Source organism: Stylophora pistillata, chromosome 1, assembly GCF_964205215.1.
Source record: "Stylophora pistillata chromosome 1, jaStyPist1.2, whole genome shotgun sequence".
Classification (NCBI taxonomy): Eukaryota; Metazoa; Cnidaria; class Anthozoa; order Scleractinia; family Pocilloporidae; genus Stylophora; species Stylophora pistillata.
In genome coordinates, this window is record NC_142519.1 from 58,882,364 (window position 1) to 58,953,435 (window position 71,072).

A 71,072-nucleotide genomic window follows, 5' to 3' on the forward strand; every position below is an offset into this window, starting at 1 on the left:
GTTAAATGAAACGATTCAAGGCTTGTCCGTAAATATATCCTCGCTTCATAGTGTGTCTTCATTTGCGAAACTCATAGTTGTCGTCGAAATTTTGCTTCGCTTGTGTCGGCCGCTACAACCAGGTTATTCACTGCATACTCGTAACAGGATTACGAGTATGACATGGTCACTTCGTCGCTATTCCCATGTCAGGAGGAGCGCAAAATGGATTAAAAGTAAATACAATATAAAGACCTAGTATTTCATTAACCATATACTCACAGCTCATTCAAATTAGTCAAATCTTTGAACACGTCTTTGGGTAGCTTTCCAATTTGGTTTTGTTGTAGCCATCTGATTAAAAGTTAAGATATAATAGGTCAGTGCCTTTCTCAGTTAATTTTCGTTACATCGTCTCTTTATGTCGAGTTTCCAACCTGATTTCAGATACCCAATACCAGCCCAACACTTTGTTGACCTGATTTCTGGTAATTTTTGATAGGTATGTGGCAGATCGCTTGCAAACAAGTTTTTATTTTTGTCGTAGAGTGCCACTATGCTGTTATTAATTGATTAGTAATTGGAGACATTCTTGCTGCGCATCATTTTGCCCATTCATCTAATTAGCACATCACACGGTATATCATCTATTACAGCAACAGTTTTGCATTTTCCCTTTTTTTTTCTAAAAAACACATTAGTTTCTCCATCTCCAGTTTGCATAGATCCGAAATTGTTCCACAAAAAATCTTAACTATTTTTATTTTGTACATTGAGGTTTTCCTTTAATTAACTCACAAGCGTTTCAGTGCCCTTAAACCATCGAACAAACCCTCTGGTAACTGTTTTAGGTTATTGTTGCCAAGTTGTCTGTATAGGAGAAAAAGAGTTTGAAAGTCGTTAAAACTACTTTCAAACTTAATTACTACACTTTAATCAATTTGAACTGGCTGAGAAAACTCCTTGGACTGATAGGCTCTCTGTAGTTTAGAATTTAGGAATAACAACTTCTGAGTTCCAAAGTGTTTTATTCGGCATTAAGACGACCCTTGTTCTAATTTTCCAAAGAAATATTTCACATGAAGCTTGTCTTTTGAGGGAGCTAATCTTATGGACCACTTTTCTTATATTGGTCAATCATGATCATTGAACATAGGTGACCTATAAAAAAAATTAAAAATGATCTTTGTTATCTTAAACTTTTATTACCTACAGAAACTAAGAAACTAAACGGAAAAAGGATTTTACTCTGGATTTAAGGTTTGTTCTAATTAAGTAAACCAACTTACCAGTGTCAATAATTTGCTGCGTGGGACGTTTTCTTTTCAGAGTTTTTTTATTCGACTTTAGGAACAAACAAATTACATCTGCCTTCGGAAACATCCATTAAACACTCTCTTTTCTTGAGTGAAATTCGAGCGAAGACTAATCTTAGTGGATATAAGGATCCAAGATTGGAGAATATCACTTGTGAAAGGGGGAGGGGAGTAGTGCTGGGAGTAAGTGTTGCAAAAGTTGATATAAAGCATTTGTACAGACGACATTTTACTTACAGCCACTGCAGCTTGACTAATTGGGAAAAAACATCGCCTGACAAATTCTTCAGCTGGTTGCTTTTTAACCACCTGCAAGTTTTGAAACGGTCTATTATCAATACATGGAAATCTATAAATCCTGTTCGCATTTGACTGTCATACTGGTGTAAAATAAGATTTAAAGTGTGTGGCCCATCTAAAGCTGAGCCGGGAACGCTTGAGGGTTCTTTAAATAATTTTATAAAACAAGTATAAGCCCTTTTTAATATCAATTTTTGTTGTGGACTTGGTGCGTTCGTGGTTCATCCCCTGGAATTTCCTATATCACCATCCGTAATTCTATTTCTTTGTTTCTTTAGATGCGTATATTTCAATTTTTAAAAGTTCAGTTTCTTGGGCAGGCGCATCACATAGTGTCCTGCTCGTACCTTTCGCTTTGCATTTTTTCCCACACAGTTATTCTACTTATTTCTTGTCTTATCTTGTAAATAGTATGTCTTTGCATCTCTCCACCTCTCCACCTCTTTCATAACAACAACGTTTGTACCACTAAATTAAAGTTATCAAGGCAATAGTAAATGGGGTTTACAAAAGGAAGACCCCCGAGATGTAGAAGATGAATATTTATTTAATTAAGAAGATACTCAAATAAACTAAGGTGGGTTGTTCTCTTCTGTCCAGTACCGTCTATCTGTGACCCGTCCCACCCATCTCACTTTCTTTATGGCTGACTACACCCACTAAGCCTAAGGGCCTTCTGGATCATATCTGATAATAATGAGATAAAACTCTCAGCGACATTAAAAGAGGAATGAATATCAGTTACTTACAGTTTAATCAATTCGGAGTTGTTATTAAGGACTCCAGGTGGTAGCTCCTTTATCTGGTTTTTATCCAAATTCCTACGGGAAGATATTTCCCTAAATTCAGTTAAAAGTGTGAACTCGAGTATTTTTGCTGTAGCGAGCCTTTTTACTGTCAGGATTACCATTTATTCGTGTTATGTCTAGGTCAAGCAAACGCTTTTGATATTATTTTCAAAAGGTCGATATATGATCATCCCACAATGTTAATGTACGACTGAACCTAAATCTGTTACTCGCTTTGTGGAGGACGAAAAATGACATATCCGCTCATATTCAATAAATAATGAGACTTTGAGCACACCTCGTTGGCGAGCCAGGATAGAGGTAACCTTCACGACATTTTCTTTAACTTGAACTGCGATTTAAGAAGGGGAAGTTGGATTTTGTAGATGGCGTGAAGGTAAACAAAACCGATGTGATCTTAAAGGTTGTAACTGATTACTTATAGATCGTTGAAATCTACGTTGTTAATGAAGACTCCAGATGATAGATCATTAATCTGATTGTCCTGTAAGCGGAAAAGGATTTTACCTTGGAGTTATGGTCTGTTCAAAGAAAGTAAATCACCCTGGTCTCGTAAATGCAAGAAATTTATAAGTTTTCCCTTCGTTCTTCTAAAAAATAAATATTGTCTTAAAAGTATCGTGCGATGAGGGATTAATTTGAAAAACCGTACTATCTTAGATATTTCCCAAATTTTCAACACAAACCTGCGCAATTTCCTGTCCGGGAATTTCCGTAAGCAACGATTCATGCTGAATCTACTACGCGGTTTTATGTATGCAAGAAGTTCGCTCGTTGAATAAATAATTGGTCTCTAAATATTTCATGGTCGTTTTTGCTTTGTCATTTATTAACGGTTTTCGGGTAGAATACGACTAACTGGTAAACATGACTCGTTATAATAAACTCTTTTTCTTCCTGCTCAACGTGTATATTCATGCTGTGTTATAAAAAGATTGCTTCGTGCTTTAGCTGTGCCTATATCGGGTTGTAGATGCACTTTCGAAGATTGGAGAGCACCCAAGAAGCTAGAGTTGCTCTCAACTGCACCTCAAGAAACTCTTACGCTTCTTTCGTGCACTTAAAACTTCCCGCGAGTGCCTCCATAACTCTAAACTGGATCTTGCGCTTCTGAGACTAAACCACTTGAAATTAAATTTCTTCCAAGTTGTTGAGGTTTTTGATTTTGAGATTTGAATTTCTACCTTCTAACCCGCGTACTAATTTGTACGCGTGTTATGGAATCTATGTAAAGACGTGTTGTGATACATAAAATGATTTAAGTAATAATAAGTTTGCTCACTTACAGCAGCTGCAGCTTGGTCAATGGAGCGAATATATCACCATGTAATTTCTTGATGTTGTTCGAGGCCAACCACCTGCAAGGTTAATGTAGGTCCTCATTTTTTCAGCATTTCCCCTTTCTAGACACCCACACGAAAAAACAATTCCACCGACTTATAATCCACTTGCGGCTATCAAAAGTCATTGCACTTAGAGAACTTTATGCTTTCATTTATAACAGTGGAACCCCCATTAACTATAGCTGGAGAGGAAAACATAGTTAAGTTTAAATCTCACCTTATACTCTTTCTGTCGTCTGTATCTTGAATCATAATTCATTTGAATTCAATTTTGCTCCTTTAAGTACGCATTTCAACTATTTCCTACACATTCACTTTGTAGAGTATATTCTAAACTCATGCGAACCACAGTTCCCACATAGCAGATTACCAGTAGGAAACTAAAATCACCCTATATATATCATCTTAAAGTTTATAAACAACAGAATTCAACAACTTATTTGTTTTTTATTTTCCTGAAATGCAGAGATATTAATTGAGCACAAAGAGAAAACTACTGATGTGTTTTCAATCGATTTATACACGCTTAGGTTGTTTTGCTTCGGCAGTCAGTCTGGGTGAAATCAAGCAGCACATATTGTGCTAAGGAACTGTGGGGCAGATTAATCCCGTTCGCGTTTGACTGTGATTCTGGTGTAAAATAAGATTCAAAGTATGTGGCCCGTCTTAAGTTGAGGGAACGCTTGAGGGTTCTTTAAATCCTTTTATAAAATAAGTTTGTCCTTTTTAATATCAATTTTTGGTGTGGACTTGGTGTGTTCGTGGTTCATCCCCTGGAATTGCCTATATCACCATACTTAATTCTATTTCTTTTTTTGTTTAGATCAGTGCGTGTGTCTATTTGTGGACTCATTTGCAATTTTTTCAAAGAGCATTATTTTAAAAAAGGGGCATAATTTTAGTATAAACTTGCCAAAAAAAGCAATGTTACAAGCATAATATGCTACTTTTACTAGCATAAGCTATAAAGGCCTAGTCCCAACCCCTTTGACTTTTTTTATGGCTGACCACACCCGCTAAGCTTGATGACCTTCTTGACCATATATTAACAGAGGCATGTATATCAGTTAATTACAGTCTAACTTGGCGTTGATACATGTATACATTTGGTATACAGCTAAAGCTAAGATATCAAGGCAGTAGAGAATGAAGTTAACAAAAGGAAGACCCCCGACATATCTAAGAAGATGATTATTTATTTAATAGAGAGGATACTTTAATAAACTAAGGTATGTTATTCTCTTCTGTCCAATACTGTCCATCTACGACCCGTCCCACCCCTTTCACTTTCCTTATGGCTGACTACACCCATTAAGCCTAAGGACCTTCTTGATTATATCTAGTAAATAATTAGATAAAACTCTCAGCAATATGAACAAAAGAATGAATATCAAACACTTACAGTCTGATCAACTTGGAGTTGTTATTGAATACTCCAGGTGGTAGCTCCTTTATCTCGTTGTTACCCAAATCCCTACGGTAAGATATTTCATTGCTTTCATTTAAAAGTGTTGGAACTCTTGTGGATTTTGGCGTAGCGAACCTTTTTCCAGGTAAAACAAATGCTTTTGCCATACTTCTGATATGATCGATATAGGATTCTTTTAAGATGCTACTTTTCAAACAAACTTGACCCTATATTACTCGCAAAGTGGTCGACGACACTCAATTAACATATAGACATATTCGCTCATATTCAGCAAATAATGTGACTCTGAGCCCATCTCGATGGCGAGTCAGGATAAAAGTAACCTTTACAATATTCTAAATAACTTAACCTACGATTTAAAGAGGGGAAGTCACTCTCTTCAGTTCTTTACTGCCACTATGCAAGTTTCATTCGCGCTAACAGTCAGTTAACTTTTCGCTCTCTATTTATTTTCTGCTTGAGGTTGCTGCGAGTCTCCTCGGAGAACGTGATGACATTTTCTAAATCTTTTCAATAGCTATGTTTATCCTTGTGTCAATAATAAACAATGCAACTGTCAGAGTACCAAGCGTATATTTAAGAGTTGTACAATGCTGTCACGAAGTGAAGTTTTATAATTAGAGCGGCTGTAGCTTGACGCATCAATCAAATACGACGGTTAGATTAAACACCATCCTCGACCCTGTTTTCCTCGCCATGAATTAAGCCCAAAGGAAATTTGTAATTAGATTGGCTGTAGCTTGACTCATAAACCAAATGACAGTTAGTTTAAACACTATCCCCGACCCTGTTTTCTTCGCCTATAACGAAGCCTGAAGGAAATTTGGCTGAGATAAAGTTATGGAAAAGAAATCAATCATATTTGCCTTCTGTTACAGCCATAAAACTCTCTGTTTTGTTGAATGAAAAACGAAGACTAATCTTAGTGGACATAAGGTTTGAAAACTGGGGAATATCACTTGGGCAACGAAAAAAGGGAACAGGGGGAAAGTGCTTAGAGTAAGTGTTGCAAACGTTTATATAAGTCATTTGTACGGACGACATTTCGCTTACAGCCACTGCAACTTGACTAAGTGGGAAAATACATCGCCTGACAATTTCTTCACCTGGTTACTTTTTAACCACATGTAAGTTTTGAAACGGTCTATTATCAATATATGGAAATCTATAAATCCCGTTCGCGTTTGACTGTGATTCTGGTGTACAATAAGATTCAAAGTATGTGGCCCGTCTTAAGTTGAGGGAACGCTTGAGGGTTCTTTAAATCCTTTTATAAAATAAGTGTAAGTCCTTTTTAATATCAATTTTTGTTGTGGACTTGGTGTGTTCGTGGCTCATCCTCTGGAATTGCCTATATCACCATACTTAATTCTATTTCTTTTTTGTTTAGATCCGTGCACGTGTATTTTTTTGGACTCACTTGCAATTTTTTCAAAGAGCATCATTTTAAAAAAAGGGGCATAATTTCAGCATAGTTTTGCCAAAAAAAGCAATGTTACAAGCATAATATGCTACTTTTACTAGCATAAGCTATAAAGGCCTAGTCCCAACCCCTTTGACTTTTTTTATGGCTGACCACACCCGCTAAGCTTGATGACCTTCTTGATCATATATTAACAGAGGCATGTATATAACTCTCAAAAAAGAAACAACAACTTTGAGTTTAAATTTGCAAGACATGTTTCGACATTCTCATGTCATCTTCAGTTGCAAATGAGCATTTAACTGTTGTAAATTTGAATTTAAATTAGGGTACGTTACAAACTACGTGTCAGTGCGTACGTTACATTTGAATGTTAAAAACGCGAAAGATGTAAATAGCGCGCGCTTGACTAGATCAAAAAACAAATAGATAAATAAAAAATAAATAAATAAATTTAATGATAATAAAAATAAATTAAAAGACCAAGGAACAACATCATTAAAAGGAAAGAGACAATTCTAGATGTTTCAATCGCTGATTAAGGATAGGTTTTTCCCACTTAATATGCAATGCCTCTTTGATCTTAATTTGGTATTAAGTTTGTAACGTACCCTAATTTAAATTCAAATGTACAACAGTTAAATGCTCATTTGCAACTGAAAATGACATGAGAATGTCGATTCATATCTTGTAAATTTAAACTCAAAGTTGTTGTTTCTTTTTTGAGAGTTATTGTCACTCTGCTGTCTTTACGTTCTTTAGGCATGTATATCAGTTAATTACAGTCTAACTTGGCGTTGATACATGTATACATTTGGTATACAGCTAAAGCAAAGATATCAAGGCAATAGAGAATGAAGTTAACAAAACGAAGACCCCCGACATATCTAAGAAGATGATTATTTATTTAATAGAGAGGATACTTTAATAAACTAAGGTATGTTATTCTCCTCTGTCCAATACTGTCCATCTACGACCCGTCCCACCCCTTTCACTTTCTTTATGGCTGACTACACCCATTAAGCCTAAGGACCTTCTTGATTATATCTAGTAAATAATTAGATAAAACTCTCAGCAATATGAACAAAAGAGTGAATATCAATCACTTACAGTCTGATCAACTTGGAGTTGTTATTGAATACTCCAGGTGGTAGCTCCTTTATCTGGTTGATACCCAAATCCCTACGGTAAGATATTTCATTGATTTCATTTAAAAGTGTTGGAACTCTTGTGGATTTTGGTGTAGCGAACATTTTTTTTCCGTCAAATTTGAAATTTATTCGTGTTATGTCCAGGTAAAACAAATGCTTTTGCTATACTTCTGATGTGATAGATATAGGATTATTTTACGATGCTACTTTTCAAACAAACCTGACCCTATATTACTCGCAAAGTGGTCGACGACACTCATTTAACATAAAGACATATTCGCTCATATTCAGCAAATAATGTGACTTTGAGCCCATCTCAATGGCGAGTCAGGATAAAAGTAACCTTTACAATATTCTAAATAACTTAAACTACGATTTAAAGAGGGGAAGTCACTCTCTTCAGTTCTTTACTGTCACTATGCAAGTTTGATTCGCGCTGACAGTCATTTAACTTTTCGCTCTATATTTATTTTCTGCTTGAGGTTGCTGCGAGTCTCCTCGGAGAACGTGATGACATAGTCTAAATCTTTTCAATAGCTATGTTTATCCTTGTGTCAATAATAAACAATGCAACTGTCAGAGTACCAAGCGTATATTTAAGAGTTGTACAATGCTGTCACGAAGTGAAGTTTTATAATTAGAGCGGCTGTAGCTTGACGCATCAATCAAATACGACGGTTAGTTTAAACACCATCCCCGACCCTGTTTTCCTCGCCATGAATTAAGCCCGAAGAAAATTTGTAATTAGAGTGGCTGTAGCTTGACTCATAAACCAAATGACAGTTAGTTTAAACACTATCCCCGACCCTGTTTTCTTCGCCTATAACGAAGCCTGAAGGAAATTTGGCTGAGATAAAGTTATGGAAAAGAAATCAATCATATTTGCCTTCTGTTACAGCCATAAAACTCTGTTTCGTTGAATGAAAAACGAAGACTAATCTTAGTTGACATAAGGTTTGAAAACTGGGGAATATCACTTGGGCAACGAAAAAAGGGAACAGGGGGAAAGTGCTTAGAGTAAGTGTTGCAAACGTTTATATAAATCATTTGTACGGACGGTATTTGGCTTACAGCCACTGCAACTTGACTAATTGGGAAAATACATCGCCTGACAAATTCTTCACCTGGTTACTTTTTAACCACATGTAAGTTTTGAAACGGTCTATTATCAATACATGGAAATTTATAAATCCCGTTCGCGTTTGACTGTGATTCTGGTGTACAATAAGATTCAAAGTATGTGGCCCGTCTTAAGTTGAGGGAACGCTTGAGGGTTCTTTAAATCCTTTTATAAAATAAGTATAAGTCCTTTTTAATATCAATTTTTGTTGTGGACTTGGTGTGTTCGTGGCTCATCCTCTGGGATTGCCTATATCACCATACTTACTTCTATTTCTTTGTTTGTTTAGATCCGTGCACGTGTATTTTTAAATTTTAAAACTTCAATTTCTTGGGCAGGCGCCTCACATAGTGTCCCGTTCGCACCTTCCCTTTGCATTTTTTCCCACACAATTACTATACTTATTTCTTCTTGTCTTGTAAATAGTTTGTCTTTGCATCTCTCCACCTCTCCTTTCATAACAACAACGCTTGTACCGCTAAATTAAAGTTATCAAGCTAATTGTAAATAGGGTTATCAAAAGGAAGACCCTCGACAGGTAGAAGATGAATATTTATCTAATTAAGAAAATACTTAAATAAACTAAGGTGTGTTTTTCTCTTCTGTCCAATACTGTTCATCTGCGATCTGTCCCACCCCTTTCACTTTCTTTAAGAATGACTACACCCACTAAGCCCAAAGATCTTCTTGATACTATCTAGTGAATAATTAGATAAAACTCTTAGCAATATTAACAGAGGAATGATTATCAGTTACTTAAAGTTTGATCAATTCGGAGTTGTTCTTAAGGACTTCAGGTGGTAGCTCCTTTATCTGGTTGTTATCCAAATTCCTACGAGAAGATATTTCCCTAAATTCAGTTAAAAGAATTAACTCTTGAGTATTTTTGCTGTAGCGAGCCTTTTTACTCTCGGGATTACCATTTATTCGAGTCATGTCCAGGTCAAACAAACGCTGTTGCTATTATCTTCAAATGGTCGATATATGATCATTCCACAATGTTAATTTACAAGTGAACCAAAATCTGTTACTCGCTTTGTGGAAGACGAAAATTGACATATCCGCTCATATTCAATAAATAATGAGACTTTGAGCACACCTCGATGGCGATCCAGGGTAGAGGTAATTTTCACGACATTTTCTTTAACTTGAACTGCGATTTAAGAATTGGAAGTTGGATTTAGTAGATGGCGTGAAGGTGAACAAAACCAATGTGATCTTAAAGGTTGTAACTGATTACTTATTGGTCATTCAACTCTACATTGTTATTGAAGACTCCAGATGATAGATCGTTAATCTGATTGTCCTGTAAGCGGAAAAGGATTTTACCTTGGAGTTATGGTCTGTTCAAAGTATGTAAATCACCCTGGTCTCGTAAATGCAAGAAATTTATAAGTTTTCCCTTCGTTCTTCTAAAAAATAACTATTGTCCTTAAAGTATTGTGTGATGAAGGATTCATTTCAAAAACCGTACTATCTTAGAAATTCCAAAATTTTCAACACAAACCTGCGCAATTTTCTGTCCGTGAATTTCCGTAAGCAACGATTCATGCTGAATGTACTACGTGGTTTTATGCATGCAAGAAATTCGCGCGTTGAATAAATAATTGGACTGTAAATATTTCATGGTCGTTTTTGCTTTGTCATTTATTAATGGTTTTCGGGTAGAATACGACTAACTGGTAAACATGACTCGTTATAATAAACTCTTTTTCTTCCTGCTCAACGTGTATATTCATGCTGTGTTATAAAAAGATTGCTTCGTGCTTTAGCTGTGCCTATATCGGGTTGTAGATGCACTTTCGAAGATTGGAGAGCACCCAAGAAGCTAGAGTTGCTCTCAACTGCACCTCAAGAAACTCTTACGCTTCTTTCGTGGACTTAAAACTTCCCGCAAGTGCCTCCAAAACTCTAAACTGGATCTTGCGCTTCTGAGACTAAACCACTTGAAATTAAATTTCTTCCAAGTTGTTGAGGTTTTTGATTTTGAGATTTGAATTTCTACCTTCTAACCCGCGTACTAATTTGTATGCGTGTTATGGAATCTATGTAAAGACGTGTTGTGATACATAAAATGATTTAAGTAATAATAAGTTTGCTCACTTACAGCAGCTGCAGCTTGGTCAATGGAGTGAATATATCACCATGTAATTTCTTGATGTTGTTCGAGGCCAACAACCTGCAAGATTAATGTAGGTCCTCCTTTTTTCAGCATTTCCCCTTTCTAGACACCCACACGAAAAAACAATTCCACCGACTTATAATCTACTTGCGGCTATCAAAAGTCATTGCACCTAGAGAACTTTATGCTTTCATTTATAACAGAGGAACCCCCATTAACTATAGCTGGAGAGGAAAACATAGTTAAGTTTAAATTTCATCTTATACTCTTTCTGTCGCCTGTATCTTGAATCATAATTCATTTATATTCAATTTTGCTCCTTTAAGTACGCATTTCAACTATTTCCTACACATTCACTTTGTAGAGTATATTCTAAACTCATACGAACCACAGTTCCCACATAGCAGATTACCAGTAGGAAACTAAAATCACCCTATATATATCATCTTAAAGTTTATAAACAACAGAATTCGACAACTTATTTGCTTTTTATTTTCCTGAAATGCAGAGATATTAATTGAGCACAAAGAGAAAACTACTGATGTGTTTTCAATCGATTTATACACGCTTAGGTTGTTTTGCTTGGGCAGACAGTCTGGGTGAAGTCAAGCAGCACATATTGTGCTAAGGAACTGTGGGGCCAATTAATGATTGACGTCTTATTTGAAAAGTAATAAACTTTTCAAGTTCGAGTATGTAATTTTTATTTCTGACCTTTGCGCTCTTGATCATATCTAAAAGAAATTCAGCCAGACGATTTTTTACTTCAACTTTTATCTCACTCCGGGCCAATTTTCAAAAAAGATCGGTTCATTGCTATGAGCCCGAATTCGAAAATGTTTTTCCAATTGGTTCGAAAATCAAAGCTTCCAAACGTAAAACGCTTCCAAACTTTGCTTAGACGATCTGTTTACTTTGATCCGAGTTTGATTTTTTCCTAAATTCTCGCCACAAATAATGTTTTTATCTGCTAAAATAGTGAATTTCGATTGATTACATTTAATTACTTCAGAGTGTTGGAAAAAAATCATTTTGGAAAGATTTTGGACAGTTCGTACAGTTCTATTAAAAGCTGTTATTTAGCTCTATTTGTTTGCTTATTTTAGTACATGGACCTATGGACAGATCGAGCCGCCCAATCTAAACTGACTATCAGGTTTTCAGCCAACAGAGAGACACAAAACTAGGAATAACATCTATAAAAACCGGCTACCAAATTAAACAACTCCTCTCCACTCTGATGATGAATTCCAACCACGTTTCGGATCCCTTAACGACTACTCTCAGTCGTAGGATCAAACTACATAATCAGAGTTTAATGCTTACAATCTCGCAGTGGAGTGAGGGAATTTATCTGGAACGGACTGTAGTTGTCTGTCTTTGCAGCCAACTCGTGTAACCATATCCATAAACCTATATGTGGTTGTACATTGGCAAGGATCCGGACAGCCTTAAAAAAAGGAAAGATGATAATCCCGTTGTCATGCTTCATAATGCATTTTATGGTAAAGTTCGGATACAACGCACGCTGTCATTGATTGAAAGGACGTGCTCTATTAGAGTACAGAGCACGGAACTGAGCTAAAGCTGTCACACCATTTGCAAATTTGTACTGTATATAGCGTTTTTTTTCGTGAATTTTAAGTGAAATTTTGGAACAAGCGAGCACGCAAGTAGGACCAGAAGAGCCAAAGTGTAGTGTATGCGCTTGGTTCTTGTAAGTATCCGCACATCTGCGTATTATTCATTCCATGTGTTTTTCGAAATAAAACCGAATATATGGCACAAACAACGGTTTGTAAACGTGCCAAGTGCCGTAGTTTGCATTATTTTAACGTGTGCAGAGACGAAAATTCTCAAAAAGAACTAGGAAAATAGACAGTCCGAGTTTTGAAGGTAGTCACGCTCAGTTAGACTGTAAACTTACGTGCGGTAATATCAAGTAAACATGAATCTCACTTGTATAGTATATACATGTATAGTTTCATGTTCTAACACAAAGGAGAACAAAGGAGGAATGGAGAAACTTGAAAATTTATCAAACTGGTATAACTGTTAAATGTATGCAAATCGTGACGATTCCGAGCGACTCCAATCATACTGAGTTCCATCGCGGCTAGCTCATCATGGCAATCTCCGGTCATCACAGTGAAGCTAGCCTCAGAAATAACATTGGCCGCCTCTCGAGTGAACTGAAATAAAAGCTTGCTCTTATATCTTTCCGATGCGTGGAGATGAAGGCCATATCAGAGACAACAAACGCGTTTTACGGTTTTGTCATCCCGAAAAATCTTCTTGTCCCTGTGAATTCGGATGTCGTTCATTCATAAGACAAACGCCTTAAGCAGTTTGATTTTCTAATATTCGACTATGTCCCGTGTTTCTCTCTACACTTCCTTCGTGCTCTAGCCGATTTCTATGTGCTTTACAACAGAACAGAACACAGTCAAGGCCTTTCTGTTTGTTAATTAGTAAATGTGGTTGGAAGTGGAAATTTTGAATGCGTCCGTGTAAGCATGAATAAATGTCAAAATGTTAAAATACTCACGTTCGATGACCAGACGGAATTCTTTCTTGTCAACACCATCCTTTCTGTTCACTTCACAGCTGTACTTGGAATTGTTTTTTTCAGTAATTTTTAGTTGAAACATCACACTTGTACTGTTCTGTACCGCTCTGCCATTCTTTCTCCAAACGATGAATGGTGCTGGTGCACCTTGTGCTGGGCACCATAAAGACGAGGAATGGTTGGAAAGAACGTACTGAGTCTTGAGCACTTTATCCAAGTTTGGCTCGACTAAGAGAGAAAAAGCAAATACAGAAAAATTAAAAGCACTTCAAATATGGTTATCTTATTTTCAGATACTTTCATCAAGACAATACTTGCCGGTTTTATTCGCTGCTTTGTTATTGGTAAAATAACTCATCTTGTAATAACCAGTTATCCAGCGAAGAGAATATGACGGATTTAAAAACAAGTTCTGTCCACTGGATCTCACAATAGTAGAAAAGTTCCTTCCACAAAATTTTCCAAGAAGATTGGCAGACTTGTTGTTTCCATCACGAACCTCAAGATACATATCATCAATGCATGGTGTTGGATGCAAAGTCTCCAAGGTGAAAGTGACTTGCATATAATGTCCTTTTGGAGCTTGCAAAAGTTGGCTCGCCTTAAAAGTTGGGACAACTATCTGAAGGCTTATTTCCGGTATCAGCGCATCTGTGTGTAAAATCAATAGAAATCGAGAGGAAAAAGAAGGAAAGTTCCTCGCCCAAGTCTTGAAATATGTAAATTCTATCAAAGCTATTTAAAGGCACCATCTAGAATGAGAGTTCGAGTTCAGATACGTCTAAGGGGACTCACGACATTACGTTTTGATTCAAAGTTATACACGTAAGACAACGCTGAGATTGGCTATGTCTATGAAAACTAGTAAGTAAACTAGTAAGTAAATGAAATCACACAGGGGCGAAATAACAATAGCTTTGATATAAAGCAAGGATGACCGACCAAGGAGACTGTATGACTTGTATCGGACATTGCAAACTACGACAAGTAAAGAGATTTGTCTCTTCTAAGAACAATAAATGTGGCTGGATTTTTTGTGACCGTTTTTTCCGTACAGTTTAGTTTAAAATTGAGTGAAGAAAAGCAATTATGTCTCTGTTTAGTTGCTCAAGTGCTCCCCATAAATTGACTTTTGTAATACGTCACGCGCATGGTTTGGAGCTCACGTGTAATGGTCGTCCCCTCTCATGGATCGCGGAATAACGAAGTTCGGACTCGAGAGGGAAGTGGAAGTCAACTCCATTGCTTCTATGTTTTTTCTTTATTTTTTTCTTTTAATTACCAGGGAACAGTTAATCGATTTTCGTATCCCCCTCAGAGCTTCACCGCCACGTGTCTCTTCCGTGCGTGTGTCACTCGCTTAATCGCGAGTGCATCCTACGCAGGCCGGAATATTTCATCGACGTGTGAGGTATTCTCACTAGACCAAAACCCTTATTAAGGTCGGTAAAAAGTAACGATTTCCGATCCTCTAGAATCGGCTTAAATTAGATATTTAGTCCCCTAACTTGATACTCTATAAAAAAGAAAGCTAACAGTGCTTACAGAAGGCAATAATGAAACCCCAGAAGGTACTTCTAGACACCATCTTCCTGTTTTCAGCTGATGGGCTAAGGGGAAGTTTTAAATATTGAGTCAACTTTTAAATAATTGGATTGAGTAACATAAAACGATGGATGATGCATTTTTTCCGCCTAGTTAAGTGCCTTGTATGTTAGCGGATCTCATTATAGATCAGAGATGCCGAGGCTGTGTTCCTCACAAAGCAGTTAAAGACGACGAGATGCAGCTATATCAAAGCTTCTTTTTTATGGCACTGCTTTGCTTTACTAAGGTTTTTAAGTGAACTTTCCAGTGTTATATTTCACTGCATTTGATAATAAGAACAAGTTATATAACCATAATACCACGAAATTATCCTTATGCCGTAAAAGAAAAGTTGTAAAGAAATTCTTGTAGAAATGGCTTCTCCCCTACCTTTACAATTACATCTTCTCCAACGATGTAATATCTCCTAAGGTTCGTTTATTCTTCCTTGTACATGTATTTCTGTCTCAGTGTGCGCGCCTGAAAGAACGTGCCGCGGCAAACAATTGACTGAATATAGAAACATGAAAACGTCGTAATTTTTATTATAATTCCAGTTTTTAAAGTGGTGTAGGAAAAAAATCAATAGTCACTTTTAAAATTATGGCACTGTAAAGATAAGTGCAGTGGATGTTGCCAGACCTGAGAACGCTGAATTTATTTATCAGCCTTTAAAATGAAGAGTGCATATGTAGTAACTCATATTTGCCTTGAATATTTGAATATCGAGTAGGCACAAATACCAATATTTTTTTTAGAATTGAAAGGTCCGCCCTTCCCTCACTTCATTCACTGACGCTGAATTTTATCTTATATCGTATCAACATTTCAAACATCAAAAAGAAATAAATACCTGAAATGTTTTTTTGCTGCTCCCTCACTTCAATTTACGGATCGAACGGTCTTTAAACAGCAAAAAATTCATATATAGAAAGTTCGCCTGCATACAGCTGTTCCAGATCATCTTAAAATGAATATTCTTATGAACAAGCCTTCCATTCAAGTCAAGTCACTGTGTACGACATTCTCAATCATCTGTCCATAAAACGTCAGCAATTATGCCTTCAACCAATTTTGCATTTTAATAAATATCATCGACATGAGTCACCAACACATAACAAGCTTTTCAAATAAAAACCAAAAATGCTTACTTTTACGTTTTACAAAATGTAGCGAGTTGCAAGCGCTCGAATAAGTCAACCCCTCTCCTTGAAAAGGGCAAGTTTCAGAAAGTGACTTGACAGGAGATCACAGAATGTGCCCCAAGGCTACAATGGTGGTGAAACCAGAATTTCGCAGCCCCCATCCCCCTCCCCTCCCCTCCCCTCCCCTCCCCGCTCCGATATGAACTATCAGAGGGAAGAAATTATCATAACTCAACGAGAGTCAATATTCAGCTAACCGTTGTTCAGTTGTGTCTCTCAGTTTTATTAAATACGTCGTATAGTATAGATTTTTGCTATTGGATAAGTTTTCACTTAAGCTCGATTTCCGCCGCTCTATCGAGTCCCGTCTCACCGGAAGGAGCGTGGCCTATGTTCTTTCCCTATTTGTAATAACTTGTTCATACCAAAGATGCGAATATAATATGCCAAGTAGCGTAACTGTTGTTAAATATGTAGTAAATAAAATTCTTGTGTTCGTCAGAGCGTAAGACTTTAGCTGGAACGAGTTCATCAAATGCATAATAGGGAATTCAAATTTTTTGGCCCTAGATATGATCCTAATACAAAGCTCATACAAAGCGAGACAAAATAATGACTTTAAGGTGCTTGAGAGCGAATTTAAAGTGTAAGTGGGCCATACCTAGAGTAACAAGCACTAAGAAATAACCCTGTAAAGCAGTAATGAAAGGAAATTAAAACGGATCAGAATGAAAAAAATTCGCCGTGTCATTCGCTAAGAGGTTGGTTGGTATTTCAAAAGAGGTTTATCTCTCTGCAGTTTTTCGCCATGTCAAAATGATTTCTAAAGTTATCATCTAATATTCAAAATAAAAAGTAGAAAACACCCGCTTACATAACTATTATGCAAATAAAACAAAAATATTTTCTATTATATATTGAAAATTGTCCATTGAATTAAAAGATAAAAACTATATTCCATTCCTGCATTACGCACGGTTCAGTTGCTAACATCGAATAGGAAATTTTCAAGTAATAACACACACAACTAAATAGAACTTAAACTTACTGGTTTCCTGCAATCAGGCGGGATAGGTTAGTTTAGTCTTTAATAAAACAAAACGCTGTTTTGTTTTAAGAAGGACGTTTTAAGTTATTACCTCTACACCTATTGGTGTTCTTTTGATACTGGTTTAAAAAAAATATTATTCGTTTTATCATCTTGCTGGGTGTTTTATTTGGCCAAAATTGTTCAAACCCAACATCGTTAATTTGAGTCCAAATATATCATATTCAGTCATATCTATTTAAATGAATTCATTTACATCAGGAACATATTTTAAGCCTCTTTTTCAACCATATTTTGTTGATAATAATAAATGAAATATATATCTAGATCGCAATGTGTTATGTAAATTAAACTTCAAATCGTATATAGCCTCCTTTTCTCTCTTTAGAAAGCTGGATCTCCATCGACTTCCGTTAAGTTATTTTCATAACTAACAGACGTTTAGTGAGCTAACCAAGAAAAGTTAGCGGCAAATTTTTTTTTTTCATTATTGATCTTTTTATCATTTTTTTAGGATTGTCAGAAAAAATAGATAGGAAGGGAACATATTTAAATGATCGTTTACTACGTTTGGGGAGGCGGGGGGGAGGAGGTGGGGTGGCGTAGCTGGCATCGTATGGTCGAGGTGGCAATTTGTTCAGCATTGACAACTTAAGTGAATTTTTCATAAAAATTGGGATCAGGGTTTGACAGGCCAACCAGGTTATTTATTCTTTTCCTTAAGCCACGGTTTGAACGATTGCAGGGAAAATTTTCGATAGACAAGAAAAGACCTTTTGATGACCCTCAAGATTTTCCTAAATCATAAATGATATTCTTCTCCCTTTCGCTTATTATTTTGTTCGGTAAAACACAAAAAACAGTTCATGTATCATTGGTATTGATTTTTAATAGCTTTTACTGATTTTAAAGACAATAGGTAATGTGAATAATCTTATTGCAAAATAGTTAGGTTACTTCGCTGTATCAGCTGAACCGCTACTTTCTTTCTACTTTTCCATCCTTGACAATTGAAATAACCCACCTAAAATTTTTGGCTGCAATATTATTAGTAATTGATTAAGTAAATCACAAGATCAACAATAATATTTGGAGTAAATAAACGGAGGCTATATATGTTACTCATAATTAGTTCCCAGCGGTTTTAACCACGTAGAAGATACACTTAGTGGATGGTTTATTTTCTTTGCCGTAATACTACGGTCTGTTCCCTATACATGGCTTAAATAGGGATTCTCCAGGGTAGCCCCACTCACGCTAGAGGTCTTCTCAAGATCATCGTATTTACCCGACAGAGATATAAAGTATTGAGAGGCTTGCTAAGATTTATTAGAACATAGCTAGCAGAGTCGCGCAATCAAATTCATTATACGTAAGCGTGCTTAAAATCCCGATAGTGCACGCTGAAAGCGTCAGCAAATCCGACTTCGCCAGAAATTTTTTTTTCGCGCGAGCGGCCATTGCTAGTGCAGAGAAAAATAATACATTTCGCGACAATAACGGATACAAACAGAAACTCGGCCTGCTAGTCCGAAAACGAAGACAATGTTTCGACCTTTTCCCATGGGCTAGAGTTCTTAAATGAGGCAGAAAAAGAGAAAAACAAAGGAAAAGGAGACTCGGCATCAGCGCCGTCACGATTCGCTTCAACTGATATTGTTGTCCGTATTTCGCGTCGCATTTGATGCACAATTCCACCGGATATGTTCTAAAACGATTGGTTCATGCTTTCAGCTGTGCACTACCGAGTTATGGAGCACGTGGGAAGCTTGGAAAGCACTCAAGAAGCTGGAGTTGCCCTCAGCTATTGCCTAGGGCAACTCTTACGCTTCTTTCGTGCTCTCCAAACTTCCCGCGTGCTCCATAACTCGATAGTGCACGCTAAAGCATGAACCAATTGTTAACTAGCAGATGTGAATACCATTTCGGCTGTTCTTTCTAATTAATATTTCTATCATCTATTATCATTTTCTGTCAAGGAAGGATATGTCTCTCGGTTTTAAACATGGAGAACAACCGATTGAATCAGTAGGCCAGTGGTATCAAACAAGATCACATTTTAATAGTAATCAAAGTTTAATGTCTCTACGTGGAGCATGGTTACCCAAATTGCCCGAGCCAGAGGCTCATGTATGAAACGCAAGACAATAACCCACCCATCCCACCCCAGGGGAGGACATCCATCACACAGTAACCTCGTGCGTGGGAAATTAACGTCTCCTACCCCTAACCCTGCAGGAGACGGGACCTCCATTTATTTGTTCCTATCCCAGAAGACTAGAATATCTAAACCATTTCTTGATGTTATAGAAAGGCAGCATATTCTTCTCAATTATTTTAAGACCATGAGTGTTGGTCCGGCCGAGCCCTCGACCTCCCACACATCAGTCCAGCGCTCTATCCATTGAGCCAACCGGGAGGCGGTTAGCTCAATTTTTATGAAATGATAAGCCTTGAAAAACATTTTCCCGTGATCTGACCAGGAAAAGTAGGAAGCTATCCTTGCTTTACTGTGTTCCACAAAAATATTATTAGTAGAATTATTCTTCTTTCTGCATTTCACCATTCGTTGATAATCCAACATACTGCTCTTTGTTGTTCAATGGTGTACTACAACAAGAAATATCTTGTTAGATGTCAGGGATAAAGCTATTCCTAAATTGTTAGTCCTGATATTCAGATAACCTTACCTAGCAATTTCAGTGAGTTATACGGCGAGCAGGTTACTAGAATTAACAGTTTTATGAGCTAGACGTATTATCCTGGCTCGTGATATCGAAGTCTCGTGACTGATATCATCACAATGAAACATAAGTAGGAATTTATAATTACTGGTTAGATCTAAAAAGTTTAGGATTTGGCTTTTGTTAGCTTTATATCCTTTCATCGACCAATGATTACAATTTTGTATCATATTCCAGATCATCTTCTTCAATGTTATCTTCTCCTTCGTGATCTTCCTCTAAAAGATGTTGAAAGGGAAAAAATTAAGAGACCACAATAACACTATCAGAATGAATCGCTACGGTATTTAACTTTATGTTATTGTTCACCGAACAGAAATAGAGGAGTTATCAAGAACCTTGTTCCTGAGGTGGCATTGCCAAAACCTGAACTTCCATCATTTCAGCTCCTTGCTGCACTAAGAACACAGAAAAATAAATGAGTGAATAAGCCTCTTCATGTAAGAACAAAGCAGGGCAGAAACGATTTTTGAAACTGTAATACAATTGTTTGAATGTATTCAATGATCTTGATATTGATATAAACGTTGTAAATAAAAAAATGATAATAATAATTGTAATAATTATGATGAGATTAACGTTTGTGAATATATGAAATTCATACATGTGGAGTGCGGTATAGGCCTGAATTGTTTTCAGGCCTTATTTTCACTACTGCTTGAGTAGTGTTCGTTACTGCGAAAATCGCTCTCATACTGATATAATGAGATCATTATGTGCTTTCCTGGTTAAATCGTTCTTCAATTCCAACTTGATAATCACCATGCTGCTCTTTTGTGACTTGTTCGTCTTGATTAATGGACAAAAAACAAGAGCGAAATGGTTAAATAATGTCCTGAAAAGACAGGCGATTTCAAGACCAGTGATGTACCTACTGGCAATTAGATGCAAAAAGTAGTTGTAGCGAACGACAACTCAACAAAAATATGTCAAAATGCTCTCGAAGTTTTATCTTGATGAGCTTCGGTGCATTTCTCCGCCAAAGCTCTTTATGTTTTTTTTTGTTTGTTTGTTTGTTTGTTCTTTTGGACGCCATCTTCCTGTTATCAGCTGATGGACTGGGGGGAATTAAGTTTGAGTGTTGAGTGGGGTTGAAGCATTTGACTAAATAGCGTAAAATGATGGATAACGCATTTTTCCTTAGGTTAAGCGCCTTGTATATTATGGATCCCATGACAGATCACAGATGCGGGGCTGTTTAACTCATAAAAAGCAGTTGAAAACGACAATTTGCAGTTTAATCACAAAGAAGATTGCCATTGTTTTTTTTAAGACACTCCTGTCCCTAATCGAGGCTTTATAGGGAACTTGCAGAATCATCTTTCAGTATATATCATAAAAAAAACAACAATTCATTACCATTCAAAAATGTCCTTACGCCAGATAGGAGGGTTATGAAGAGATTCTTCGAATTCCCTACCTGTGTGATTGAATTTTCTCTGACTATAAATCTTCAGAAGATTTATAGTCAGAGAAATTTATTCTCTCTTCTTTATTCTCTCTTGTTTCTCTGCTTCTCTGGGCGCGCCAGAATATAAAAGTGTCGCTGTGAACAATTCACGAGATATGAAAACTTGATAATGTTGTTACTGTTATCTCAGAAAGTTTAAACTGAATAAAACGGTAAAAGATGATATGGGGAAAAAATAAGTTTGTTAAAGCCTTAATTTCCCTTTTTGAGGCTTAAACGCAGCATTTGATGACAGACTTGCGTAAATAAATGGTAAACACCACAGCGTACACAATTGAGTTAGGGATGCACGCGGGAAGTGGCTAAGCACAAGAGAAACGTAAGAGTCGCACAAGGCGATGGTCGAGAGTGACTCTAGCTTCTTGTGGTGTGGTGTGGTGTTTATCATTTGTTAACTAATGAACATCTATTTAACAGATTTCGACCAGTCCACCTCTGAAGTTCAGTTTCCAAGAACTCAGCATCGCTAACTTCATCAGTGATAAGTTACTTAAGATGTCTCTTTTTTAAATATCATTAAAAATCATGCAAATAGCTCCTTTATTTTACTTCGGCTCGTAATCAGTTCTTGTGCCACCATATACTCAAGGGTTGTATAATCTAACCTAGAGATCTTTATCGTTCTCCATAAAATGTGTAGTATATTGCATGCGCTTATTCATTTGGTAAGGAAAAACACACTTTACTTACAACTGCTTAAGCTTTACTGACTGATTCAATAGAGTATGGTGCAACTCCTTCATTTTGTTATTGTTCAGGGATCTAGAAGAGTTAGAGAGTATGCAAAACAGTTGCATGAGGAAGTGTAATAAATCTGTTCACGTTTGTCTGTGCGGCTTAGTTAAAGGAAAAATTGGAAAGAGAAACCAGGAGAGAATGGAGCGAGCAAAGATCCCCAAGCATGCTTCAAATAGGAGTTACTACTCTTATCTGCTCGGGACAGTCAATCTGTAAACCATATCTGTTATCATCCTCTCCTACTCCCTTTACGATTGACGACACTCGGCCGTAATTTAAATATATTTTCGCCAATTAATGAAAACGAATCTCAGCATGTGGTGGGTAAATGTTAGCAAAACCGATATAATCTTTAGAAATAGAGTTTATTGATTATTTAATTTAAAACTTACAGATAGGTCAACTCGGTGTTGCTATTGAAGACTCCCTTCGGTAGATAAACTTCTATTCTAGAGTTTTGCAGCTTTTCGAACTACATAATTGTAAGGAAAGGCCGCAGACTGCGATAGGCTGCTTAGAATGATAAGTCAGATTAAACTGTCTAGCGACTGGTTTTAATGCATCCCTGTCATTCCTTTCTACTGTCGCGAAGGTGTTCTCGGAATCGGTCACCTGGTCGTGTTCCTGTTTCAGCAATGAATATCTTTTTGCAATAAGTGCAAGTTATGCAATAGATGACTTTGGCGGAGGTGCACGTGAAGTGATCAGTAATCTTAATTGATCGTGTGGGTCCCGATTCTTTCTAACTTTATGAATGAAAGGAAAAGTTTTGCATCGTGCGCGATTGCATTTGAAACTTGCGGGCTGATCATTAGTTTGTAGTGAACTTCTGACAAAAAAGTTGCCTATGTTTTTAAAGCTTTTGAATGAAATAAGCGGAGGTTGTGAAAAGATAGTACCGGTCTCTGAATCGTTTTGAAGTTATTTAAAGTTTTTAAGAATGATTGATTTAACTGCGTGGTTGTGAGGGTGAAATGTAAGAGTAAATAGAATGCGGTCAGTAGTTTCCTTATGTGGCGTTTGTAGTGCTGATTGTCGATGAATTGGTTGGGCGCGATGCTTGCCCGCTTGAACGACAAAAACAGGTTTCTTAATAGTGCCTTGATCAAAAAAGGTTTGAAGCCCAGGAGACCTTCGCAATTTGGAATGACAGCATAAGTAGAGAAATGTAATATCCTTAGTCAAAAGAAGTTTGTCTTCACCAAGAAAATTAAAGTCTAAAAATTTCAGTTACGTGTTTGCTGTCTTTAATACCTGATGGTAAAGTTTTGACGTTACGAGCCATAATTTTGTCTAAATAACTGGTAACAGGTTTAGTGGGACAACTGCCGGCCAAGACAACGAGTCGAGCTGGGTTGTTATGGTGAGATTATTCGCAGTAGCCGGAAATGCTAGAGTACTAAGTAATTGAATCACCACGCAATTTGTTGTCGTAAAACAGCCTTTGAGTAATTAAGAATTAGTAACGATATCGACACAGATAATAATAGTATTGAATACGTTTATGTACAATGGACTTGTTAAACACCTTCAAGCTAGACAACGAGAAATCCTCCCTTCGGCGAAATTCGTTGCACAAGTCAAGAAAATCAGCGAAAAAAACACCTGATGTTATCACATCACACAGACCGCTGGGAGTGAGGTACACTCCCAGATTTCCACGCGGTACGCAAACATCCATTCTTTTTTTAGCTGATTTTCTTGTAGTGCGAGACGGATTTCGCCGAAAAGGAGGGATTGCGGTTGTTTAACATAGTATTTTCTGAAGGGAAATTTGAACAGATTGTTAGTGTTCTCTTTTAATGAAAAATATTCATTTCCTTGTCGACCACAAGATAAGGAGAATTCTAACTCATGCCATGTAAATGTCAGTGCTGAGCATATATAAATATCTCTTCGGGTTCTCGCTTTCTCGCGATAGTGAACATAAAAGTAAGGTTCGTCACTCACGATTATGGGCTAGCTTATTAGATAATTAAATCTTTTCGAAACTTGTGATGCAATGCGATTGCGCAATAGTTGACGCTGCAAGCGAGTCTTACGCAAAACGCGAAGTAGACTATTTCATGCATGAAAGGTTCGTATTTTCTGTCTTTCAGAAATGTGTTGCTTTCAGTAAGATATAGACTGAGACTATTCCATATAAAGTGCGCGCAAACGATTTTTATTCGCGAGTTGTAATGTATCAAAAAACAATCGAACAAGTAAGCGCAGCGAACGAGGTGGGTAGTACGGAACCTGAAATTTGTCACCTGAGAGGGAAAACCTTCCAAGACGATCACATTTCGCTCTCTCTCCGCCTCCCCTTTCCACGTTGGCAACCCAGAATACCTCGCGTTAGCAAATGAAACAAATTCACCGATAAAAATTAGAAAGTTGAATTTGAAAATTCCAGTCTATTGAAAACCCTCTCACCCCATTCCATTACCTTCATGGTTCACTAACCTACCATGCGTGAGTTATATAGCAATACTTGTCACATCGCGCGTCAATAAAATAAGCACAAGCATAGGTATAGATATTGTTTACTTACAGTTCGGCCAACTCTGTGTTGTTGTGGAAGACTTCAGGTGGTAGCTCCTCTATTTGGTTTGTATCCAGTCCCTAAAAGAGGATATATCCGGCATTGAGCTTCAACATTTAACCTCCTATTTATTGTTGTTGTATATTTTCTCAAGATAAATACTATAATATTCATCTAAAAATGGGTGTTCTCGTGCATGTAAAAACGGATATACTTTTCACTCACAGCCTTTTCAGCTTGACTAACTCAGAAAAGGAGTCACCTCACAATGTTTTAAATATAAAATAGTGAGCAGAAAATCTGCGAACAGTAGTTGTAAAACTTCTTTATTCTCCAACGCGTTCCGTCTAACTGTCGTAGATTTCTTCAGGGAGTTTTACAAGTATAACTAAACGCCTGTAAAAACGCCTCTAAAACCGTGGTCCCCAAAATATTTTTGTCACCTAGCCTTACACGTTTTAAAATTTTTCACAAAACTTTGCCTGTTCCTGTTCCTGTTGGTAAGTCCGGCCAAGCCTCTATGGTCATTGGCCCCCGTAACTCTGGCTTATAAACACAGGCGTTTAGTTGTACTTGTAAAACTTCCTGAAGAAGTCTATGACTACGACACTTGGAGTCGGAGAATAAAGAAGGATCAACTAGTTACTATCTGTAATGTATTGCGTTACACAGCTTTATAATTACCACTGTAAGGACAATTCCTAGTAATCAATCGTGTTGTAAATCTACTTTCTTAAGTAGAAGTAGAATAACAAATCACGGAGTATTGTGTGGTAAATATACTATCTTGATCATCTAATAAACACTCTACATTGTCCAAGACTTGATCAGCGATAGATATTCAAAGGTTCTCCACTTACAGCCTCTGCAGCTTGACTAATGGAGTAAATAAATCACCACGCAACTTTGTGATCTTGTTTTTGTTTAACCATCTATTGGTGGATGACAAGATAAAGCAGTCAAAGCATGTACAATTGCTCTCAGTTTTCAAATTTAAATAGCGAACCAAGACTAGGGAAATAGAGCGTCATAGAGGGTAAATATAACCATAGTACGCTTTTTTTGTCAGTCGCTAACAAATATCTGTTGCGGTTTTCGCGATGGTGAACACAAAAGTAATGTTTCCTCACTCACGACGACTATGGTTTCGTTAAACAATATTTCGATTATTTTAGAATTAATAACGATAACGATCATGACAGTGAAAAAAAAAATTGGTAAAATCGAGCACAAACTTGTTAACCGCCTTACAATTTGACCAATTCAGTGTTGTAGTTGAAGATTCCTGATGGTAGCTCCTCTATCTGGTTGTGCTTTAACCTCCTATAAAAATGATACATAATGAATTTTTGAGCGGAACTTTTTAAACGTCCGTCAATTATCGGCATTTCTTCAAATCTTGAGGAAATTAATTCAGTCCCGTACTAGGTTTGCGATCGTTAACTTTTTTAATTTTATTTTCTGTAAGAAATGGTACAATCTCAAACACAAAATGGCTGATATAAGAGTACCAATTTTCACTTACAGCCATTGCAGCTCCATTAACTGAGAAAATAAATCACCACTCAACTTCTTGATCTTGTTACCGTCTAACCATCTGTAAATGTTGAAAACTTTGTCTCACCATCATATAGGAAAATGCGACTGCTAAACTGGTAAAACTAGAGAACGAGGTGGGTAGTACGGAACCTGAAAGTTGTCACCTGAGAGGGAAAACCTTAAGAGACTATCACATTTCGCCCTCTCTCTCTGCCTCCCCTTTCCACGTTGGCAACCCAGAATACTTCGCATTTGCAAATGAAACAGATTTACCGATAAAAATTGGAAAATGGAATTTGAAAATTCCAGTATATTGTCATTTATGAAGATGGAAGGATGCTCTACTCCTCTCTGTCAATATTGCCGATCTGAAAACCCTCCAACCCTATTCCATTACATTTGTGGTTCACTAACCTACCATGCGTGAGTTATATAGCAATTCTTATCACATCGTGCGTCAATAAAACTACCACAAGCTTAGGTATAGATATTAGTTACTTACAGTTTGACTAACTCTGTACTGTTGTGGAAGACTTCAGGTGGTAGCTTCTCTATTTGGTTTGTACCCAAGTCTCTAAAAGGAGAAAATATTCCGCATTGAGGTGAAACATTTAACCTCCTGTGTATTGTTGTCGTACATTTTCTCAAGATGAATTTCATAAGAGACAGCTAAAAATGGGTGCTCTGATACATGTAAAAACGGATATACTTTTCACACACAGACTTTTCAGCTTGACTGACTGAGAAAAGGAGTCACTTCGCAGCTTCTTGATCTTGTTATTATGTAACAATCTGCAAGTGTTGAAACTTTGTCTCACAAGAAATTATCAGTGTTCTATTAATAAGCAGAGGGAAGAGGCGGGAACTACAGAGCCGTAACATTGAGATCTGAGAGAGAACACATGCAAGTACGACCTTCATTTGTGTTCTCCCTTTCCGTCTCTCCCCCCCTCCCCTCCGCCCCTTGGACACAAGCCATGGAGAATACCTCACACAAACAAATAAAGCAAATTCGCTAAAAACGTAGAAACCCTGATACATTCACGTGGTTTGGAAGTCTTAGCTCGCCGTGCTCACCAATATTCTCTTTTACTGAGTAATTTTCAGTTTATTATAGATCGCTTAATTAAGTTAGAGAATTTTGACGAAATGCTTCCCAAAAGGAATCGAATGATTTAGGGCTGTAGTAACGGTAAGCTCCTTCATGAACCGATCAACTTTTTAGCGAGTAGATAGTGGAGAAAAGAGAGGAAGCCTTCCAAAAAAATTTTGAAACATTTTCTCTTTATAAGTATCGGTCATGATCTGGAAACTGACAATTACAGAGTTTTCTGTAGTGCAATGTTTGGTAGAAATGCCGACATTCAAGGAACTTGCCTTGACTGTGTATTTGCAGAAGGACTCAAAACTTTGCTTAACGATTTATAACGGACAAACTGTTTAGGAAAATTAGGATTTTAAATGAAATAAAGTTCCAGTGATCAACTGTAAACACCACACGTTTTAACTTTCTAAGTTACTTTTTGTGGAGAGTGATTAAATTATAAACGGCCACAAATCGAAGTACTCGGAAAATCCGAACCGCTGGAGCTCGCGGAATAAGACAATAAGATTTGAAGATTAAGGATTCCGGACCGCTGAGATGCTTAGAAAAAAATAATGGTTATTAAAAACTTTGGTGACTTACAAGTAGTTTAATTTCGTGTTGCTGTTGAAGACTCCAGATGCCAGCTCCTCTATCTGATTGTTATCTAGATCTCTACGAGTATAGATAGGTTAGTGAGTTTAACGTCTTCCTTTCCTGTTGTTTGTTTCTTTTTGCAGTTGTAAATGTAAGTTTTTGTTTTCCATCGGAGTTACTTTTTGAGGAGAATTATTGAATTACAAACGCTTTTTAGGCAACAGATTGTAACACTCGGAGTATTCCGTATCCGGGGTCTGAATGGGAAAATCCGAACCGCTGGAGCTCCCGAAATTAAATAAGCCAATAAAATTCGAGGAGTCAGGATTTCGGACCGCTGAGATGTTTGGGAAAACAATTAATGATTGTAGAAAACTTTAGGGACATTTGGTTTCAGATTTTCACCTAGGTATCTACGAGTATATACAGGTTATACAGGTTAAACAAAAAGAGTTGAAATGCTTACAATTTCGCTGTAGAAAAGGGGCAAGTGCCGTGGAACTGACTGTAAATATTTTCCTCTACATTCAATGAGGGTAGCTGCACTCATGATTCCAACTGCTGTGGTACATTTGCAAGGATTTGGGCAGCCTAGATTATGCCAATAAAACATGCTTTTATTTACGTACTGTTTGCTGAAATTTAGGTTTTTTGGTTGTACTTGCGGAGCTTCGCTCTCGTTATCTCGTGAATCCTCAATACTATTTCAATGTCATTGGGTCGCTTAAATGACAATGTCAGTCTCTCAGCTGCGAAGGCAGGTGAAAAAGCTTTAGGGTTTGCTCATTTCACCAGCGAGGTATGGAAACATTGCAAATGTGCAGTATATTTCCTTCTCAGCCTTGTTGGGTTTAAAATCAAATATTTCCAAATAAACTCACTTTCAATGACGAGATGAATTTCTTTATTTTCACGTCTGTTTACTTCACAGCTGTACTTGTCATGGTTTTCTCCAGTAATGTTCAGCTGATACTGTACACTTGTACTGTTTTGTACCACTGTGCCGTTCTTTCTCCAAACAATAATTGGTGCCGGTGCACCTTTTGGTGGACACCATAGAGATGAGGTTTGGTTGAAAAGAACAAACTGAGTTGTAACCACGTTGTCAAGGTTGGGGTAGACTAGAAGGGAACAAATGAATAAAATATACTTATACCTCTGTCATGTTCTGTCGATCGACTTAAAAACATTTTAGAATTGTTTTAGTTTGTAACTTCAGAAGACAATACCTGTTGTGTTAAGTGTTTTGTTGGTGTACGAGCCCCAAAACATGATATAATGCTTGAAAAAACCTAATTTTCTGATCCACAAGTTTTGGCCACTGGATCGCACAATACCAGAAATGTTCCTTCCACGAAATCTCCCAAGAAGATTGGCAGACTTGTTGTATCCATCGCGAATCGCAAGGTAAATATCATCAATGCATGATGTTGGATATGACGTCTCCAAGGTGAAATTGAGTTCCACATAATGTCCCTTCGGAGCTTGCAAAAGTTGACTTGAGTAAAACGATGGGACAACTCTCTGAAGGCTTACTTCCGCTATTAGCGCAACTGCAAGTAAAATCAGAGTAAACGAGAGGGCAAAGAGAAAAGTTCCTCGCCCAGGTCTTGGTATATGTCAATTTCGCCGGAGCATTGCAAGACAGCATCTCGAATGGATCCTTTTTGCCAGAAAAATTCAGAATGGAGACAAAAGCCGATAGGACGTTTTGATTGAAAGCCATATATAACAAATTACGTCATCATTGGTTGTGTCTATGAAACCTGTATTAGTAAGATAACGATGAGGATGTAACTTCACACCGGCGAGAACTGATACATCGACATCGACATCGACAAGAACTAAAAGGGAAGAAACCACGCAGACTATCTATATCCTTGTTTTGGAGCGGGTTCAGCCGGAATACTTGCTGATGCTTTGGAACCTCACTTGATCTGTTAACTATTCAGGGATATTTAGACGTAATTTATCTCCTGGTTTTTAATTTCAAACACAAGAAACATATTGCCGGTTTCAGCATCATATTAAGTGCAAGATATTAACCAGCGGGAATACATCGCGCACCGGTTGAAATAAACGAGCGGATAATAAATTTATGTTTGTAGACACAACCTCATCCTATGTTCTCGTGTAATTGTTACGGAGATATTTTTTTTCGTAAGATACACATACGATCTTTTCTTTCGATCTTTCGGTTCGCTACTATGATTCATTAGCCATGCGATGAAATTTTCTACGAACGCATATTTAACAAACTTTTTTCTCCTCGTGACGCATATAAATGACATAATTAAGTGAGCGCGCGTTTGATGCCAAACATCAAATATTAAAATAATTTGCTTCTTCTAGACGCAGGAGATAAGGCTGGTTGCCTAATAATGAGAGTAAAAAATTGTTTTGCAACACGATTTAGTTGAAAATTAAACAAGGAATCACTAAACTGTATTTTGCTCAACCTAATGCTTGCGCTGCATAAGTTGAATTTTTTTGTTACATCTCGGACATGGTCTGCTGTTGCCTCGAGCCCGTTCCTACTCATGGGAACATCGAAGACCGGAAAGCCGTGAAAATGACGAAAGTAGAACCTATGTGCTAGATGTCACCTAATTTAAGAAGAAACAGTGAGCATGTTTCGAGTTCCTGTCCAACAGTCGCCTTCCGCCAGATGTTTCTATTGCGCTGAAGGTTCCTAATCTTCTCGCGAGTGCATTCTATTCAGACCTAAACATTTAAGGAACAAGTCTAGATAAGAGCAGATATGTAACGAATTTTAGAAAATAAATGGCATTTTCAAAAGTCATGTTTTGACAATAACTACTGTCATCTTCAGTTAAAAATATTACTTCTTAAATATTTTAACTGAAAATTACGATTCGTTACTGTCGAAACATGTCTTTTAAAATTGCCATGTGAGCAAAAATTGCAGTTTTACCAGGGAGGCAATTTAAAGTTTGTGATTTGCTTTGGAATAAGCTTATGTGAAATATTTAGTCCTTTGGCTTGATATCATTTTTTATAAACATAAAAACGCTTACAGAAAGCAATGAAGAAACCCCATATGGTCCTTCTGGACGCCATCTTCCTGTTTTCAGTTGTTAAGCTGAGGGGAAGTGAAAATAGTCACTTTACCGTATCACATCTTATAACGTTTTAGTACAACTGAGTTAACGTACATGAATTAAGTTGATATATTTAATAAAAAGAAAGGCACCGCTCTGAAGGTACCGCTCTGCACATTTGCAACTAAATCAAATAAAAAAACCTTTATTTTAAGATAGTGACACCAATTACTTTAAAAAGTATTCTCTCTAGTAGCCGCTCTAAAAACAATATTGCTCAATGATGAAAAGCTCATTCACAAATAGTAATTATGATAAATGATCTTAAAAATTCTTGTATTTTTTCTTCCTAGAGGCCCTTTAAAAACAAGATTGATAAGAATAAAATTACAACAATCATGATAAAAAGCCTATTTACAGTTATAAAGGCTGATAGTTTCGAAAGAAACTGTTTGGGGCTGCGTCGGTGGGAGTAACGAAATAATTTGGATATATGAACAAAGTTGAAATGGTAAATTGGCCACCGTAACGATTACAAAAGCTGACGTCTCGACGAAGGGCTAATGCTCGAAACGTCAGCTTTTGTAATCGTTACAATTATAGTTCACCACTAAATTTTCTCCGATTCTTATTGGTGTAAATTGATCACGTGACGCAATAGTGTTCATCCGTGGAGAGACACTATTAGCCCATAGTGCCCGTCCGCTGAAAACGCCCGGATGGATAGTGCCCGTCCGCGGAAAATACCCGGATGGACAGTGCCCGTCCGCGGAAAATACCCAGATGGATAGTACTCATCCTTGAAAAATTTTGGATGGTTTGACAGCCGCGAAGTTAGGCAGATCGGGAAAACAGTGACTTTTCAATTCTTACAGGTATAAGACAATAGAGTGTTTACGTCTTGGAATTATGGTTCTAATGGTTGCCCCTTGGAAATTTGATGTTTTAAAAACTAGCATATTTGTTCTAAGAACATCAAATTTCCGCGGGGCAACTATCCGCCGCTAGTGTGGCAGTGTGGCCGAGTGGTTAGAGTGTCGGACTTGTTATCCGCCACTCCCGGGTTCGAGTCCCACCCTGACCACTGGATCTGTTTCACGGTAGCCCCGAGGTCAGATCCTTGGCCACGCTTGTAAGTAGCCAACTGGATCGCCTCCGGCCAGTTGGGCCAGTAGTTACTGGAAACTACTGGTTCACCAGTAATTGTGTAATCCTATAGAAAGACTTTTTTTTTTTAGTTCCTCGACGGAAACACTATTGTTTAACTAGTGATTATAATAAAAGTTCTTTTAAAAAAAAAAATCACAGTAACTTTTTAATTGTCCACCGTATAGTTTGAGGCGGCCTTATTAGTCAGTGTTGTTGTCTTCATTAAGCTAAAGGAGGTGGTTGGTTCTAAGTTAAGGAGGCTCGAAAGGGTTTTTTTGACCGCGGGGAGAATGGATTCGAAGATACACGCAAGCTTAGTACTCGCGAGAGAAATAAGCGATGGCGCGCGCGATCAGATCCGCGGCCGAGTTGTAAACAAACATGGCCGCCATGAGCGTTTCAAAATTGCCGGGTACCTCTAGCTCTATTGTTTCCAGCGGAAGTGGTTATTTGAGAAACAAAAATGGAAAGTTTACTTCTTGAAAGCAGGTAGGAAAATGTTCGGATGGCAGGGTTCTTGCCGAAAGTGGTCAAAAAATTTTCATTTAACAAGCTAAAGGAGGATGGTGAAGTCGACACCCCATCAATAAAGTCGTGTCGAGTGCATTCGGTAGGTCTTACTTTGTTCCCCGAGAAATTTAAGTGGATACCTCTGAATGCTACGATTTGTTTCGCATTGTATTTGACTCATAATAAAATGAAATGACCGAGAACTTTCCTAAACAACTCACTGGAAGATGAAAAGGAAAATGAAATCATTGTTGGATCCAGGATTGTAAACATTGACAGTTTTATGAACAGAAATGGAGAAGTGGAAATGTTGCTTTAAAAATAAACATAATTTTCAGTAAACAAAGGATCGTAAAAATGTAGATGAGACTTTAAATTAATTCTAATTCAACAACAGACGGTAAAAGTAAAATAAAATATTCATCTTAAACTTGTGAGAAAGATTGTTGATATTTCCCTCGATAAACTGTAAATTACAACTACGAAAAGGCAAACTCGCATTTGTTAAGAAAGGATTGCAAAATTTGTTTTGTTTTCCATTTAAAATGGAATGATGAAAGTTCACGGTTATAGCAGTGGCAAAGAGAAAAAAAAGAAAAATGAAGCCAAGTCTTGTTCATACCTCTAGTACCTCGCAAATTCAAGAAATTCGCGAAATCTGCGACGACCAACAAACTACTGACGTTTACGAAACCCCAATTTCCACTGAGTTTGTCGCTCATGACAATCTGGAAGACGTTAAAGCAAATTCTTTTCACTAAAAATTATTTTGACTCCTCCACTTCAAATTGCACTTGAACAATAATTATATCGGTCAATCATGGTAAATGCATGTGCATCGCTGAATGAGGCCTTCGATCAAGCCATCTTCTCGGAACAACGACAAGATACCATCCAGACGTTCGATAGAAAGCTTCATCTTTCGACAAACATGGTCCAGAAGCTGGCAGATGCTTGTTTGTCTCATGTTACACGACAATCTGTGTACGAGAAACTCAACATTACCGGCCTCAATGGAGTACTGGCATTGGCGCCATCTGCAAAATCAACTTGTCATCATATATCGAACTCCGCTGGAGAATTCTCTCAGGAGTTCATTTCCAACTGTCGTAACAGTAAGCAGTCTGAGTCTCAAATGATGACTTATTTTTCAGGAAGGTGTAAAATTACAAAACAATGTGAATCCATCTTCAGGATGAACGATTTTTTCCGCTCTGAGGGCATCCATCGATTAATCGCGCGGACACGAACTCGTCCTCGCGAAAATGAGCCTGTGAGTCAGCGGTATAGTTACAAACGCGTGACCGGATATAAAAGTGTAAGCTAGAATTGCAAAAACCGGAAATAAACCATGCTAAGTTGATAAACTAATATCTCGAAAATTAGTTCGGTGACCTACCCTGATTTTTTGTATACAAATTATTTTCATCATTACGCATTTCTAAAGAAAATTTGAAAAAAATTTATCTAGTGGAAATTTTTTTAAATTTTAAAACAGCATTTTCCTAAATAATTCAAGTTCTACTAGGTAGTTTTTTTTTTTATATCACGTACACAGGTAGAGAATGTGATGACGTTTAAGAAATTTTAAAAAAAAAATTAGGTCACCGACTTGGTTTTTGAGATATCTTTCAAAAACTGAGTTTTAGAGGGTCTTTTAGCACTACTGTACTGTTGCCATGGCAACAGATAATGCTTGACGAACCCCCTTAAAAGATTGCCCTAACATAGTGTTATGCATATGTCGAGTTATTATCCTGATGATAAGTTTGACAGTCCTGATATCTTTTACTGATTGGCGCTTGCTGTTAATTGTTGAAAACTCTTTCGAGCCTCCTTAAGAGCATTTAGTTCTTTAATAGTGGAATAAAAGAATGTTCTCCTCATTGCTTCAGTACTGGGTTTGGTTTAGCGGTATAATGTTTTTGTTCTGCTAGAGTATTTCTATTCAAACCGGAGTGAGTCCAAGGTTGCAATTAAGTTTTCCGGTGCTTTTCCATCAATAACTTTCTTTGAGAGGCCGAATTTATTGAGCTTGAATAGTTGATTAGCCGGTAAGTAAGTAGTAGTAAGTAATTTATTTATCCACATTTCACAATTGAGTATAACTCGTTTTAACGTGAACATGCCAGGTTAAAATAATATATATAACAAGCTAGACAATGATGATAATAATAGTAATAAAAAGGAACTATAAAAACATATGGAAATCATGATGTATATATAGGAAATAAATAGGAATCAATAAAACTAAGAGGGAACAAGCTAGGGATAAAATAAGCTATGTACAAAAGTTGCATTCACACTCCACACTGGTAGTCAAGTTGACCTCGTCCAGCATTGATTTAAAAATATTAAGAGAAGGAGCTCTTCTTGCATAGTCAGGTAGATTATTCCATAATCTTGTAGTGACGTATTGATATGACCTATGCATGAATCTGCTAGAATAAGTAGGCAGATCAAGCCTGCAGAAGCCTCTGAGGTCATGTTTATTATTACGAAATAAAAACATCTCCCTAATATTGTTCGGCCCCATGTTATATAAGCATTTATAAAAGAGGCAGAGAGCATGAGTATATCTGCGATGCTCTAGGGTCTTCAGACCCACATGGTCAAGTAAGGTAGTATATGAGTTTGACTTAGCCATGTTTAAAAGAGTTCTTATGGCATACTGATTAGTGAGCTCCAGTTTGTTAGATAGGCCAGATATTAGCCACGTAAGCTTTTAAAAATTATCTTAAGATCGTGCATCCCGAGGACTATCCAAAATTAATCGAACGCAGCGTTTTTGAAGTTTAAACAGTTCGTCTAAGTTGGTTTGGCTACAGTCGCTCCAAACAGTGTAGCGATAAGTGAAGAGCGGTTTGATACTTGCACTGTAGAGAAGCAATCGATATTTGTTTGGTACATATTTCCGAGCTCTTGCTAAAACTGCAATTCTTTGAAGTAGTTTTTGGCGCACAGTGTGTCAATGTGTTCGTTCCAGGTGAGATGACTATGAATATACAGTCCTAAGATGCGTTCTGACCTAAACCTTAACGAGTTTCATGCTGTCAACTGAAAGATCAAGAGATTGTTTGCTGAATTTGCAGGTTTTTGTCTGCTCGAAATTCTACTGTACTTTGTCTTTGCGCGCTGGATGCATTTTCGAGAACAATTCCCGAGAACTCCGGCGAAAACAATTGATATTACCATATTCAGTTCGCCTCATGACAGTAACTAAGGAATTTTAAAGCATTCCAGTTACACTTACCTTTCCAGGCTTACCTTTGCAATTACATTTCCGCAGTAATATTTCAGGTAATTACTCCTAAGATTCTTTATTTCTTGTTCTTCCGATTAAGTTGTCCGCACCACAAAGCACGTGTCTTCAACAATTGACTGAACACAAAACGTAAAGATGTTGTTATCATTCTTATCTTATTCCAGCCGAGAAAGTCTGAATAACTAACACACCACTGTTTATGATAATACATTAATAAGTAAATTTATCATTATCATTGTTATTGGAAAGACAGTGGCATGGGAAAAATTAGTTAGTGCTTAATGTTAAGCCGCTAAATCTATAGATGTTTTGTAACCCCGTAAATGAAGAATGGCTGAAGTAATTCATTATTGCCTTTGAGTTAAATATCGAGGAAGCAAAAAGTGCAGTAAATTTTTCCGACAGGTTTAATATCTCCACCCCCCACTCAATTAAGTCTGTGACCTATTTTACTAACATTTCACCCTATCGACATTTGGAAAATCAAAAAGAGGTAAATACCTGGAGTATATTTTCGCTGCTCCCTCATTTGAACTCAGATCGAACTGCCTTTAAACAGCGTTGAATTCACATACAGAAAGCCGTCTGTGTACAGCTGTTCCAAAACATTATCTTAAGATGAATATTCTTAAGAAAGCGCTGTCCATTTATTTCAAGTCAGTAAGGATGACAACTGTTAAGAAGACGTTGCCGAACTTGTGCGCGCGTCTCTAGCGCCTAAGCATTTATAGATTATGCTAGTAAAAGTGGCATATTATGCTAGTAGCAATGCTTTTTTTTGGCCAAATTATGCTAACGTTATGCTCTTTTTTCCAAATTATGTCACCGTTTTTTTAAATTATGCTCTTTGAAAAAATGCAAATAAGTCCAAAATATATATTATTTAACTAGAAGCCGTTCGTCTACAGGAAAGAAACGCAACAAATCCACAATGAATTTCAAATAAACATGTGGTTCAGGTTAGACCCGGGCTCAGTGCTTCACAGTGACCTACAAATGCTACTAGTTTAACTAAAAACTTTAAATATCGATTAAGGTCACCAAGTGCTTGGGACTAGAGACAAACTATTATCAAATAATGGCATCAAAAATGATCTGATAATTATCAAAATGAGTAAATTATGCTAGCATTGCTACTTGGCAGAAATTATGTCAGTTTGCTCGAATTATGCCAAAAATTATGCTAGCATACTCTGTAAATGTCTACTAGTGCCCACTTGCTTTGAGATCACATAATGTCGCCAGCAAATCACGCAGACTTTTTTTTTGATGTGTGCAAGCTTTTTTGTTTTTTTTTTGAGTCGTTAGAAAAGTTTTGAGCTTTTGAGTAGCAATTTGTTTGACGCCGGGTTGTTGGTATTTACTGTGTTTACCGTGAGTTTACAAATAACACCTCAGGCGCGCCACCACTTGATGGAATTAGAACCAGTAACTCTTATGAGCCGTAACAAATAATTATGAACTTTCCTCGTGATCCTCATTTATTACGTTATGGAGTAGGGAGAAGTGTGTCATATCGCTTAATTATGTCAATAAAAGGTGAGCACATGGAAAACGATACAGAAAAGAATATCCTGGCATTTCTCTTATTCTCTTTTATTCTAGAGGCAGTTTCATACATTTTCATGAATATGTAAGCTCCAAAATTTTCATGCTGTTTTGGTTGCAAGAGTTGAAGTGAGATACTTGCTTTATCTCTAAATATCTCAGAATTTTAATACAACATGAATATAATTACAACATTAATATAATAATTATTTGATTACTAACGACGTTACCTCTTAATTAATAGTCACCTTCCGTAAGTTTTACTCAATGGTGCTATATATTAACATGATCCTTTAACCAGGAGCCATTTCATCAATATGTTAACACTTTATTAATTAAAATTTTTCACATTTCATCCCAGCGCACTGTTTAATTTTTTGTCTAAACGAGGATCAAATGTTAGATAATTCATAGGCCAGAAAGCGTGCATTTTCTGAACTCTGCAGCAAATATATTTAAATACCTGTTCTTGTTCTTAATATAATTATGTACATCAGGGCGAACGAGCAAACACGTGATCAAAAATGGCAAAAAAAAAAACCACCCTTGTAGTCCTCGATGTGCCATCCTGTCGTTTCGAGCCAAATAATGCCATTAGTTTCAACCGCGCCCCTCTTTTCTTTGTAGAAACTATGATGATGTAAATCACAATGAAGCACTGATAATGTTAAGAGGCAATGACGAAAATTTCAATCGTGAATATGAAATACCTAAAAGGGTGCCTGAGAGGGTGCCTGAAAGGGTGCCTGAAAGGGTGCCTGAAAGGGTGCCTGAGAGGGTGCCTGAAAGGGTGCCTGAAAGAGTGCCCGAAAATCTCCCAAAGATGATGTCAATAGAAATGGCGGATGTCCCAAGACATGCGCAATTTGCATCATGGAGGAATAAAATCCTCAAGAAATGATCTGATCAATTATCTGTTTAACGTAGATAAGTGATAGTGCGTAACTATAACTGATTAAACCACTGAAGCAAAGAAAAAAAAATTTTTTTGGGAAGGTTTTTAAGATAGCGAAGGACTGAGCGAGATTTGACTTGACTTAAAATAACCAACGCACACTGAGGGGTTTAATAGAACTGACTTAATGATTCTTTTTAAACTCCTAAACTGAGGCACAAAATGAACGCAAATAGTTTCTTCTTAGGTACAAGAATCTTCTACAAAGAATACGCTTAGTTAAAATGGTGCCACAGCTGTATCTCATCACTGATCCCAATGACCAATTCTGCTTAGAAAATTGTTCAAAATTTCTTTTGCAACAATTTCCTCGAATTACACCACCTACAGTGCCGTCTCGTTTTCGAAACCTTGCTCTTCATGGATAACTTTGGAAGCCGAGTACGACTTTCGACGCTTTGAAGATCTTGATTGTCCCCATCTTCTGTTAAAAAGAAAGAAGTTTTTTGGGGTCTTTCTCCGACAACAGCCCTATTCTGTCGTTTGATCGGTCAGACAGTCAATCAGTCCGTCGGTTGGTCAGACAAGTACTCAGTCAGTAATTCCAAGTTGAAAAGTCAATGGTCATTTAGGCGACTGGTCAGCGATTTGTCTGTCAGTCGGTCAATTAGTCAGTCAGTTACAATGACAGTCACTCTTTAAAAAAAAAAGGTCAACCTTTAAGGAGTCAGGTTCTCAGTCACTATGTCTATCAACTATGTAATAGTAACTGAGCGTCATCAGCGTAAGATAAAACTGGGCGTATCTCTCTGCTCACTCACCTCTTTTCGGTTGAAAACCTTAAACTTTTGCTCCGTTTACCTACAATTAAATGGACACGGTAGGTAAAATAAAAAATTCAAGAGATGTTGTACTTGATGCCTTACTGCTTGCTGCTCAGTAAACAACATTCTAACATCATTCTCCTAAACGAAAGCGTGCAACAGGATTAACTTGAAGATAAACATTGATTTCTTTTACTGAATATTAATCAGTATTCTGCCCTATCATGTTATGCTTATAAAAAAATTGTTTTTCAATATCCTCTCACAGAAAGACATAACTATTCTGAGAACTCCACTCTCCATATGACTCTGATATTTGATACGAAGTTTGATAATAGACTATATCCACTCCTGGTCATAGAAATTTTAAATTTGTGATAAAGGTCTTTGTAAGCCCTTTGTAAGGTTAACCTACCTCGAGTAAGGGACACAGAATCAAGCTCTTGCTCCCCTTGCTCTGCGTTGATAAAAAGAAAACGAAAAAAATAAGCAAATATACTATGGGTATTTAAGTTGTGCTCCTTCTAAAAGGGGTCTTCACGACTTTTCAACCGCAAAAAGTCGACTTGTGTGTACTCATGCGTGTATGTCTCTTGCATATCTTGTTTCTCGACACACTCGAGAAGGGATATAGACCTCTTGTTTGCATTGGCTTGTTCCGCAAAAAATGGTAACCCCGCGAAGACTTAACACGGGGTTCAAAGTCACATACATATCACGTGCTCCATCATAAACGGTTCCAAGAGGAAAGTGAGAGAAACAATCATGGCGTTGGCAGGATATGTCGATTTCACTAATCAAAAGTTATTCTCATCTCTGAGCCGAAAGGGAAGTCAGTTAACGTGGACCATCGTGATTTACTGAAGTAGTTTCCTTTTTCTGAGGTTACTTGAATCGAAAAATTAATCCGCTTGCTTTTTTTCAAGATATCAATTCAACCTACGAGCAACAAAGGCTCTCCTGTAAGAGCATTGAGGTTTTGATTTTACAAGTTGAATTTCAACTTTCTCCACCCCAAACTTTACTCATTAGCGCTGAAGATTTCATGTTTACGTTCTGTATTAGTAAGCGAACAAATAAAGTAAGGTAAATTTCTGAAGAAACTGTGGTGTTGCGTCGGTGAGGGTATTAAAAGATGATTTGATTTCACCACCTCAGTTGATAAATAAATGTAAATTGCCCACCGCAGAGAGTCTCTAAACTTTTCAAACTCTTCACGGTGGCCAATTTATATTTTCGACCCAGTTGAAAAAACCATATTAGAAGGTGAGACGAATTACCTTGATTTGGCTGAGCTGATCCAATAGCACCTGGTTCGATTCTTTCGGCCTCGTCGAGTCCTCCTTGAAACCATTAGGTAAATTATACCATGCATTACAATAGTTGTCGACTAATTGACAATATTGTACGCTACTCTTCACAACGTTTTGAAAACACTGAATCTGAGTATTTGTGATTATTTCAACTAGACTTTTACAAACTCATTACGGTGGACAATTAACATTATCAACCCAGTTGATAAAACCATATTATAAGGTGAGACGACCTACCTTCATTTGGTTGAGCTGATCCGATAGGTGCTGGTTCAATTCTTTCGGCTTCGTCGAGTTCTCCTTGAAACCAATAGGTAAATTATACCTTTACATATATCTTATTAACCAAGCGCGAGGGCCGTACTGGGAGAATATCGGCCCGAGGTCTTGACAGTACGGACCGAGCGCAGCTCGGTCCGTACAAAAAAAAAAAAAAGGGCAGATATTCTTCCAGTATGGTCCCGAGCAAGCTTGGTTAATAAGAGCTTTATTATACGACTGAAGTTCAAAGGGACACAAGTGCGGTATCATTCGAGACCATTCGGGACAGTACCCGGTCCAATACTGAGAGAATGTTGACCGGCAATAGAGCATTTTGATTGGTTGATTTTAGTTATTGGCCCTCTGACTGCCCGAGTCGTGTAATAAATTAAAATAGTTGTCGACTAATTAACAATATTGTTCGTTATTCTTCATGACGTTTTGAAAACACTGTATCTGAGTATTTGTGGTTATTTCAAAATCAAAAACTTCTCCTAAACACGCTAGATCACTTTCTTCCCCTTTCCAGAAGATGATAACGACCGTGAGCTTAGGATCACACACCTAACCGTCTAAAAAGCTCTCAAATCGATCAAATTTTGTGTTACATGACGGGATCTAAAAATTAAAAGTAACAAAATGAACGAAAAAATGTTGGACGATTGTAATGAAAATAAAGACCTACGTCTAGGGGAATTAAAATTATCCAACCTTCCCAGGTAGAGAACACAATAAACATCATCAGCGCAAAGGAAACTTCAATACGACACTGTTCTTCCAGTTAAGATGGCTTTGGTTAGAAAACGTCAGCCTACCCTGTTGTGGGAGATGCGCACCCATATGTGCCAGTTCGATTGCTTCCGCACCCTCAACTTCTGCTTGAAAAATTAATCGAATATGTTTTAGTCACAGAATTCTGCTGTACCCTCGCTTAAAGTTTCCAAGAATTGTTAGCTGACACAAGAAAGGTTTTTACCTCCCTGGCCGCCGTGTTGATCATTTTCATCCATTCCCTGCTGGTTCACTTGTTCTCCCTGTCCTTCACCTTTTCAGGAAAACAACGAGAAAAGGCTAGTGAACGAACCCGGAAAGAAGGATCTGATAGAGCGAACGAAAGTAGTAACGAACGAACGCAGAGACCAACAAGGAAAAGCATGATTAAGTGAATTCCCAAATGCATGAATACATAAATGAATGAATAAATGATTGAATGAATGAATGCATTTGAAAAAAAATCAGTCAATCAATCAAAAACTATACTTGCAGAAATCTTTTAATAGTTAACCCAATTGCTTGGTTTATACCTTATTACTAAGTGTTAGCTGTAGTTTTATTTCTTCAAATATATGATCATAACATCGCACCTTCCTGATTTCGACAACAGCAAAAGAAACCGTTCTTCAAGTAGTTCCAGAATTTTTCCAATTTGTTCCCCAGAATGCCTCGGACCTGAGTAGGCAATAAACAAAAAAAAATCTAAATTTGTTCCTTGCTTTGAACTGGTCTCGCATAATAAAATGAAACAAGTGACTCTCCGCTTTTCAATGATTTTAAAAAGTGTCAGGGTCATTTTCGGGTCATCAAAGCAGCTGTGGGCATTCTTATCATAGTTCTCCTTGTCGGCTTCAACTCATTACCATTCCTATAATTAGGCTACCTACTTTTTGTAGCTCTAGTCGACGGAGTCTCTTTTGTTGATTGTAGTTGATTTATAGGCGTCTATCATACCTGTTCTGTTGACAAGGTGTACAGGATGGGATTCAAGGCAGAGTTGATCGGAAGGGCAAATACAGCAATCCAGACGGCGAGGTCACCTGGCGCTTTGAAAGACTTCTCGATGATGGTCCTCATGCCAAACACTATCACCGGCATCCAGCAGACACAATCACTAAGAATGATGAAAAACACCCGCCTTGCAAGAGCCGTTTCCCTCCTAAAGTTTACTCTTCTGGCCTGGATCTCTCTTGCAGTACCCTGGCGGGCTAATCGCCGGCTCGACAAGTAAGACTTGAGGAGTATCGTGACATAAGCAACCATGATGAACAAGAAAAAAGCAAAATTCAAAGCGACAAAGATAGCGACAGAATATTCCCAGCCTGCTGGCTTATCAGAGGTAAGCTGCAAGGGCAAACAAACCACACTTCTACCATAGTAACTATGGTACCTGAATGGGTCTTCAAAATACCCGATACCAAACATAGGAAAAAAGGCAATAAGGAAACCAATTGCCCACATGGAGATACACAGGATATGTGTTGCCTTTGGTTTCAGAGAAGCACCCTGGTAAGGGAACACAATATTTTTGAGGCGATCAGCAGAAATCAGTGTCATCATCATTACTGACACCTCACTTGACAACAAGGAGATCGCTCCAATAATTTGACAAGACAAGCCAGACCTCCACTGAAAGTCATGCAAGTAATATTCTCCTCTCCACAGCAGATCTTTGGTGCCGACAGTGACCAGGTAGGTGCCCATCACACCATCGGACACCGCCAAATGTAGCAACATGATGGACTGTACCACATTCTTCTCTTTGAAAATCACTCGCCAGGTTATGACAAACACTGCACCAGCCAGAGAAAACATTCCAATCACCCAGATACTTATCCTTGGGGCAGAATTCTTAAACATGCTCTCGCAGTTAGCAAAGTCGTCGTTGTAAATGAAAGCACAGTCAACGTCCTCCTTTTGCACATGACAGCACATCAGATTTGTGTCGAAACTCCTGCAATTGTAAAATAGGAAGTAACCAGTCTTCTAAGAAATTTTTACTCTATATGGATGATTTTTATAACTGTCTGTACGGAATATCGCCTATTGACGTTAACAACTTTGTTAATTTTGTTCCCCACAACCGCACAAGAAACTGTTTTAATCCGGAATTACTGCTGAAAACTCAGTCCTGTAAAACATCTTTATTTAAGGCCTCATATTTTAATAGAATTACAAAACTGTGGAATATTATGTGTAAAGTAGCTCCTCCGTCTTCCTTAGGTACTCTTTCATCCTTTAAGAACTTTGTCACTAATCACTATTTTAAATTATTAGCAAATGTTTTCGATATTGACCAACCGTGTACCTGGTCAGTGTTTATAGACTGTTCCTGCCATAGAACTCATTCGCACTGACTTAAAACTTTGTAATATTTATTTATTTTTTATTCTGTAGGGAGTTTCCTTGCATGGGTACTCACGTCCCGTTCGTTACTCCCTTTTGGCAATTTTTTTTGTACGTGTAACTTCTCGTTTATTACTTTTGTAACTCAGTAGAATGCCAATAAAATTATTTAAAAAAAAAAAAAAAAAAAAAAAAATGATTAAAATCGCATAAAACTTGTCCACAGGACCCAAGTCTTAAGAATGCGCCAAAAAAAGGGCGTCGTTGTATATGAAAGCAGGGTCAGCGTCGTCCTTGTGCATATTGCAACGCAACAGATTTGTGTCGAAACTCCTGTAAGTGTAATTATTTCAACTAAATAGATAAATAAAACTGCATACAACTTGTCAACTAGCCTTGTTAAAAACTTTAAGTTTTAAAATAAAACAATATAAAAAACTTACACTCGCAGTACATCATTTAACCCTTTGAAAAATCCATAAGGAATCTCCCTCATCTGGTTGGAATGCATATATCTGGAAATTAGATGGGGAAGAATTCATTAAATAGGATGGAAGTCTACAGTCTTGAAGCACCTTTTATATATTGATTGTCATTTTATTAACACTCACAGAATTTTCAACTGTTTTATTTCTTTGAAGTTTTCAACGGAAACTTTAGTCAATTTATTATCAAAGATTTCCCTGACAGAAGTAAAGACAAAAAAATCAATCAGCGCAACAGCAATGATACCATTTTTCACTCAGCACTGATGCCTGGATTTAAAACCAAAAATTACTATTGTTAGAGGATGCTGAGATACCACTTCGATGAAATTAATCACCATATGATTCATTGCCTACTTACATTATCAAAAGCCGGCTCAGATCTTTGAAAATTCCTGTTGGTAAATATTCGAGTCTGTTTCCTGATAAATAGCTGATGAAAAAAGGAAAAATGTTTTTCCTGTTTTCATAACAGAGAAAGTAACTTACAACAATTTTCAATGTAATCACATTGGTTTTTTTAAGTTTTTGGTTATTTCTAGTGAAGCGTCATCGTCATCATTGCCAGAAATTTGGGACAATATGGCGGAGGCGGTTCTCGTGTTACAAACAAAATGTATAAGAAAATGTATAAGAAAAGATTGTTTTTTCAAAATAGCTGTCTAAGAATGGGATATTCTTTAACTGCGTAGTTGGAAATGCAGCCTGCATCGGTTAAAGCGTTCATCGCTACGAAAAAGAAATACTTAAATTCAAGCCTACCTTTTCCCAAGGTATAAGAGTAAACCCATAATTCTGACTCCATTTTCCCATATGAACTCTTAAAATCTGCTTCGACTAGGTGTTACAATTCTTTTGTCGTGGGAACAACCTTGTGAAGATTCGCAACTGCGTAGTTCGATATGCATTCTGCGGACGCGTTCTCAACTAAATCGTTTGTAAACAGTCGAATATGTTGGCCCACAAATCTTCCTTGAGCCAGGAGACTCAGACTCTTCGTATTTTCACAGAGCTCAAAAGCTCAATACGCCAGTTTTAAATACCCAAATTTTAGGAAGGAAGAACACGAAAGATACAAGTCCCTGTAACTGCACAGTTTGGCCGCCATTTTCCTTGTTTTGACGTCTCCTTTGGTTTTCTGGGATAGTAAGGTACTAGGCTTGGTTTTATGGAAACAGAAAGTTACGTGTTCACTTCACTTCCACCGCCGCCGTATTGAATTGTCTGTAATACGATATACCGCTGACATTTCGTAACGGGCTCGAAATGTCCCCGATTTCTGGTGATGTGGCATAAATTTTACAACTAATTTCCAAGGTATTCAAAAAATCCCTCTTATTATTTCTAACCCGGCTAATCCCCTTCCAGGTTCTCTAGTTATCTTCACAGACCCTCCACAAGCATATTTTTCAGAAATTTTGGCGAAACATAGAGAAGTTACAACAAAGGGCGTTAAATTTCCATAATTGGAGAACGTGATCGATCCCAGCGTATGTTGCAGGCAAATGCGATGAGAAAAAAATCCGTCAGTCGGGCTGGGTCACACAAATCAGCGTAATGACATATTCAAATCCTAGAAACTAGATACCAAAACTACTTAGATATACAATAAATACTCACAGGTTATGCAGCTTTGTCAGTCCCCAAAATTGTTTAGGATGGAGCTTCTTTAACTTGTTCTTCTCCATTTTTCTGTTAAATTGCCAATCATATTACCTGTTCATGGCAGGTTTTTTTTCTCCTTTTTTTTTAATTTCAAGGTGAATGTTATATGAGTGGTAAGTATTTTGAGTGCTTTTCTAGTAAGTGCCCGAAAACCAAAGCCAAATTAAAGTAATCGCAACGAATCCAGCCTGCATTAAATGTAAATAGAGTGACAAGCAAACGACTTCAAGCGCGAGAAAAAGCGACTGACCCAGACACGATTAAGAGAATGACACAAGTTTTAAGATTGATCATGAAGAGAATAAAAGCAAAGCGAGAGCAATCCTTGACGATTAAATCGATCTATCTTTGACCTTGCATAGCTCGAAAATTGTCGAATTCGAAAGCAATTTTAAGAAAGTCTAACTAAACAGTCTCTGTTACCGTTATTTAGATGCAGCATTTCTTTTTTCAAATTTGCCTTAAGTGTTCCATTTTCAAATTCATAAATCAATCAGTCAATCAATCCACTAAGAAAAAAGTAACAATCAATCAGTAATTAAAACTGTTCGTCACTACTCACAATGTCCTGAGGTGGGTCAGGTTAACAAATATCGATGGTGGTAATTCTTCAATTCGGTTGTTCGATAAAATCCTGCAAGAATAGAACAGTTCGCAAGACACTGACGAGTGATACTTGTCAGTGTATAGGAAAAACCCGAAAATTGCGTTTCACAGCGAAAAAAAGGTAGATTGCGATAACGAATGGTAAGATCAAAAAGATCTCGTGTGGCGACTTACAGTTTTGTGAGCTGTGATAGGTTGCTATAGATTTCTTGTGGTAGATTCTCAATTGTGTTATCAGACAGATCTCTGAAAAGTTCAACATGTAATTGCATTAGTACTTTTAGAAACAAAATAAACCAGGTCAGGGAAAAAAGTTTACTTCTCTCTTCTTTGAAACCCTAGCGCTACAATGAGTTAGACCTTTGTTATATTCAGTGAAACTATCACTTTTTTATATAGAAAAAGTACACTACGCCTATCTAGTTGGTTTTCACGAGTTTTCAAGCATCCTGAAACAAATAATTCAACGTAAAATGTTATTTATTCCGATTTATTGAAGTAAAAGGAAAACGAGATCGAGCAGTGGAACTCTGGACTACCGAAAACCAGATCCGCGTAATGGTCAGGGCAGCATTCAAAACCAGGACCAGCGCTTTCGAGTCTAACACTTTTATCTTGGGGTCACGCTTCCTTCCAAAATGTATGCCATTTTCAATCAGTGACTAGGTTATTCACTGTATACTCGTCACAGGATTGCCGCGCTGAGGTTAAAAGGGACATGGTCGCTTCGTTTCTTTTTCCATGTCACGAGGAGCAGACTATTGATGAAGAGTAAATATTATATAGAGACAGTATTTCATTAACCATATACTCACAGCTCATCCAAATTAGTCAAATCTTTGAACACGTCTTTGGATAGCGTTCCAATACCGTTTTTATGAAGGCATCTGATTAAAAGTTAAAATATAATAGGTCATTGCCTATCTCTGTTAATTTTCGTTACATCGGCTATTTACGGCGAGTTTTCCACCCCGATTTCAGATACCCAATACCGCCCTACACTTTAATGAAGTTGATTTCTGATCATTATTTGTAAGTCTGCGGTAGCTCGCTTGAAAACCAGTTTTCTTTTTTCGTAGAGTGCCACACTTCTGTTCTTAATTGTTTAGTAATTGGAGACATTCTTGCTGCGCGTTATTTTGCCAGTTCATCTAATTAGCACATCACTCGGTATATGATCTCTTACAGCAATATTTTTTGCATTTTCCACTTTTCTTTTTTTCCAAAAAATCACATCAGTTTTTCCATCTTCAGTTTGCCTAGATCCGAATTGTTCCACGAGGGATTTGAACTATTTTCATTTTTTATATTGAGGTTTTCCTTTAATTAACTCACAGGTGTGCCAATGCTCGTAAACCATCGAACAGACCTTCTTGTATCTCTTCTAGGTTGTTGTTGTTAAGTTTTCTGTATAGGAGAAAAAAAGTTAAAAATTGTCACAATTACTTTAGTCAATTTAAACCTACTTACTATAGTTTAATTACTTTGAATTGGCTGGAAAATCTCATTGGACTGATAGGCTCTCTGTAGCACAGAATTTAGGGCCTAACAAGCACTGAGTTCGAAAGTAGTTTATTCGGCATTGAACCGGCCCTTGTTTTCATTTTCCAACATGAAACACTTTCATAAGGGGCTAGTCTTTTGAGACACCCAATCTTTGGACCACTTTTCGTATTTTGTAAGATTTAGCCATTATGTCGCGTTCATGATCATTGATTGTACGCGACCTTTATTGGTCTATGTGCTACACAGGTATTTAAGGGTTGAAAACTCCGTTCGATGAAATGGAACATGCACTATTGGATGACAAAATGCGTTGACAACACTGATTTGATATGAGAGGACGACTTTCACTTACAGCGACTGCAGCTTTAATAGTTTGGAAAATAAATTGCCTCGCAGACTCTTGATCTTGTTGCCGTTTAACCACCTGTAAGTTTTAAAATCTTTTTAATTCCGATACGTGGAAATGTCTAAATCCTCTTCGCGTTTACCTGAGATACTGGCGTAAAGAGAAATGCGGATTGCGGGGCCCGTTTTAAGAGGGATGTCTTAAGGGTTCTTTTAAATCATTTTTGAAAAACAAGTCTGAGTCCTTTTTAACTCGTGAATTGCACTCATGAGCAAGAGCTAGTAGTAGATATGATGTGAAGAATGGCGCTCGCTCGCTTGCTCGCTCGATTGGTCGATTCCAGTAAACTTTTTTCCATTTTAGGCTTTTGAGTGCATTTGAGAGTCTTTGGCGAGTAATAAACTAACGAAATGGCGACCTCTGTTGCTAAGAATAGCGGTGGGGTGAAAAGAAGCCAATGATAATCTTAAAAGAGTTTAAAACTCTACGTTTTTCATCCGTGAATTAAAGTTTGCCCAATCTACGAATACACTTTATCTCTTGCAGAGTATATTTCATTTATGGCGTCAATACTTCTATTTTTGAATGTATATAGGCAGTAAAATGATTATTGTGTCCGAAAAAGAAAAAAATAAAACAAAAAAAGGAAGGTCAACGATAAGTGCGCCTTAAGTTTCTACTCAAAAATGAAGATGAAAGATAAAAATCCCTAAATATTTTCGAATGTGTGGAAATAGACACGCGGGTCATATTTCAAAGGAATATGCAAATTTGTCCGTGAGTGAAAATATTTCAAGTTTAATGGGATCTGTCGATGGGAAGCAAGACCAAAGTGACCAAGAATTATTTCAGAACGACAGTTTTATTCAAAACAGTTCTTGATTTGCTGTTATAAGGGGAAAACGTACGAATTTCTTACGTGTACAAAGCCCACGCGGTAAAATTCATCATCCTTAGATCGTTGTATAGTTGACTTCACAGCCAGAAAATTGCGTAGCGCTATGTTGAAAATTCTGAGAAACTACGATTTAACTCAAAATATTCTATTAAACTATATTTTTTGAACACACTATTACTCGAACATAATATTTACCGGGCCATGGAATCGTCAAATTGTCGCTAGGCCCTGCTTGAAGTCCGAAAGTTCGGTTTCCAATTTACGTCCACAATTCGCATCGCTTTAGAGAATCGTGCTGTCGTTGACTCGAGAGCTTATTCTGTCACCTTTAAGACCTCGATATCCATTATTTTCCTAGGAGAGTACTCTATAGCATTGTTACTTTAAATTCTGAGTTCCACAAGGTCTAACTCGATCGCAAAGGAAAAAAAAAATCCGACTTTAAAAATTTTGAAGGTTGACCGCGCGGACGCCATATTTTCAAATTTGATCTTTTAGTATGAACGCACAGAATGATGCCCCTCTAGTACCCCCTAAAGCCATCAAAATATATGCGCAAACGACGGATTCTGATTCGTTTCTTGATCTCCAAACTATAGAGGAAGTTTGAGGAAAAAAATTCTGCTCAGTAGGGGAGGTAGGGGGGAAAGCGTTCTCGCGCGAGCCTATTGCGCGCTTCGGGCGTTTACGGGCGGTTAAGCAAAACAAAAAATTTACTTTCGCGCTGCGGATTTGATCCAACCACTCCTTCGTAACAGAGAAAGTTACTATGATTGTGGCAGTACGACAAGGCCATCTACGGCATGACTCACTAGTATAGACAGCATAAGTATAAAAGAACGCAACCTTTAGATAATCTTGTGCATATATGCTTATCCTTATGTCCGAGCGTCCCATGCAGCGCATGAGCTTTTATATGCTTATCCCTATGCTTACATCGCAAGTAACTACCGACCCTTTTGAACAGTCTCTCCACAAAACCTTACAGTAAAATCTGGAACGGTGATTGTCATACACTCTCACTCAAACCACATTTTCTGTCTTTGAGGCCTAATTTAATTTCACATCAGACTCCTCAAAACGTTCATTCACCAGTCCAACACTTCTTAGAGCGATTCATACCCTGGTATGAAAATCAAACATTAATTTCCATTGACGACACATAAATTACATTGGCGTATCCAATTCACGAGTTGGCTCACAGAGCCTTTGATTATTTTTTATATGAGTATTTGATGTGGACCCAGTTTATTCGTAGCCCTTCTCATGGGATTGTCCATGTCACCATCGTTAATTTTATCTCTTAGCCTCTTTATATCTGTACATCGGCGTACTTTTTAAAACTTCAAACCTCGCGTAGGTCTTAGTGTCCCGTTCGCGCCTTTTCCTTTAGGGTTTCGCTCCCTTTAGTTTATAAACTTATTTCTTCTAATTCTGTAAATAGTAGGTGTTCATTTATCAATCTCTTTTTTGCTTCTCTCCACCTCTCCTTTTCATACCAGCTACGCTTGTAAAAATTTAAAAAATTTATTAAGGGAATACAGAATGGGATTTAAAAAGCGAGAACCACCGACATGTATAAGAATATGATCATTAATTAAAACTGAGAGGATGCTTTAATGAAGGTATTTTACTCTCTTCTGTCCAATACTGTCCATCTATAAACCTTCCCACCCCTTTTACTTTCTTTATGGCTGAGCACACCCACAAAGCTTCAGGACCTTCTTGATCATATTTAATAAATAATAAGATTAAACTCTTAACACAAGCATGAGTATCAGTTACTTACAATCTGATCAACTCGGAGTTACTATTAAAGACTCCAGGTGGTAGTTCCTTTATCTGGTTGTTACCCAACTCCCTACGAGAAGATATTTTCTCGATTTCAGTTGAAAGTTTTAACTCTTATGTTTTTTCGCTGTGGCGAGCCTTTTTTTCTGTCAGATTTACAGTTTATTTGTGTCATGTCCAGGTAAAACAACCGCTTTTGCAGCAATATTGATCTCACCGATATATGATCATTCCAAGATGCTAATTTACAAGCAAACCTAACTCTATGTTACTCGCCTCAGCGTCGATCACTGTTATTAAACATGAAGACATATTCGCTCATAATCAACAAATAACGGGACTTTGAGCACATCTCGATCACGAACCAGGATAAAAGTAACCCTTTAAATATTGTATACAACCACTGTTTAAAGAGGAGAAGTCACCCTCTTCAGTTCTTCACTGCCACTAATGCAAGTTTGATTCATCCAAACAGTCATTTTTCAACGTACATTCATTTTTGACTCAATGTTGCTGCGAGTCTCCTCACAGCACACGATGATATAAACTAACTCTTGTCAATAGCTATTTTTATCCTTTTCCAGCACGTATCATAAAAAGACTATGCCACTGTCAGAGCACCATGCGTATATTGAAGAGTTGTAAAATGTTGTCACGAAAGTGAAGTTTTGCACTTAGGGCGGCTGTGGCTTGACAATTAAATCAAATACCACAATTAGCTTAAAAACCATCCTCGACCCTGTTTTCTTTGCCATGAATGAAGCTTGAGGAAATTTTTGCTGACTTAAGTAAATGAAAAGAATGAAAACATGACATTTGTAATCTTAAACTTTTATTACTTACAAAAGCTAAGAAACTAAGCGGAAAAGGATTTTACTCTGGATGTAAGGTTTCTTCTAAATAAGTAAACCAACTTACCAGTGTCAATCATTTGCTGCGTGGGATGTTTTCTTTTGAGTGTTTTCTGGTTCGACTTTACGAACAAACAAATTATATCTGCCTTCGGTAACATCCATTAAACACTCTCTTTTCTTGAGTGAAATTCAAGCGAAGACTAATCTTAGTGGATATAAGGATCCAAGATTGGGGAATATCACTTGTGAAAGAGGGAGGGGGGTAGTGCTGGGAGTAAGTGTTGCAAAAGTTGATATAAATCACTTGTACAGACGACTTTTCACTTACAGCCACCGTAGCTTGACTAATTGGGAAAATATATCGCCTTTCAAGTTCTCGATATTGTTGTCGTATAAATACCTGTAAGTTTTAAACTACGTATTACTAATACGTGGAAATATATTAATCCTGTTCGCGTTTGATTGAGATACTGACGTACAAAAAAAGGTGAAGTACGAGGCCCATCTTAAGCTGAGGGAACGCATGAAGGTTCTTTAAATCATTCTATAAATTAATTAAGTCCTTTTTTATATCAATTCTTGTTGTGGACTTGGTTTGTTCGTGGTCCATCTCATGGTACTGTCTATGTCACCATCTTTGATTTTATTTCTTTTCCCACACTGTTACCCTACCTATTTCTTCTTATCTTGTAAAAGGTATGTCTTCGCTTCTCCCCACCTTTCATACCAGCCACACTTATACAAATAAAGAAAAGTTATCAAGGAAAGAGGGAATGGGGTCAACAAAAGGAAGACCCTGACTTATCTAAAAAGATATTTATTTATTTCATTGCGAGAATACTTTAATAAACTAAAGTATATCATTCTCTTCTGTCCATTACTGTCCATCTACGACCCTTTCACTTTTCTTTATGGCTGACTACACCCGCTAAGCTTGAGGACCTTCTTGATGATATCTAGTAAATACTTTGATAAAACTCTTGGCAATGTCAACAAAGGAATGAATCTCAATTATTTACAGTCCGACCAACTCCGATTTGTTATTGAATACTCCAGGTGGTAGCTCCTTTATCTGGTTTATACCCAAATTCCTACGAGAAGATATTTTCCTGAATTCAGTTAAAAGTGTTAACTCTTGTGTAGTTTTGTTGTAGCGAACATTTCTTTCAGTCAAATTGACAGTTTATCCGTGCTAATTATGTTCAGGTGAAACAGACGCTTTTGCTATAATTCTGATATGATCGATGTAGGATTATTCCACAATGCTACTTTACAAATGAACCTGACCCTATGTCACTCGCCTTGTGGTTGACGACACTCATTTAACATAAAGACATATTCGCTCATATTCAGCAAATAATGAGATTTTGAGCACATCTTGACGGCGAGTCTGGAGAAGCAATATTCTTTACAATGTTCTTTATAACTTAAGCACCAAGCGTATATTTAAGAGTTGTACAATGCTGTCACGAAAATGAAGTTTTGTAATTAGAGCGGCTGTAGCTTGACTCATCAATCAAATACGACAGTTGGTTTAAACACCATCCCCAGCCCTGTTTTCCTCGCCATGAATTAAGCCTGAAGAAAATGTGGCTGAGATAAAGTTATGGAAAACAAAACAAATAAAATTTGCCTTCTGTAACATCCATAAAACTCTCTGTTTTCTTGAATGAAAGGCAAACAAAAACGAATCTTAGTGGATATAAGGTTTGAAAACTGAGGAATATCACTAGGGTAAGGAAAAAAGGGAACAGGGGGGAAGTGCAGGGAGTAAGTGTTGCAAAAGTTGATATAAAGCATTTGTACAGACGACATTTTACTTACAGCCTCTGCAGCTTGACTAATTGGGAAAAAACATCGCCTGACAAATTCTTCAGCTGGTTGCTTTTTAACCACCTGCAAGTTTTGAAACGGTCTATTATCAATACATGGAAATTTATAAATCCTGTTCGCATTTGACTGTCATACTGGTGTAAAATAAGATTTAAAGTGCGTGGCCCATCTAAAGCTGAGCCGGGAACGCTTGAGGGTTCTTTAAATAATTTTATAAAACAAGTATAAGCCCTTTTTAATATCAATTTTTGTTGTGGACTTGGTGCGTTCGTGGTTCATCCCCTGGAATTTCCTATATCACCATCCGTAATTCTATTTCTTTGTTTCTTTAGATGCGTATATTTCAATTTTTAAAACTTCAGTTTCTTGGGCAGGCGCATCACATAGTGTCCTGCTCGTACCTTTCGCTTTGCATTTTTTCCCACACAGTTATTCTACTTATTTCTTGTCTTATCTTGTAAATAGTATGTCTTTGCATCTCTCCACCTCTCCACCTCTTTCATAACAACAACGCTTAGAGTTATCAAGGCAATAGTAAATGGGGTTAACAAAAAGAAGACCCCCGAGATGTAGAAGATGAATATTTATTTAATTAAGAAGATACTCAAATAAACTAAGGTGTGTTATTCTCCTCTGTCCAATACCGTCTATCTGCGACCCGTCCCACCCATCTCACTTTCTTTATGGCTGACTACACCCACTAAGTCAAAGGGCCTTCTTGATCATATCTGATAATAATTAGATAAAACTCTCAGCAACATAATAGAACAGTTAGCAGAACGCTGAAATGATTCTTGTAAGTGTATAGCAAAAAAAAACGCAATTGGTGTTTAACAGCAAAGCAATCCTTTCCTTTAGATTTTGATGACAAATGGTATACTAAGATCTAAGACATCTTGTTTGGTGACTTACAAGTTTGTGAGACTTGATAGATTGCTAAATACTTCTTGTGGCAGAAACTCGACTTTGTTATAAGACAGATCCCTGAAAGGTATAACATATCATTGCATTAGAACTTTCAGAAACAAAATAACGTCACCTGGTATGTTTTTCGCATAAAAAGTGAAAACAGGACGGGGAAAACAGTCCACTTGTATCTTGTTGAGGAACTCTAGCGCTAAATTTGAATCAGAACTTTGTTATATGTTATGTAACCATCACGTTTTTAAATTAGAAGTACATTACACTTGTCCGGTTGGTTTTCAGGAGCTTTTTCAAGCATCCTGAAGCAAATAATTTAATGTAAAATGTTATTAATTGCAATTCATTGAGACCGAAAAACGGGATCGAGCACTGGAACCCAGGACCACCGAGAAACAGCTCCACGTAATGGTCAGAGCGGGATTCAAAACCAGGAACAGCCCTTTCGAAATGGTCGTCTGTTTCAATCAGTGACCAGGTTATTCACTGCATACTCGTAACAGGATTACGAGTATGACATGGTCACTTCGTTACTATTCCCATGTCAGGAGGAGCGCAAAATGGATTAAAAGTAAATACAATATAAAGACCTAGTATTTCATTAACCATATACTCACAGCTCATTCAAATTAGTCAAATCTTTGAACACGTCTTTGGGTAGCTTTCCAATTTGATTTTGTTGTAGCCATCTGATTAAAAGTTAAGATATAATAGGTCAGTACCTTTCTCAGTTAATTTTCGTTACATCGTCTCTTTATGTCGAGTTTCCAACCTGATTTCAGATACCCAATTTCTGGTAATTTTTGATAGGTATGTGGCAGATCGCTTACAAACAAGTTTCTATTTTTGTCGTAGAGTGCCACTATGCTGTTATTAATTGATTAGTAATTGGAGACATTCTTGCTGCGCATCATTTTGCCCATTCATCCAATTAGCACGTCACACGGTATATCATCTATTACAGCAACATTTTTGCATTTTCCCTTTTTTTTTTTCTAAAAAACACATTAGTTTCTCCATCTTCAGTTTGCATAGATCCGAAATTGTTCCACAAAAAATCTTAACTATTTTTATTTTGTACATTGAGGTTTTCCTTTAATTAACTCACAAGCGTTTCAGTGCCCTTAAACCAACGAACAAACCCTCTGGCAACTGTTTTAGCTTATTGTTGCCAAGTTGTCTGTATAGGAGAAGAAGAGTTTAAAAGTCGTTAAAACTACTTTCAAACTTAGTTACTACACTTTAATCACTTTGAACTGGCTGAAAAAACTCGTTGGACTGATAGGCTCTCTGTAGTTTAGAATTTAGGAATAACAACTTCTGAGTTCCAAAGTGTTTTATTCGGCATTAATGGTCAGAGCGGGATTCAAAACCAGGAACAGCCCTTTCGAAATGGTCGTCTGTTTCAATCAGTGACCAGGTTATTCACTGCATACTCGTAACAGGATTACGAGTATGACATGGTCACTTCGTCACTATTCCCATGTCAGGAGGAGCGCAAAATGGATTAAAAGTAAATACAATATAAAGACCTAGTATTTCATTAACCATATACTCACAGCTCATTCAAATTAGTCAAATCTTTGAACACGTCTTTGGGTAGCTTTCCAATTTGGTTTTGTTGTAGCCATCTGATTAAAAGTTAAGATATAATAGGTCAGTGCCTTTCTCAGTTAATTTTCGTTACATCGTCTCTTTATGTCGAGTTTCCAACCTGATTTCAGATACCCAATACCAGCCCAACACTTTGTTGAACCTGATTTCTGGTAATTTTTGATAGGTATGTGGCAGATCGCTTGCAAACAAGTTTTTATTTTTGTCGTAGAGTGCCACTATGCTGTTATTAATTGATTAGTAATTGGAGACATTCTTGCTGCGCATCAGTTTGCCCATTCATCTAATTAGCACATCACACGGTATATCATCTCTTACAGCAACAGTTTTGCATTTTCCCTTTTTTTTTCTAAAAAACACATTAGTTTGTCCATCTTCAGTTTGCATAGATCCGAAATTGTTCCACAAAAAATCTTAACTATTTTTATTTTGTACATTGAGGTTTTCCTTTAATTAACTCACAAGCGTTTCAGTGCCCTTAAACCAACGAACAAACCCTCTGGCAACTGTTTTAGCTTATTGTTGCCAAGTTGTCTGTATAGGAGAAAAAGAGTTTAAAAGTCGTTAAAACTACTTTCAAACTTAGTTACTACGCTTTAATCAATTTGAACTGGCTGAGAAAACTCCTTGGACCGATAGGCTCTCTGTAGTTTAGAATTTAGGAATAACAGCTTCTGAGTTCCAAAGTGTTTTATTCGGCATTAAGACGACCCTTGTTCTAATTTTCCAAAGAAATATTTCACATGAAGCTTCTCTTTTGAGGGTGCTAATCTTATGGACCACTTTTCTTATATTGGCCAATCATGATCATTGAACATAGGTGACCTATAAAAAGAATTAAAAATGATCTTTGTTATCTTAAACTTTTATTACCTACAGAAACTAAGAAACTAAACGGAAAAAGGATTTTACTCTGGATTTAAGGTTTGTTCTAATTAAGTAAACCAACTTACCAGTGTCAATCATTTGCTGCGTGGGACGTTTTCTTTTCAGTGTTTTTTGATTCGACTTTATGAACAAACAAATTACATCTGCCTTCGGGAACATCCATTAAACACTCTCTTTTCTTGAGTGAAATTCGAGCGAAGACTAATCTTAGTGGATATAAGGATCCAAGATTGGAGAATATCACTTGTGAAAGAGGGAGGGGGGTAGTGCTGGGAGTAAGTGTTGCAAAAGTTGATATAAAGCATTTGTACAGGCGACATTTTACTTACAGCTCCTGCAGCTTGACTAATTGGGAAAAAACATCGCCTGACAAATTCTTCAGCTGGTTGCTTTTTAACCACCTGCAAGTTTTGAAACGGTCTATTATCAATACATGGAAATTTATAAATCCTGTTCGCATTTGACTGTCATACTGGTGTAAAATAAGATTTAAAGTGCGTGGCCCATCTAAAGCTGAGCCGGGAACGCTTGAGGGTTCTTTAAATAATTTTATAAAACAAGTATAAGCCCTTTTTAATACCACTTTTTGTTGTGGACTTGGTGCGTTCGTGGTTCATCCCCTGGAATTGCCCATATCACCATACGTAATTCTATTTCTTTGTTTCTTTAGATGCGTATATTTCAATTTTTAAAACTTCAGTTTCTTGGGCAGGCGCATCACATAGTGTCCTGCTCGTACCTTTCGCTTTGCATTTTTTCCCACACAGTTATTCTACTTATTTCTTGTCTTATCTTGTAAATAGTATGTCTTTGCATCTCTCCACCTACATACATACATACATACTTTATTGCATAGCTCCCCCCTGGGGGCTCTTCCGCCATACATGAATATAAGATATTAAGTCGTAAAAACGTCATAATAAGATAACATGATATTAAACAAAAAAACAAAAAAAAAAAAAAAATTAGCTTATATTTCAATACTAAAGTCACATGTTACGAATTAAGAATATTCTTAAAAATTTTCTTTTTAAAACCACTTAGGCTATCTGTGTCTCTGATAAATTTGGGTAAAAAATTATAACTTTTTGCCCCACGGAAGGCAAAAGCCCTTTGACCCCACCTCTCCACCTCTTTCATAACAACAACGCTTAGAGTTATCAAGGCAATAGTAAATGGGGTTAACAAAAGGAAGACCCCCGAGATGTAGAAGATGAATATTTATTTAATTAAAAAGATACTCAAATAAACTAAGGTGGGTTGTTCTCTTCTGTCCAATACCGTCTATCTGTGACCCGTCCCACCCATCTCACTTTCTTTATGGCTGACTACACCCACTAAGCCTAAGGGCCTTCTTGATCATATCTGATAATAGTTATATAAAACTCTCAGCAACATAATAGAACAGTTAGCAGAACGCTGAAATGATTCTTGTAAGTGTATAGCAAAAAAAGAAAAAACGCAATTGGTGTTTAACAGCAAAGCAATCCTTTCCTTTAGATTTTGATGACAAATGGTATACTAAGATCTAGCTAAGACATCTTGTTTGGTGACTTACAGGTTTGTGAGACTTGATAGATTGCTAAATACATCTTGTGGCAGAAACTCGACTTTGTTATTAGACAGACCCCTGAAAGGTATAACATATCATTTCATTAGAACTTTCAGAAACAAAATAACGTCACCTGGTATGTTTTTCGCATAAAAAGTGAAAACAGGACGGGGAAAACAGTCCACTTGTATCTTGTTGAGGAACTCTAGCGCTAAATTTGAATCAGAACTTTGTTATATGCTATGTAACCATCAGGTTTTTAAATTAGAAGTACATTACACTTGTCCGGTTGGTTTTCAGGAGCTTTTTCAAGCATCCTGCAGCAAATAATTTAATGTAAAATGTTATTAATTCCAATTGATTGAGACCAGAAAACGGGATCGAGCACTGGAACCCAGGACCACCGAGAAACAGCTTCACGTAATGGTCAGAGCGGGATTCAAAACCAGGAACAGCCCTTTCGAAATGGTCGTCTGTTTCAATCAGTGACCAGGTTATTCACTGCATACTCGTAACAGGATTACGAGTATGACATGGTCACTTCGTTACTATTCCCATGTCAGGAGGAGCGCAAAATTTATTAAAAGTAAATACAATATAAACACCTATTATTTTATTAACCATATACCCAAAGCTCATTCAAATTAGTCAAATCTTTGAACACGTCTTTGGGTAGCTTTCCAATTTGGTTTTGTTGTAGCCATCTGATTAAAAGTTAAGATATAATAGGTCAGTGCCTTTCTCAGTTAATTTTCGTTACATCGTCTCTTTATGTCGAGTTTCCAACCTGATTTCAGATACCCAATTTCTGGTAATTTTTGATAGGTATGTGGCAGACCGCTTACAAACAAGTTTTTATTTTTGTCGTAGAGTGCCACTATGCTGTTATTAATTGATTAGTAATTGGAGACATTCTTGCTGCGCATCATTTTGCCCATTCATCCAATTAGCACGTCACACGGTATATCATCTATTACAGCAACATTTTTGCATTTTCCCCTTTTTTTTTTTTCTAAAAAACACATTAGTTTGTCCATCTTCAGTTTGCATAGATCCGAAATTGTTCCACAAAAAATCTTAACTATTTTTATTTTGTACATTGAGGTTTTCCTTTAATTAACTCACAAGCGTTTCAGTGCCCTTAAACCATCGAACAAACCCTCTGGCAACTGTTTTAGGCTATTGTTGCCAAGTTGTCTGTATAGGAGAAAAAGAGTTTAAAAGTCGTTAAAACTACTTTCAAACTTAATTACTACACTTTAATCACTTTGAACTGGCTGAAAAAACTCGTTGGACTGATAGGCTCTCTGTAGTTTAGAATTTAGGAATAACAACTTCTGAGTTCCAAAGTGTTTTATTCGGCATTAATGGTCAGAGCGGGATTCAAAACCAGGAACAGCCCTTTCGAAATGGTCGTCTGTTTCAATCAGTGACCAGGTTATTCACTGCATACTCGTAACAGGATTACGAGTATGACATGGTCACTTCGTCACTATTCCCATGTCAGGAGGAGCGCAAAATGGATTAAAAGTAAATACAATATAAAGACCTAGTATTTCATTAACCATATACTCACAGCTCATTCAAATTAGTCAAATCTTTGAACACGTCTTTGGGTAGCTTTCCAATTTGGTTTTGTTGTAGCCATCTGATTAAAAGTTAAGATATAATAGGTCAGTGCCTTTCTCAGTTAATTTTCGTTACATCGTCTCTTTATGTCGAGTTTCCAACCTGATTTCAGATGCCCAATACCAGCGCAACACTTTGTTGAACCTGATTTCTGGTAATTTTTGAGAGGTATGTGGCAGATCGCTTGCAAACAAGTTTTTATTTTTGTCGTAGAGTGCCACTATGCTGTTATTAATTGATTAGTAATTGGAGACATTCTTGCTGCGCATCATTTTGCCCATTCATCTAATTAGCACATCACACGGTATATCATCTATTACAGCAACAGTTTTGCATTTTCCCTTTTTTTTTCTAAAAAACACATTAGTTTCTCCATCTCCAGTTTGCATAGATCCGAAATTGTTCCACAAAAAATCTTAACTATTTTTATTTTGTACATTGAGGTTTTCCTTTAATTAACTCACAAGCGTTTCAGTGCCCTTAAACCAACGAACAAACCCTTTGGTAACTGTTTTAGGCTATTGTTGCCAAGTTGTCTGTATAGGAGAAAAAGAGTTTGAAAGTCGTTAAAACTACTTTCACAGTTAGTTACTACACTTTAATCAATTTGAACTGGCTGAGAAAACTCCTTGGACTGATAGGCTCTCTGTAGTTTAGAATTTAGGAATAACAACTTCTGAGTTCCAAAGTGTTTTATTCGGCATTAAGACGACCCTTGTTCTAATTTTCCAAAGAAATATTTCACATGAAGCTTCTCTTTTGAGGGAGCTAATCTTATGGACCACTTTTCTTATATTGGCCAATCATGATCATTGAACATAGGTGACCTATGAAAAAAATTAAAAATAATCTTTGTTATCTTAAACTTTTATTACCTACAGAAACTAAGAAACTAAACGGAAAAAGGATTTTACTCTGGATTTAAGGTTTGTTCTAATTAAGTAAACCAACTTACCAGTGTCAATAATTTGCTGCGTGGGACGTTTTCTTTTCAGTGTTTTTTGATTCGACTTTATGAACAAACAAATTACATCTGCCTTCGGGAACATCCATTAAACACTCTCTTTTCTTGAGTGAAATTCGAGCGAAGACTAATCTTAGACTAATCTTAAATAGTATGTCTTTGCATCTCTCCACCTCTCCACCTCTTTCATAACAACAACGTTTGTACCACTAAATTAAAGTTATCAAGGCAATAGTAAATGGGGTTAACAAAAGGAAGACCCCCGAGATGTAGAAGATGAATATTTATTTAATTAAGAAGATACTCAAATAAACTAAGGTGGGTTGTTCTCTTCTGTCTAATACCGTCTATCTGTGACCCGTCCCACCCGTCTCACTTTCTTTATGGCTCACTACACCCACTAAGCCTCAGGGCCTTCTTGATCATATCTGATAATAATGAGATAAAACTCTCAGCGACATTAACAGAGGAATGAATATCAGTTACTTACAGTTTAATCAATTCGGAGTTGTTATTAAGGACTCCAGGTAGTAGCTCCTTAATCTGGTTTTTATCCAAATTCCTACGGGAAGATATTTCCCTAAATTCAGTTAAAAGTGTTAACTCGAGTATTTTTGCTGTAGCGAGCCTTTTTACTGTCAGGATTACCATTTATTCGTGTTATGTCCAGGTCAAGCAAACGCTTTTGATAATATTTTCAAAAGGTCGATATATGATCATCCCACAATGTTAATGTACGACTGAACCTAAATCTGTTACTCGCTTTGTGGAGGACGAAAAATGACATATCCGCTCATATTCAATAAATAATGAGACTTTGAGCACACCTCGTTGGCGAGCCAGGATAGAGGTAACCTTCACGACATTTTCTTTAACTTGAACTGCGATTTAAGAAGGGGAAGTTGGATTTTGTAGATGGCGTGAAGGTAAACAAAACCGATGTGATCTTAAAGGTTGTAACTGATTACTTATAGATCGTTGAAATCTACGTTGTTAATGAAGACTCCAGATGATAGATCATTAATCTGATTGTCCTGTAAGCGGAAAAGGATTTTACCTTGGAGTTATGGTCTGTTCAAAGAAAGTAAATCACCCTGGTCTCGTAAATGCAAGAAATTTATAAGTTTTCCCTTCGTTCTTCTAAAAAATAAATATTGTCCTAAAAGTATCGTGCGATGAGGGATTAATTTGAAAAACCGTACTATCTTAGATATTTCCCAAATTTTCAACACAAACCTGCGCAATTTTCTGTCCGGGAATTTCCGTAAGCAACGATTCATGCTGAATCTACTACGCGGTTTTATGTATGCAAGAAGTTCGCTCGTTGAATAAATAATTGGTCTCTAAATATTTCATGGTCGTTTTTGCTTTGTCATTTATTAATGGTTTTCGGGTAGAATACGACTAACTGGTAAACATGACTCGTTATAATAAACTCTTTTTCTTCCTGCTCAACGTGTATATTCATGCTGTGTTATAAAAAGATTGCTTCGTGCTTTAGCTGTGCCTATATCGGGTTGTAGATGCACTTTCGAAGATTGGAGAGCACCCAAGAAGCTAGAGTTGCTCTCAACTGCACCTCAAGCAACTCTTACGCTTCTTTCGTGCACTTAAAACTTCCCGCGAGTGCCTCCATAACTCTAAACTGGATCTTGCGCTTCTGAGACTAAACCACTTGAAATTAAATTTCTTCCAAGTTGTTGAGGTTTTTGATTTTGAGATTTGAATTTCTACCTTCTAACCCGCGTACTAATTTGTATGCGTGTTATGGAATCTATGTAAAGACGTGTTGTGATACATAAAATAATTTAAGTAATAATAAGTTTGCTCACTTACAGCAGCTGCAGCTTGGTCAATGGAGCGAATATATCACCATGTAATTTATTGATGTTGTTCGAGGCCAACCACCTGCAAGATTAATGTAGGTCCTCATTTTTTCAGCATTTCCCCTTTCTAGACACCCACACGAAAAAACAATTCCACCGACTTATAATCCACTTGCGGCTATCAAAAGTCATTGCACTTAGAGAACTTTATGCTTTCATTTATAACAGTGGAACCCCCATTAACTATAGCTGGAGAGGAAAACATAGTTAAGTTTAAATTTCATCTTATACTCTTTCTGTCGTCTGTATCTTGAATCATAATTCATTTGAATTCAATTTTGCTCCTTTAAGTACGCATTTCAACTATTTCCTACACATTCACTTTGTAGAGTATTTTCTAAACTCATGCGAACCACAGTTCCCACATAGCAGATTACCAGTAGGAAACTAAAATCACCCTATATATATCATCTTAAAGTTTATAAACAACAGAATTCAACAACTTATTTGTTTTTTATTTTCCTGAAATGCAGAGATATTAATTGAGCACAAAGAGAAAACTACTGATGTGTTTTCAATCGATTTACACACGCTTAGGTTGTTTTGCTTCGGCAGACAGTCTGGGTGAAGTCAAGCAGCACATATTGTGCTAAGGAACTGTGGGGCAGATTAATCCCGTTCGCGTTTGACTGTGATTCTGGTGTAAAATAAGATTCAAAGTATGTGGCCCGTCTTAAGTTGAGGGAACGCTTGAGGGTTCTTTAAATCCTTTTATAAAATAAGTTTGTCCTTTTTAATATCAATTTTTGGTGTGGACTTGGTGTGTTCGTGGTTCATCCCCTGGAATTGCCTATATCACCATACTTAATTCTATTTCTTTTTTTGTTTAGATCAGTGCATGTGTCTTTTTGTGGACTCATTTGCAATTTTTTCAAAGAGCATTATTTTAAAAAAGGGGCATAATTTTAGTATAAACTTGCCAAAAAAAGCAGTGTTACAAGCATAATATGCTACTTTTACTAGCATAAGCTATAAAGGCCTAGTCCCAGCCCCTTTGACTTTTTTTATGGCTGACCACACCCGCTAAGCTTGATGACCTTCTTGACCATATATTAACAGAGGCATGTATATCAGTTAATTACAGTCTAACTTGGCGTTGATACATGTATACATTTGGTATACAGCTAAAGCTAAGATATCAAGGCAGTAGAGAATGAAGTTAACAAAAGGAAGACCCCCGACATATCTAAGAAGATGATTATTTATTTAATAGAGAGGATACTTTAATAAACTATGGTATGTTATTCTCTTCTGTCCAATACTGTCCATCTACGACCCGTCCCACCCCTTTCACTTTCTTTATGGCTGACTACACCCATTAAGCCTAAGGAGCTTCTTGATTATATCTAGTAAATAATTAGATAAAACTCTCAGCAATATGAACAAAAGAATGAATATCAAACACTTACAGTCTGATCAACTTGGAGTTGTTATTGAATACTCCAGGTGGTAGCTCCTTTATCTCGTTGTTACCCAAATCCCTACGTTAAGATATTTCATTGCTTTCATTTAAAAGTGTTGGAACTCTTGTGGATTTTGGTGTAGCGAACCTTTTTCCAGGTAAAACAAATGCTTTTGCCATACTTCTGATATGATCGATATAGGATTCTTTTAAGATGCTACTTTTCAAACAAACTTGACCCTATATTACTCGCAAAGTGGTCGACGACACTCAATTAACATAAAGACATATTCGCTCATATTCAGCAAATAATGTGACTCTGAGCCCATCTCGATGGCGAGTCAGGATAAAAGTAACCTTTACAATATTCTAAATAACTTAAACTACGATTTAAAGAGGGGAAGTCACTCTCTTTAGTTCTTTACTGCCACTATGCAAGTTTGATTCGCGCTAACAGTCAGTTAACTTTTCGCTCTATATTTATTTTCTGCTTGAGGTTGCTGCGAGTCTCCTCGGAGAACGTGATGATATAGTCTAAATCTTTTCAATAGCTATGTTTATCCTTGTGTCAATAATAAACAATGCAACTGTCAGAGTACCAAGCGTATATTTAAGAGTTGTACAATGCTGTCACGAAGTGAAGTTTTATAATTAGAGCGGCTGTAGCTTGACGCATCAATCAAATACGACGGTTAGTTTAAACACCATCCCCGACCCTGTTTTCCTCGCCATGAATTAAGCCCGAAGAAAATTTGTAATTAGAGTGGCTGTAGCTTGACTCATAAACCAAATGACAGTTAGTTTAAACACTATCTCCGACCCTGTTTTCTTCGCCTATAACGAAGCCTGAAGGAAATTTGGCTGAGATAAAGTTATGGAAAAGAAATAAATCATATTTGCCTTCTGTAACAGCCATAAAACTCTCTGTTTTGTTGAATGAAAAACGAAGACTAATCTTAGTGGACATAAGGTTTGAAAACTGGGGAATATCACTTGGGCAACGAAAAAAGGGAACAGGGGGAAAGTGCTTAGAGTAAGTGTTGCAAACATTTATATAAGTCATTTGTACGGACGACATTTCGCTTACAGCCACTGCAACTTGACTAAGTGGGAAAATACATCGCCAGACAATTTCTTCACCTGGTTACTTTTTAACCACATGTAAGTTTTGAAACGGTCTATTATCAATACATGGAAATCTATAAATCCCGTTCGCGTTTGACTGTGATTCTGGTGTAAAATAAGATTCAAAGTATGTGGCCCGTCTTAAGTTGAGGGAACGCTTGAGGGTTCTTTAAATCCTTTTATAAAATAAGTATAAGTCCTTTTTAATATCAATTTTTGTTGTGGACTTGGTGTGTTCGTGGCTCATCCTCTGGAATTGCCTATATCACCATACTTAATTCTATTTCTTTGTTTGTTTAGATCCATGCACGTGTATTTTTTTGGACTCACTTGCAATTTTTTCGAAGAGCATCATTTTAAAAAAAGGGGCATAATTTTAAGCATAATTTTGCCAAAAAAAGCAATGTTACAAGGATAATATGCTACTTTTACTAGCATAAGCTATAAAGGCCTAGTCCCAACCCCGTTTGACTTTTTTATGGCTGACCACACCCGCTAAGCTTGATGACCTTCTTGATCATATATTAACAGAGGCATGTATATCAGTTAAATACAGTCTAACTTGGCGTTGATACATGTATACATTTGGTATACAGCTAAAGCTAAGATATCAAGGCAGTAGAGAATGAAGTTAACAAAAGGAAGACCCCCGACATATCTAAGAAGATGATTATTTATTTAATAGAGAGGATACTTTAATAAACTAAGGTGTGTTATTCTCTTCTGTCCAATACTGTCCATCTACGACCCGTCCCACCCCTTTCACTTTCTTTATGGCTGACTACACCCATTAAGCCTAAGGAGCTTCTTGATTATATCTAGTAAATAATTAGATAAAACTCTCAGCAATATGAACAAAAGAGTGAATATCAATGACTTACAGTCTGATCAACTTGGAGTTGTTATTGAATACTCCAGGTGGTAGCTCCTTTATCTGGTTGATACCCAAATCCCTACGGTAAGATATTTTATTGATTTCATTTAAAAGTGTTGGAACTCTTGTGGATTTTGGTGTAGCGAACCTTTTTTTTCCGTCAAATTTGAAATTTATTCGTGTTATGCCCAGGTAAAACAAATTCTTTTGCTATACTTCTCATGTGATCGATATAGGATTATTTTACCATGCTACATTTCAAACAAACCTGACCCTATATTACTCGCAAAGTGGTCGACGACACTCATTTAACATAAAGACATATTCGCTCATATTCAGCAAATAATGTGACTTTGAGCCCATCTCAATGGCGAGTCAGGATAAAAGTAACCTTTACAATATTCTAAATAACTTAAACTACGATTTAAAGAGGGGAAGTCACTCTCTTCAGTTCTTTACTGCCACTATGCAAGTTTGATTCGCGCAAACAGTCAGTTAACTTTTCGCTCTAGATTTATTTTCCGCTTGAGGTTGCTGCGAGTCTCCTCGGAGAACGTGATGATATAGTCTAAATCGTTTCAATAGCTATGTTTATCCTTGTGTCAATAATAAACAATGCAACTGTCAGAGTACCAAGCGTATATTTAAGAGTTGTACAATGCTGTCACGAAGTGAAGTTTTATAATTAGAGCGGCTGTAGCTTGACGCATCAATCAAATACGACGGTTAGTTTAAACACCATCCCCGACCCTGTTTTCCTCGCCATGAATTAAGCCCGAAGAAAATTTGTAATTAGAGTGGCTGTAGCTTGACTCATAAACCAAATGACAGTTAGTTTAAACACTATCCCCGACCCTGTTTTCTTCGCCTATAACGAAGCCTGAAGGAAATTTGGCTGAGATAAGGTTATGGAAAAGAAATAAATCATATTTGCCTTCTGTTACAGCCATAAAACTCTGTTTCGTTGAATGAAAAACGAAGACTAATCTTAGTTGACATAAGGTTTGAAAACTGGGGAATATCACTTGGGCAACGAAAAAAGGGAACAGGAGGAAAGTGCTTAGAGTAAGTGTTGCAAACGTTTATATAAATCATTTGTACGGACGATATTTCGCTTACAGCCACTGCAACTTGACTAATTGGGAAAATACGTCGCCTGACAAATTCTTCACCTGGTTACTTTTTAACCACCTGTAAGTTTTGAAACGGTCTATTATCAATACATGGAAATTTATCAATCCCGTTCGCGTTTGACTGTGATTCTGGTGTACAATAAGATTCAAAGTATGTGGCCCGTCTTAAGTTGAGGGAACGCTTGAGGGTTCTTTAAATCCTTTTATAAAGTATAAGTCCTTTTTAATATCAATTTTTGTTGTGGACTTGGTGTGTTCGTAGCTCATCCTCTGGGATTGCCTATATCACCATACTTACTTCTATTTCTCTGTTTGTTTAGATCCGTGCACGTGTATTTTTAAATTTTAAAACTTCAATTTCTTGGGCAGGCACCTCACATAGTGTCCCGTTCGCACCTTTCCCTTTGCATTTTTTCCCACACAATTACTATACTTATTTCTTCTTGTCTTGTAAATAGTTTGTCTTTGCATCTCTCCACCTCTCCTTTCATAACAACAACGCTTGTACCGCTAAATTAAAGTTATCAAGCTAATTGTAAATAGGGTTATCAAAAGGAAGACCCTCGACAGGTAGAAGATGAATATTTATCTAATTAAGAGAATACTTAAATAAACTAGGGTGTGTTTTTCTCCTCTGTCCAATACTGTTCATCTGCGATCTGTCCCACCCCTTTCACTTTCTTTAAGACTGACTACACCCACTAAGCCCAAAGATCTTCTTGATACTATCTAGTGAATAATTAGATAAAACTCTTAGCAATATTAACAGAGGAATGATTATCAGTTACTTACAGTTTGATCAATTCGGAGTTGTTCTTAAGGACTTCAGGTGGTAGCTCCTTTATCTGGTTGTTATCCAAATTCCTACGAGAAGATATTTCCCTGAATTCAGTTAAAAGAATTAACTCTTGAGTATTTTTGCTGTAGCGAGCCTTTTTACTCTCGGGATTACCATTTATTCGAGTCATGTCCAGGTCAAACAAACGCTTTTGCTATTATCTTCAAATGGTCGATATATGATCATTCCACAATGTTAATTTACAAGTGAACCAAAATCTGTTACTCGCTTTGTGGAAGACGAAAATTGACATATCCGCTCATATTCAATAAATAATGAGACTTTGAGCACACCTCGATGGCGAGCCAGGGTAGAGGTAATTTTCACGACATTTTCTTTAACTTGAACTGCGATTTAAGAATTGGAAGTTGGATTTAGTAGATGGCGTGAAGGTGAACAAAACCAATGTGATCTTAAAGGTTGTAACTGATTACTTATAGATCGTTGAAATCTACGTTGTTAATGAAGACTCCAGATGATAGATCATTAATCTGATTGTCCTGTAAGCGGAAAAGGATTTTACCTTGGAGTTATGGTCTGTTCAAAGAAAGTAAATCACCCTGGTCTCGTAAATGCAAGAAATTTATAAGTTTTCCCTTCGTTCTTCTAAAAAATAAATATTGTCCTAAAAGTATCGTGCGATGAGGGATTAATTTGAAAAACCGTACTATCTTAGATATTTCCCAAATTTTCAACACAAACCTGCGCAATTTCCTGTCCGGGAATTTCCGTAAGCAACGATTTATGCTGAATCTACTACGCGGTTTTATGTATGCAAGAAGTTCGCTCGTTGAAAAAATAATTGGTCGCTAAATATTTCATGGTCGTTTTTGCTTTGTCATTTATTAATGGTTTTCGGGTAGAATACGACTAACTGGTAAACATGACTCGTTATAATAAACTCTTTTTCTTCCTGCTCAACGTGTATATTCATGCTGTGTTATAAAAAGATTGCTTCGTGCTTTAGCTGTGCCTATATCGGGTTGTAGATGCACTTTCGAAGATTGGAGAGCACCCAAGAAGCTAGAGTTGCTCTCAACTGCACCTCAAGCAACTCTTACGCTTCTTTCGTGCACTTAAAACTTCCCGCGAGTGCCTCCAAAACTCTAAACTGGATCTTGCGCTTCTGAGACTAAACCACTTGAAATTAAATTTCTTCCAAGTTGTTGAGGTTTTTGATTTTGAGATTTGAATTTCTACCTTCTAACCCGCGTACTAATTTGTATGCGTGTTATGGAATCTATGTAAAGACGTGTTGTAATACATAAAATAATTTAAGTAATAATAAGTTTGCTCACTTACAGCAGCTGCAGCTTGGTCAATGGAGTGAATATATCACCATGTAATTTATTGATGTTGTTCGAGGCCAACCACCTGCAAGATTAATGTAGGTCCTCCTTTTTTCAGCATTTCCCCTTTCTAGACACTCACACGAAAAAACAATTCCACCGACTTATAATCCACTTGCGGCTATCAAAAGTCATTGCACTTAGAGAACTTTATGCTTTCATTTATAACAGTGGAACCCCCATTAACTATAGCTGGAGAGGAAAACATAGTTAAGTTTAAATTTCATCTTATACTCTTTCTGTCGTCTGTATCTTGAATCATAATTCATTTGAATTCAATTTTGCTCCTTTAAGTACGCATTTCAACTATTTCCTACACATTCACGTTTTAGAGTATTTTCTAAACTCATACGAACCACAGTTCCCACATAGCAGATTACCAGTAGGAAACTAAAATCACCCTATATACATCATCTTAAAGTTTATAAACAACAGAATTCGACAACTTATTTGCTTTTTATTTTCCTGAAATGCAGAGATATTAATTGAGCACAAAGAGAAAACTACTGATGTGTTTTCAATCGATTTATACACGCTTAGGTTGTTTTGCTTCGGCAGACAGTCTGGGTGAAGTCAAGCAGCACATATTGTGCTAAGGAACTGTGGGGCCGATTAATGATCGACGTCTTATTTGAAAAGTAATAAACTTTTCAAGTTCGAGTATGTAATTTTTATTTCTGACCTTTGCGCTCTTGATCATATCTAAAAGAAATTCAGCCAGACGATTTTTTACTTCAACTTTTATCTCACTCCGGGCCAATTTTCAAAAAAGATCGGTTCATTGCTATGAGCCCGAATTCGAAAATGTTTTTCCAATTGGTTCGAAAATCAAAGCAGAGTAAAGCGCTTCCAAACTTTGCTTAGACGATCTGTTTACTTTAATCCGAGTTTGATTTTTTCCTAAATTCTCGCCACAAATAATGTTTTT

General features: G+C 37.0%; 5 protein-coding genes and 2 long non-coding RNA genes across 8 annotated transcripts; all 7 read right to left on the reverse strand.

The window, feature by feature from the left end:
* Window positions 1-223: 223 nt before the first annotated feature.
* Window positions 224-5,322, reverse strand: LOC148743400 (uncharacterized). The gene is made up of 6 exons (XM_088751126.1): window positions 5,150-5,322; window positions 3,691-3,762; window positions 2,345-2,416; window positions 1,533-1,604; window positions 778-849; window positions 224-333 (listed from the first exon to the last, which is right to left on the reverse strand). The coding sequence occupies exons 1-6, from the start codon at window positions 5,320-5,322 to the stop codon at window positions 258-260; spliced, it is 537 nt and encodes a 178-aa protein (XP_088607252.1). The 3' UTR covers window positions 224-257.
* Window positions 5,323-19,162: 13,840 nt separating this feature from the next.
* On the reverse strand, window positions 19,163-20,867 carry LOC148743401 (uncharacterized). Of its 2 annotated transcripts, none has more exons than XR_015994987.1 (3): window positions 20,424-20,867; window positions 20,174-20,303; window positions 19,163-19,951 (listed from the first exon to the last, which is right to left on the reverse strand). XR_015994987.1 is itself a non-coding variant. In XM_088744049.1 (3 exons), the coding sequence occupies exons 1-3, from the start codon at window positions 20,689-20,691 to the stop codon at window positions 19,882-19,884; spliced, it is 399 nt and encodes a 132-aa protein (XP_088600175.1). In that variant the 5' UTR covers window positions 20,692-20,867; the 3' UTR covers window positions 19,163-19,881. The 2 variants fall into 2 exon arrangements, 1 of the variants encoding a protein (XP_088600175.1); XM_088744049.1 differs by having other exon boundaries at window positions 20,243-20,303.
* A 7,813-nt stretch (window positions 20,868-28,680) lies between these two features.
* On the reverse strand, window positions 28,681-31,153 carry LOC148743402 (uncharacterized). The gene is made up of 4 exons (XM_088751135.1): window positions 31,077-31,153; window positions 29,268-29,591; window positions 28,920-29,159; window positions 28,681-28,787 (listed from the first exon to the last, which is right to left on the reverse strand). Exons 1-4 carry the CDS (start codon window positions 31,117-31,119, stop codon window positions 28,681-28,683), a joined length of 714 nt encoding a protein of 237 aa, XP_088607261.1. The 5' UTR covers window positions 31,120-31,153.
* Window positions 31,154-37,487: 6,334 nt separating this feature from the next.
* LOC148743403 (uncharacterized) lies at window positions 37,488-41,907 on the reverse strand. Its single transcript, XM_088726286.1, has 7 exons — window positions 41,842-41,907; window positions 41,681-41,740; window positions 40,842-40,904; window positions 40,572-40,634; window positions 39,707-39,748; window positions 39,289-39,328; window positions 37,488-38,951 (listed from the first exon to the last, which is right to left on the reverse strand). The coding sequence occupies exons 1-7, from the start codon at window positions 41,873-41,875 to the stop codon at window positions 38,852-38,854; spliced, it is 402 nt and encodes a 133-aa protein (XP_088582412.1). The 5' UTR covers window positions 41,876-41,907; the 3' UTR covers window positions 37,488-38,851.
* A 308-nt stretch (window positions 41,908-42,215) lies between these two features.
* Window positions 42,216-45,261, reverse strand: LOC148743404 (G protein-coupled receptor GRL101-like). Its single transcript, XM_088751145.1, has 5 exons — window positions 45,233-45,261; window positions 44,832-44,903; window positions 44,429-44,500; window positions 42,594-43,593; window positions 42,216-42,314 (listed from the first exon to the last, which is right to left on the reverse strand). The coding sequence occupies exons 1-5, from the start codon at window positions 45,259-45,261 to the stop codon at window positions 42,216-42,218; spliced, it is 1,272 nt and encodes a 423-aa protein (XP_088607271.1).
* A 1,436-nt stretch (window positions 45,262-46,697) lies between these two features.
* Window positions 46,698-48,141, reverse strand: LOC148743405 (uncharacterized). Its single transcript, XR_015990026.1, has 4 exons — window positions 48,077-48,141; window positions 47,557-47,628; window positions 46,916-46,987; window positions 46,698-46,769 (listed from the first exon to the last, which is right to left on the reverse strand). It is a non-coding gene; the product is annotated as an uncharacterized LOC148743405 (long non-coding RNA).
* A 9,364-nt stretch (window positions 48,142-57,505) lies between these two features.
* Window positions 57,506-60,123, reverse strand: LOC148743406 (uncharacterized). The gene is made up of 3 exons (XR_015999561.1): window positions 60,070-60,123; window positions 58,951-59,022; window positions 57,506-57,793 (listed from the first exon to the last, which is right to left on the reverse strand). It is a non-coding gene; the product is annotated as an uncharacterized LOC148743406 (long non-coding RNA).
* Between the last annotated feature and the right edge of the window lie 10,949 nt (window positions 60,124-71,072).

Excerpts from the sequence above, each read along its gene's own strand:
- LOC148743400 (XM_088751126.1), bottom strand. The coding sequence starts at position 5,322 with ATGGCAAAAGCATTTGTTTTACCTGGAAAAAGGTTCGCTACGCCAAAA. Across the intron at positions 3,763-5,149 it reads AACTCCAAGTTGATCAGACT|GTGGTTGGCCTCGAACAACA; the intron begins GTAAGTGTTTGA and ends TTAACCTTGCAG. Across the intron at positions 334-777 it reads TTAAGGGCACTGAAACGCTT|ATGGCTACAACAAAACCAAA; the intron begins GTGAGTTAATTA and ends ACTTTTAATCAG.
- LOC148743401 (XM_088744049.1), bottom strand. The coding sequence starts at position 20,691 with ATGTATGAATTTCATATATTCACAAACGTTAATCTCATCATAATTATT. Across the intron at positions 20,304-20,423 it reads AATGCCACCTCAGGAACAAG|AGGAAGATCACGAAGGAGAA; the intron begins GTTCTTGATAAC and ends AACATCTTTTAG. Across the intron at positions 19,952-20,242 it reads CTGGAATATGATACAAAATT|TACACCATTGAACAACAAAG; the intron begins GTAATCATTGGT and ends TTCTTGTTGTAG.
- LOC148743402 (XM_088751135.1), bottom strand. The coding sequence starts at position 31,119 with ATGGCGTCCAGAAGGACCATATGGGGTTTCTTCATTGCTTTCT. Across the intron at positions 29,592-31,076 it reads GGGTTTCTTCATTGCTTTCT|TTGCGCTAATAGCGGAAGTA; the intron begins GTAAGCGTTTTT and ends TTTTACTTGCAG. Across the intron at positions 29,160-29,267 it reads CAAAACACTTAACACAACAG|TCTACCCCAACCTTGACAAC; the intron begins GTATTGTCTTCT and ends GTTCCCTTCTAG.
- LOC148743403 (XM_088726286.1), bottom strand. The coding sequence starts at position 41,875 with ATGGATGAAAATGATCAACACGGCGGCCAGGGAG. Across the intron at positions 41,741-41,841 it reads TCAACACGGCGGCCAGGGAG|AAGTTGAGGGTGCGGAAGCA; the intron begins GTAAAAACCTTT and ends TTTTTCAAGCAG. Across the intron at positions 38,952-39,288 it reads AGGTTTTCAACCGAAAAGAG|AAGATGGGGACAATCAAGAT; the intron begins GTGAGTGAGCAG and ends TCTTTTTAACAG.
- LOC148743404 (XM_088751145.1), bottom strand. The coding sequence starts at position 45,261 with ATGGGTTTACTCTTATACCTTGGGAAAAG. Across the intron at positions 44,904-45,232 it reads CTCTTATACCTTGGGAAAAG|CTATTTATCAGGAAACAGAC; the intron begins GTAGGCTTGAAT and ends TTTTTTCATCAG. Across the intron at positions 44,501-44,831 it reads CTGAGCCGGCTTTTGATAAT|ATATATGCATTCCAACCAGA; the intron begins GTAAGTAGGCAA and ends TCTAATTTCCAG.